The sequence below is a fragment of the Brienomyrus brachyistius genome, unplaced genomic scaffold (assembly GCF_023856365.1).
Source record: "Brienomyrus brachyistius isolate T26 unplaced genomic scaffold, BBRACH_0.4 scaffold72, whole genome shotgun sequence".
In the NCBI taxonomy this organism is placed as follows: Eukaryota; Metazoa; Chordata; class Actinopteri; order Osteoglossiformes; family Mormyridae; genus Brienomyrus; species Brienomyrus brachyistius.
The window spans coordinates 573,008-642,617 of NW_026042347.1; the positions used below are offsets into that span (position 1 = coordinate 573,008).

Genomic DNA, 69,610 nt, shown 5'->3' on the forward strand with positions numbered 1-69,610 from the left:
AGATGTTCGGACATAGCTTAGTAGTGATAAATCAATGGCTCGCCGGTAGAAAGACGATGGGTAACGACCCCGGTAATAATCCGGTCCTGAGTCGGAACTCTTCTGGGCACGTGGCTCTCAAATCGACCAATAAATAGCCGTGCGCGGGCCCTGTGGCCTCATGGTAGGCATCTAGAAAAAACTTTTTCTGCCAAGGAAACATTTGCTGAGCTAAAACTTTGATTTGCATTCTGTCTCGCACATTCTTAAACAGACAATAATAAGTCGTATTTAGGGCTATAGTCCTGCTGTACTTGCCCTGGTGAAATACGTTCTGCACCAGGTAGATGACCGAGATTTGACGGTGATGTCTGAACCTCGTGAAAGCTTCTGCCACGAGTTTGTTTTCGGACGTGCTGTCCATCAAATCATCGATGATTATCAAGGAGCCTGAGGGGAAGCGCTCCTCATCCTCCCAGCTTTCCATCCGATCGCGTAGTTCATCATAAAGCGGCTGATGGGAAGCGAAACACCACACAATTTTTTTAACGGGGCCCCCTATGAAACAGTGACTCTGATTTAAAAGCATTTCTTTAGTGAAATAGGTTTTCCCCGAAGAACTTGCCCCTGCGATTATAGCCGTAAACGGGAGTTCTAAACGGTGATCAAAGTCGACCTCTCTCACGCCGCTACCCATCATTTTGCAAAAAAAAAAAAAACACACTGACGAAACGGTAAATACTGCCCTAATCTTTTAAATCTTTCCGAGGACACACACACACACACACACACACACACACACACACGTGCAAACCACTGCTGGAGGGGTGTCAGCTTTCACAGACACAGAGTGCATGGGTAAGTTTTTAATAAAAACTCTTGTGATAAATGTACAAAACATTTCAGTACACAAGTTTGAAAATAAAAAACATCTTACTAGGAACATTTTAAAAACATCTTAAAACATCTTTCATTTTTAAAAACATCTTTGGAAAAAACTTTTCATTTTTAAAAACATCTTACTATGAACATTTTAAAAACATCATACTATGATCATTTTAAAAACATCTTTGTAAAAAACTTTTCATTTTTAAAAACATCTTACTAGGAACATTTCTCAGTTTAAAACATTTGTACATCTTACTTTGATTTTAAAAAACATCTTTGAAAAAAACTTTTCATTTTAAAACAAATGAACATCTTTGATTTTTAGAAAAAACTTTAAAAGCCCTTTTGCGATGCTGCTAGTTTTACATTTCAGTAACCAAAAGGCAGAGTTTCCCCGCTAGCCAGCAATCTGCGTTTGTCGTAGACGACCCTGACCTTTTTATCTAGAGGCCTATTAAACAGGCGAAAGCTTTTCATGTCGCGTTCGATTTTGTTGTACTGCGTCATTATAGCGGGGTTATTCCTACAACCTCCGATGTAGTTTTCAATCAATCCGATCATACTGTCAAAGTTTACCTTTTGACAGGTTTCGTAATTTAGAGTTATACCCTTACATTTCATTTGTGTTTTCCCGTTGTTGAGTCGGTAACAGTAACTTTTTGGTCCCAGCGCACCCCACGAAGCAATGTATTCGTCGGGGGCTAATTCGGACGTCAGCTCGCCCAGGTAATTGCCTAAGGTCGGGTCATATTCACCAGGCCTGCTTATGTACACGATGCTGTCGGTGTCGTGATACAGCACCCTCCGCCCCAATCTTTCCAGTTCTTTGTAAAGCGTCAACCGACCCCACGCGGTAGTTTGACACGCTATGAATATGTTAGTCTTTCCCGGCGGCACTTTGTAGGAAGACTTGAAACGCCAGCGGATGAGGGCGACCTCGTCGTTGACAAACGCGAAGCTGGAAATCTCGTACAGGTCCGAGCAGAAAAAATTAAAAAATTCCCCCGGGTCAGACACTATACATGTCTGGAGCATGTTCCTCCTCTGCGCCAGTTTACCCCACAGAGAGTTAAGCAGAAGTTTGGACACTTGCCGCTTCCCTTCATTAGACACTATCTGATCGGGCTCCAATTCGATCCCCTCACGCTCGAGATAGTTTTTTATGTACTCCCTGCGACCCACGTCATCGGTCGCGTCGTCGGGGTAGCCCGAAGCCTGCTGCTTCACTTTGAGAAAGGTTTTAATGTAATCTCTAAACAGGTCGCCGCTGGTCTGGGGAAAATGCCACACTTCGTGAATTTTAACGAGCGAGTACCCCCTGTCTAAAGCCAGATTTAGCTCCGCAGTTACCCACACGCCTATCAATGCCCGCTCTGCGTCGGAATGCCCGCACGCCCCCTCCTGTCTGTTCTCGATCGCGCACGTCCTGCACAGTGTAAACACCAGTTTCCCATTTGGCAGTCTGCTGGGTAGGACGGGGAAAAACAGCTCGCGCGGGGTGTTGACCGTGGCTTTGATCAGGCCAAAGTATTCATTCAGAGGCTTAAAATTCGAATGAATGATTTCCGGGTGCCCCACGGGGAATTCACATTTAGCCAGAGTGTACGGGTACAGCGACGTGAAATCCACGTAGCGGACGCGCTCTTGCCCCGTGACGTCGTAACGCAGGCGAATGGCCGACGTCCGACCCCCAAAAAGCGCTTCTCGCGGCCTTAGGGGCTCAGGGGGCTCAAAGTCTGACAGGAAACGCTGTACCTGTGGGTCGTGAGTTTTAGCGTGAGCCCATTCGTGTTCCCAGATGGATTCCACGTTCATATTAAACTCTTGGCGCAACGACTCGAGTTTTTCCCTTGTTTTAACGTACAGGGCACCGAAGCTCTCGCGGGTCAGGGGGCAGATATCGTGTTCGTTGTTGCAGGTAGGACAGCCGTGAAACTGACAGCCTAGAAACTCGAAAGCCCATTTCTCCCCCTCAATCTCGGCGTATCCGTCTAAGTGAAAGCGCCCCACACTCACTTCACCCCCGCGCAGCGCGTGTCGAATTTCGATGCCGCGCGCGCGCCCGATGAATTCCAGCCACTGGATGGACACGCTCGAATAACTTTTGTATTGCCTCCTGTAATCCCATACATCCGGGATCGCGATCGTATCTCTGGGCAGGAAATTTGTCCTGTAAACTAGCAACGCGGCCGAAGCGATGGTGGCCGCGGAGAAGGGATCGCAACCCGTGAGCGTTTTAAACTCCCGCAGGAAGCGCAAGCAGCCCTCTCTCAGAATCTCCACGTCGTTCTTACAGTAAGCGATCATCTCTTTGTGAAAATTAAAGGTCTGGTGCTTTACAGCGTCGTACCATTGATAAAACTTGTCGCGTTCTTTGGTGGACATTTGATCGGGCCCAAATTGATCGGGAGGGGGGTAGGGTCCCACGTAACTAAAGTTTTCCACGTCTGTGAAATGATGCGGAAAATAGCCTTTTCGCATCTGAGTCGAGCATCCCATCGCATCGGGGATTTTTCTCAACGGCATGCTTAGAAAGGAGTGACTGTCGATGTACCTCTGCTCAAACAGGCTGTCCAGGATGAGAATGATTTTATTCCCCTGCGATACCACACGCGGTTCCACGCCTTCCTTCACCATCGCGTTCAGTATGATGTAATTATCGAATGCCTTACCGTAGTGACTAATGAAACAGACGCCTCTATAACAGGGCGCCCTGAAATGTCTGAGAAACTGTAGCGCGCAGTTGGGCCCCTCGGCGGTCATTGTCTCGTTCTGATCGGAGATGGCGCAGACGTACACCGGGATATGGGTACCCGACCTCTGAGATGTTTCAAAGTCAAAAAACACATATTCGGTGGCCTTTTTACGCCCCTCACCCCTTTCGGCCCGTTCCCCTATGTTAGGCTTCTCGGGTGGATTTAGATAGCAGAGATGTGGGGTGGATATGTCTGACACGGCCGTGTGGAGTTTAGCGTCGCAGATATTACATTTTTCTGCTTTACACGAGTGCGGTTTTGGGTTCTCGGGAGTGAGGTAGTATCTGAGCCCGCAGGCTTTGCATTTTCTGAACTTGTCACAGGGGGTAGCGAGCTCCCCCCTAACTGGGCAGACCCTAGGCGTACGGTGGCGCTCAAAGCAGGTGTCATTTAAACATCTGAAATTACAACGCTCACATAGTATCGCCGGTGTGCTTTCACCTTCTCTGCAATTAGTCTGACAGACGCTACAAAATTTTTCGCATTGATGAGAGTGAGGCGAATCGTACCCTTTGAAACAGCTCGGGCAAACGTACCCCACGCCTAAGAAGCCCTTTACGCTTTTAATGCCGTAAAAATGCTGATTGTGTAAAAAGAAATACACCGCCCGTCTACCGTCGCTAGGCGTGGGTGTCTGGTAAATTTGGAGATTGTTTGAATAAGGTTGTTGATAATACACCACTGCTTTGCAATCAATGATTTTCTCGAAATTGATAATGTCATTCAAAGCGACTGCGTGATCGGGGGTGAATCCCGCTTTCTCCTGTAACTCCAGGCCGAGCTTTTCAGCCTCGGCGTCAGTAAAGTTTTCGTGCAGCAGATGCGCCAAGTTTATGGCGAAACACGCGTTGGTGTTGTTATTAATGATAAACATGTGTCTGGCTTTTTTAGAAATTATTTCTGAAGCTAACATGGTCTGTAGTTTACGTTTGTTCCCGCCGCCGCGTGGGATATTTATTACGTCTACGATTACTTCTAGGTTGGAATCGTTTAAAATCTCTTGATTAGACTGTACCAGGCGATCCAGCAGCTGCTGCAAGTCTGTCAGCTCCCCCACCCCATACCGTACAATTTGCGACAGCTCGTCGTTTAAAAAGTCAGCGCGCAGGGTGACCTGTATATAGGCTCCCCATACGGCGTAAGGAATCGCCTCATTCACAATATTTTGAAACCCCTCGATTACATTTTCATAGTACTCGCGGAAATTGCCTTCGTTTCTAGGTCGCGGGATATTTAGAATCCGCCTAATCTGTACGTTATTGAATCTGCGGCGATGAAGGACCCCGTCAGGCTGGGGATCCACGTCACCGACGGCACCACCACCTTCCTGTTGAACATTTTCAAATTGTCCCAGCCCAAATTCATTTTCAATCTCCTCAGCATCGAGAAGAAATTCCACGTCTGACAAGGCCTCCCACAATTCAGAATCCGCGGGGGACCATGCGACCTCGTCGGTGGGGGGTAGCCCCGCTTCTGCTTCAGAACCCCTTTCATTTAACATGCTTGTTAATGTCTCTAAGGATGGGAGAAAACAGGGGTCCTGGGCCAGTGTTTCAGCAGACGCCGCTGGTGGCGAGTCGTGTTGAGCAGAGTAATCCGCATCATTTTCATTATTAGCATTGTTGATAATGGCTATTTCATTTAATAAGGCTTCGGGTATAGCCGCTGGGGGTGTTGCTCCGTCCATACCTGTTGATTCTCTCGCAGATTTTCTCTTGACCGGTCGGCGTAGTCTCTCTCTCTCTCTCGTACATAGAAAAAAAAAAAAAAGAGAATACCTATTATTAGAATGTTATTTTTTAATTGAATAGCATTTTTATAACAGGAATAAAAGAAATAATATACTTACCGGGTAAGGTCTCGATGAAACTTGTGGTTCTTTGGCTGGTACAAACTTTGGTAAGGAGGAAAAGGCCCCCCGCTCGACGTAATACAATTTAATTGTCTCTGTCACCCCATATCTGCACGGTCATGTATGACAAACAAAACTATAAACAGAATTTACTGGCGGGCAAATTGTCAGACTTGATGTATGACCAGGTGGTACGGCCTTGATGATGCTACTCGTGCCTGTGTAAGAAAATTATCTGTAATTTGGGACGTATGTGAAAACAAAACTTTAAACAGAATTTACTGGAGGGCAAAAGTGTCAGACTCGATGTATGGCCCGCGTGGCCGGGTAGGGGGGCGCCTCGATGGCCAGGTGGCACGGCCCTGCAGAATTTACTGGCGGACAAATTGACAGACTCGATGTATGTCTCGACTTATGACCTTTACAAATTGGCGCCATACGCCGATGTGATACAAACGCTCGCGTGAGGAAAAAACACACGGTCAAAACTAGCGCCGAGCGTTTTTATTGGACGATAGACCCTGCACCTCCTCCTCTCATTCTTTGCTCCAACTTTACCATTTTATCCCACAGTCTCTCACAGTTTCTCTCAGACTCGCGCAGCAGCACGCCTCTCAGCTCTCCCGCATCGCTCTCTCCGAGGATTATCCAAAGCCGTGCGGACCTTTCCGCGCTACCGCACCAGTATGTGAATAAGTCCTTTGCTGATTCTCCGAAGCCCGGGGACCTTACCACGCTACCGCACACCGTACGCTCGCGCTCCATCAGGTAACCCAGCCACGCTCACTCCCGCCCGCGCCCCACAAAATAATAATAATAATAACTTATTCAAATAACACACGCTCATAAGCACTCTCATCAATATCATTTTTAAAATAATACACACTCATAAGCACTCTCCTCAATATCATTTTAAAATAATAAACATTTAAAATAAGCATTTAAAATAATAAATAATTAAATCCAAATACCATTGCATCACTAACACAACCAACCCATGCCCCCTAAGCCACAATCATTTAAAATAATAAATAAATAATTAAATACAAATACCATTGCAGCAGTTACACAACCAACCCCCGGGGAAGAAGACAAAAAAAAATATTTAAATAAATAATTAAATCCACATGCTATTGCGTCAGTTACACAACCAAGCTCAACCCACTACAACATAAGCTCCGCCCACTGAACTTTTGAACGTGACCTTTGACCCGACCTGTCATTTTGACGAAAGCGGTATTGCATCTCTCTCTCATGTAACCACTAGTCTTAAAATTAATTACATCCAACAGTACATTTTTTAGTGTAGGTAAGTAGATGGATCGATAAAATTAAATAATTATTACAAATCACAAATAACTATTACAGTCATGGCCAAAAATATTGGCACTTGTGTCAAAAAACACACCCCTTCTCCTAGAAAATTGTTGCAATTACAGATGCTTTGCTATTGTCATATTAATTTCTCTTGTTGGCACTTGAAGAAAACAAAAAGAGGAAGAAGGAATAACAGGAATCGGAGACATTCCACGCAAAAGGGCACCTGTCCTTCTCATATTGTCTCAAAAACCCAAAGCCAGTCAGAGTGGTCTGGTGGTGGTTGTACACGCAAATAGGCCATTTGATCCATGCTGATCTTAGTCTTTCTCATGATGGTGGGTAAATCTGGGGTGGCTCTTGTGGTCCTCATATGAGGTCTTTGGTGCACATTAAGTGAAGCACATACAGGCCACCCATTGTGTACCTCTGTGCCATTTAAATGGGCTTGCAATCTGAAGAGGTCTGAGGGCACAGTGATTTAACACTGGTCCACTTTTTCTTATGGCCTTGAGCCAGGTCATGACAATATCTTGTGTAGCACTAATGACGTAATGGCATCTGCTCATGTTATCTCATAACTTGAAGCTGTTTGTGCAGCACAACCCACACGGCACCAACAAGACATTGAGAACAATCCCAGCAGCCCTCGGCTCTCTTACCCAATGCTGTTATAAGGGGACCAAACTTCTTTAAATTTCGCTTTCACAGTGGCTTTTGAAAAAAATAAGCAAATCACGCAATGCTATTGAAATTATTAAAACATAGAGATTAACAGTCAGATATGTTTTGTGATTTTAAATGATGAAGTAATATATTGGATATAACATGAATGTATTTCTTATTTCTTTTTTTTTGGGTTTTCTGTGGTGAGAAATGAAAGCTACAGGCATGTAAATATTGCTTCCTGTAGTAACTTGTAAAATGTTCCTCATTGTTAACAATCACATTACATGTGAAGGTGTCAGTCAGTGGAAACGCATAGTGAGGCACGCTGGCCAACCATTGTATTCATTCAGGACCAGCCCATCAAGTAAAGGTTTCAGCACCACGGACAGTGACCTGTGTTAAACTGACCTCAGGTTCCTACATTGGCTCTATGGAATTTTCTGTAAATAATGAAATGCCACTGGCCCCCTACATGCGGAAATGTTTCCCCCTCCCCCAGACTTCTTCAGAGAGCTTTGGAGGACATTGTCTGCACGCTACCAGAGGCAACTAAGAATGTGCTTGAGTTGGGAGGAGGCAGTAGTCCCCATTTTTCCCTCCTGCTGTAGAGGGTCATCGGGAGGAGGTGGGTTTGCTGCTCTCTTTCGTGTCTCCTCAGCAGGTGGCTCTTAGAGATTTGTCTGAGAAAGGTCTGTTCCAGGTTTGTGTTAAAGTGCTGCATTTTCGGGCACTGAGTGGACTGGCGGATTCTAGGTGGTCAGGTTTGTTGAGGCCTGGATCTTCCCCGCAGGGATGTTGGAGGTCCCTGTACAAGCCCCCCATTGAGAAGCACACGGTGGATCTTCAGTGGCAGATTGTACACGGGGCAGTGGCCACAAACAGACAGGTGATGCACATTGATTCCACAGGGTGGGAATTGGTTTTCTTAGCTAATCTGTTTCTTTAAAACAAAGAAATGGATTGTTTACTTGTGTCTTTTATTCTACATCATAGATAATGCGAACCTTCATATAAGTAAGAGGTAATATTTTGCTCAGTATCAGTTCAAGTTCAAATACTTCAGGTTTTTTATTTGACAAAACACATAAAATTGTCATGCAAAGTCATTGATTTATTTTTAAAACTATTGCACTGTGATACATTTAACATCATATTTTCAGTTCTGCCAAATCTCTTATTGACAGCTTAGTGGTTTTCCAATGGCTTGTGGCGTCACATGGTGGTCGAAAATGATATTACAGGCTTTTGTTGAAATTACATTAAAATTCATCTGGAATGTATTGATTTATGCTGTAATTAATGATGCAAATTAACACAGATGGGACCATTTTGACCCAAAACAGCTAGTTGGAGGGTAGCAATCCTCCAGATTGCAAAGGTCAAGATACTAAAACCTGGAAAAGTACAAAGGACTGGAGCAAAAGAATAACAGTGAAAGCTGTCAGAAACAGGCAGGAAACTCTGCATGGATGTTTTGGAAGAGGTAGATGGTCCAGTTGGCTGTATTAGTCAGTCTGCTGAGAAACATAGCGCCAGATAATGAATAAAGATAGAAAGTGTGAATAAAGATAAAACATTTTGATTGTATTTGCGAAGCGATGCTGGATGCGCTGAGCTCGCCGGGAAGGTCATGTGGTCCGCATTCCCTCCCCATGCACACGTGATCAGCTCAATCACACCGAAATTGTCGGTTTGCTGCCCTTCAGGGAAACAATCTAAAGGGTGTTACGGGAAAAGTAATCGATGCAAGAGCCAATGATGTTCTCCTGGTGCCTACCCGTGTTTATGTTATCGTTACTGACACAAACAATGATGAACGATAATAAGCATATTTGTGGCCACTGCCCCGTGTACAATCTGCCACTGAAGATCCACCGTGTGCTTCTCAATGGGGGGCTTGTACAGGGACCTCCAACATCCCTGCGGGGAAGATCCAGGCCTCAACAAACCTGACCACCTAGAATCTGCCAGTCCACTCAGTGCCCGAAAATGCAGCACTTTAACACAAACCTGGAACAGACCTTTCTCAGACAAATCTCTAAGAGCCACCTGCTGAGGAGACACGAAAGAGAGCAGCAAACCCACCTCCTCCCGATGACCCTCTACAGCAGGAGGGAAAAATGGGGACTACTGCCTCCTCCCAACTCAAGCACATTCTTAGTTGCCTCTGGTAGCGTGCAGACAATGTCCTCCAAAGCTCTCTGAAGAAGTCTGGGGGAGGGGGAAACATTTCCGCATGTAGGGGGCCAGTGGCATTTCATTATTTACAGAAAATTCCATAGAGCCAATGTAGGAACCTGAGGTCAGTTTAACACAGGTCACTGTCCGTGGTGCTGAAACCTTTACTTGATGGGCTGGTCCTGAATGAATACAATGGTTGGCCAGCGTGCCTCACTATGCGTTTCCACTGACTGACACCTTCACATGTAATGTGATTGTTAACAATGAGGAACATTTTACAAGTTACTACAGGAAGCAATATTTACATGCCTGTAGCTTTCATTTCTCACCACAGAAAACCCAAAAAAAAAGAAATAAGAAATACATTCATGTTATATCCAATATATTACTTCATCATTTAAAATCACAAAACATATCCGACTGTTAATCTCTATGTTTTAATAATTTCAATAGCATTGCGTGATTTGCTTATTTTTTTCAAAAGCCACTGTGGAAGCGAAATTTAAAGAAGTTTGGTCCCCTTATAACAGCATTGGGTAAGAGAGCCGAGGGCTGCTGGGATTGTTCTCAATGTCTTGTTGGTGCCGTGTGGGTTGTGCTGCACAAACAGCTTCAAGTTATGAGATAACATGAGCAGATGCCATTACGTCATTAGTGCTGCACAAGATATTGTCATGACCTGGCTCAAGGCCATAAGAAAAAGTGGGTCAGTGTTAAATCACTGTGACCTCACACCTCTTCAGATTGCAAGCCCATTTAAATGGCACAGAGGTACACAATGGGTGGCCTGTATCTGCCTCACTTAATGTGCACCAAAGACCTCATATGAGAACCACAAGAGCCACCCCAGATTTACCCACCATCATGAGAAAGACTAAGACCAACATGGATCAAATGGCCTATTTGGGTGTACAATCACCCCCAGACCACTCTGACTGGCTTTGGGTTTTTGAGACAATATGAGAAGGGCAGGTGCCCTTTGGCGTGGAATGTCTCCGATTCCTGTTTTTCCTTCTTCCTCTTTTTGTTTTCTTCAAGTGCCAACAAGAGAAATTAATGACAATGCCAAAGCATCTGTAATTGCAACAATTTTCTAGGAGAAGGGGTGTGTTTTTTGACACAAGTGCCAATATTTTTGGCCATGACTGTAATAGTTATTTGTGATTTGTAATAATTATTTAATTTTATCGATCCATCTACTTACCTACACTAAAAAATGTACTGTTGGATGTAATTAATTTTAAGACTAGTGGTTACATGAAATTACTTTCTAAGAACATTTTATTTTGTAATTCAAATTTTTCTTATTTTTCAAACCAAAAAGTTACAGCACTCTCATATAATACACTTCAGCCATTCACATTTATAAAACAATATGATCCAAGCGTCGACCCGGGACTCGGTGGGCTGCTGTCTGCCAAAGTGTGCTGTCAAGAACAAAGCAAATTGTTGTTAGGAAGACTATGTAGATAGGATTGCTTATCAGTAAAGTGCTTTAAAAATTAGTGCTACAAACAATACTCAGGACATGCTGGACACGCATCCTCATCTGGGCCTTCAGCCAGCACTCAGAGCTGTCGCTGAAACTGGCCCGACCTGTGTCCCTACAGTCTTGTCTGGGATGTCGCCATCCAGGGTCACGGGGTGGATTCGAAGGAGCTGATGGAATGCTGCCTGGAGATCCATCTGCTGGTTGGACGCCAGGGCAGCATCCCGTGCGGCGCCATGGGCAGAACAGCTGGATCCTTCCTCTGCGGAGTCAGCGCTGGGATAAAAAAAAACACACAAAGTTTTACGGTTATTGTTCAGTGGTGAGGGCTTTGGTTTTGTGTCTTGATGTTGGTAAGTGTGTTGACAAACGGAAAACATGCCTACCTTGAGTCACCTGCCAGCTTCTTCAGCAGCTTATTGGCCAGCACCACATTCCATGACTTTTATCCGGTAGTGCTTGTCAGCCGTTGCAGTGGAATGCGTGAGGTAATCGGCCACCAAGGACGACTTCTGGTCACTCAAGTCCTTGGTGGCCGTCTCAAAGATGCGCCGGGCCGTTTGGCTGGTGACTGGATCCAGCTTGTATCTAAAATACAAAACGAATAAGATTTATTAATACGTCTCGCACAACACATGACAACATGTATCACTAAATGCTGCTTAATAGTACCTAACCGGGGTTGCTCCCCCCAGAGAGAGTTGCTAGTCCATATCATTTCTCACTTAAAACATGACAGGGCTTTTGGCGTTGGAAAATAACGCATTTACTTAAAATAACACATTGACAAACACAACAAATGTTTTTATCCCTTAAATTATTAAAATAACTAAGGTATTAGTCTAACAAAGTTTTTAAAATGTTTTTGAAGTACGTAGCTAAATACCGCTCACTAGTTCCTGCATCTATTAAATTAATAATGCGCTGGGTGTGTTTTATTGAAAATAAAACTAACAAAATACAACTAAATTATTTTATTAATTAAATCTTATTGGCTTAAAACTTTATACTAATTTGTCATACCCCCGTTTAAGTTACGGCACTTTACCCTGCTGATTAAGCAATTGAAGTTAGATCCTTCATCCAGCCCCACAGGCCCGCAGCGGGGCGCCCGGGGCTATGCTAGAGTCCCAGAGCTGTGGTGTTAGACATCGACTTTTATTTCCATTAGACATATATTATTTTATACTATTTACGAATAAAACTGATTAACAAATAGACGTAATGTGCATTCTGCCGGGGCGTGAATGCTGTCTGTCTGCTTGTCACACTCAGGACCAGCGGTTAAACGAGAAGTTACACGCACTCTGCAACAATTTGTCAATTTGTCAATTGACGCTTCCTTCTCATAGGCGTATCACTCACGGCTCCATAAGCTCTCGCGCTTACGACCCGTTTCCCACTGCCGCGGACATTAGCTGATCGACATGTCTAGACATGCAATACGCATAAATCCCCCCTAAAAACAGGATTGCTGTGTTTTTACGGTTATAAAATAGGACATTTTGTTAAAAATAAACCGTTAACAATACACAACTACTGCTTTTACCATTCAAAACTGCCCGACTCTCTTTCCTTTCTAGCTAGAAAAGCTCGACGCGTCCGATGACCCCTTAAAACGTATTTAAAATGTCGCATTGATAAATTCATATAATGTATTTTATTCTTTTAACGACTACTGATTCCAATTTGGTGCCATATACTTTTATCTTGTAGGCCGTAGGATAGCTCTCTTTCTGCCGGCTTATAGGCCGTGGTACGTCTGGGCTATTATGCTTAAATTCTTTATTAATTAATGTTGGCTATGTGCTTTATAACACGTTTTATACTTTAAAGTTTATACACTTTAAAGTTCCGAAAACGACTTGCCTCACCTGTTTTCAATAAAAGACAGTGGTGTGTGGATATCGTGGCTGCACGCACAAGCGCGACATGGAGTTATTTTAACAAGGATCTCCAGCGTTATTCCCTGATTCTTGTTTGATTTGATTTGATTTGATTCAAACCCTTTATTGCTGTTGCAATATACCATGTCACTAGTCACAAGTACCAGCGAAAAACAGGCCATCGCCCGACCTTACATATACAACATCACAGTAGGGGGTAGACCGGCCGGGAGACAGGGGAGGAGAGAAGAGAAGAAAAGAAACAGAGTAACATGAGGAGAGAGGAGGACATTGGGGAGTGGGGAGGACATTGTGGGAACCGAAAAAAACACCTCAGCAACATAAGCACATGGTCACACCTTACAACATAAAAATGACACGACTTGCAACGGGTGAGGGAAAAGGGGTGGTGGAGGTAGTCCAGCAGAGACAGACAGCCATCCGGTCCTGCAGCCATGTAGGCGCTGGTCAACAGACCCGCCTGTTCACGCTGGGGGTATGAAGCGGCGAAGGCGTTGGATGGGGGGGAGGGAGCGGTAAGTCCTTGGGATCGGGGGAGAGGAATGCAAGAGAGTCTCACTGCCTTGTCCTTCAGGGGGAGTTGTTAGTTCAGCAGCGGCCTTGGCCGAGGCCAGTGCTGATTGGGGGGAGCCAAAACCTGATAGAATAGGGTTGTTTGGGTTTTTGTACGAGAAGCTGTAATTTCCAGCTCCACTAATGTCCACGCGTTGTTGTGGAGATGCTTAAGATGTTTTATTTTAAATAACACATTAGCCGAAAAGAGTTTCATTGCTTAAAAACGATGAGGTTAAAGAGGCTTATTTTAAATAAAAGATCAGCATGTGTTGTCATACATCTTTTCAAGTTCTGGTTATACCTTTTGATTAACCATACGTAGATAAATTTAGCTAATTGTAGCTAAGCAATCCGGGGGGGGGGGGGGGGGGGGTTAGAGATCGACTTTTATTTAAATTAGAAATAGATTATTTTACACTATTTACAAATAAGCATATAAAATATAGAATTGGTGTGCATTCTGCCAGAATGGCGGCATGCTTCTCACAATCCAGGCCAACGGTTCGCCTCACGACAACAATTTCCCCTGGTAGCCATTTGACAGCAGCTTCACGCAACGAGCTGGCTCAATAAAGGAAATGCTGTGTGGATCTACGCGCGTGCGCCACACGAGAGTGAGAGCATGCATTCGTTTAAACAAGAATTAACCGCGTTATTTCCTGATTATTGCTATCGAAAATGCTCAGAGCGCTTTACTTTATTATTCACATTGACAGAAATGTGCTTCATTACTTAAAATCATTACGGTTATAGGGGTTTTATTTGCTAAAACAGGCGCTCCGCCGGCGTAGCCATTTTTAAAGGGGCGTCGGCGTGGGTGCGCATGCGCCAAACGCCGGACTAGCGATCGTCCATTCCGACCCGCGTTGTTCAAACAGGGCAGTCGCATGTGTCGGAGCTCCAGGATCGTTTCGTCCTATTTCTTCTAAAAGTTTGCCGCTTACATGCTTTCTCAAACCTGGTAAATATAACTAAAGTCTTTCGTGTTGGTTAAATGTAATGAGTGATCGCTTCTTTTAAAACGACGGGCTTGTTTGTTGTTTTCGCTTGTTTAAATTTGCTGTTCTGCTGCTTCTTTCGGGCATGTTTGTTTAAATTCACACTGCTTTTCTTTTAAAATAACACTAAGGGTTTTCTTCTTTAACACACTTGGTGCTTTCTTCTTTTAAAACATTTGGGCGCTTTCTTTTAAAATACGCCGCGGCGCTTACTAACAACACAGGGCCGGACGGACGCCCCCTCTGAACGTGTATGCGCTAGCTTGCCATTATCCTGTTCTATGTTTTATTATTATTATTTACCTTAAAAACGTAATTAAAAAAGCACATTAATAAAATACATGTAATGTATTTTTATTCTATTAAAGTTTAATCTCCCAAACCCCCCTATCTGCAACACGTGTAGCATGTATTGATACCATATATGGGCATAAACCCTCGACCAATCAGCATCAAGGATAAGCCACTTCCTCTTATGACGTCAGAAGCGGAGAATTAAGCTCCGCCCAAGGTACCACATAATATTTTTTCACATAAATATATAAAATGTACATATACAGGGGAGAGGGAAAGCCCCCCCCCCCAATCAGGATTACATTTAGTTATATTCTAGCCAGAGAGAAAATGTATAATACTATATTTTTCGTGTTTAATCAGCTCACTGAACACAGGCATTTATTTTTGTCAAACATACAGTACTGTGCAAAAGTCTTAGGCAGTCCAAAGAAATGTTTAAAGCTGTTTATCTGGGTAGCAAGTGTACTTTGGCTTAGAACAAAAAATACAATTTAACATTAGAACTTGTGCAAATTAAGAGTAACACAATAAAAACTAGTAATAATTTCTTCTGTGTTCTAAAAAGTTACTGATATCTAGTTGGATGGCTAGATGAACACCACATCAGTTCCCAAACTTCTCCTCAGGGGCACCTCAGCCGTTCCATGATTTTGCTAAATTTCACCAACAGCTCAATTAAATTATTAAATATATTGGTTAAAAAAGTCAGTGCGAGATTGACTAGCTGTATGAGGTCTGCTAGTGGCCAAGTCAAAAAATACATGGCTGCACTGGACGGTCGCTGCAAATACTAGGATGATTTTAGCAGAGGTTCTGAAATGGCGAAGATGACACACTTTCAGAGTGAAAAGGATTATAAAGGTTAAAAAGCAGAGATTTCACCTTTTTGCCAGGAGAACCAGCAACATGTCACAGTGACACTGAGGAGTCACTATAAACCCAAAACCCTGGATAGAGGGACTGAGTGAATGAGGAGGTGAATCTGTGCAGGGGGGTCAGTCCATCAGAGAAGACTCTGTAGAAGGACAGAGCACCAGCCCCCCAGTCCAGATACACTCCTACTCTGCGGGAGCCTGAGGGCCGTATGGGTATGAGAGTCTCTTTATTATTGTGCCAGACAGAGTAACTGTCAGTATAACAGCACTTGTCATTGTATCCAAGGAGACAGTCCCTCCCTCCTTTCCTCCTGATCCCTTTATAAGTCACTCCTATCCAGGCTTCATATCCATCCCACTCAGCCTCCCAGTAACAGCGGCCAGTCAGACTCTCTCTGCACAGAACTTGGGGGCGGCTGTCAAATCTCTCTGGATGATCAGGATATGGCTGCCGCTCTGCCCCCTCTGTCACCTTCCTGTTCCCCCCTGACAGAGACAGGCGTCTGTTTGCTGTGTTGGGGTCCAGCGTCAGCTGGCAGGAGTCTGTAGGCAGGAGGAAGAATTATTAATCCCATCAGGCCGCCTGTTTAAAAACAGCACAGCTTCCCCTAACGAAGCGGGAACTGAAGCTTATGAAACAGCTCAGGAAATGTCGGAGGGAAGCGAGCTAAACTAACAGCTTAATTAGTGAAATTACGGGGAAGTAAAATTACAAAGCAGCGATATTCATCAGACATATTCATCACAAGCATATTTACCACAAAACGGCACCAGAGATCAATACTAAAGTCAGTGTCTTTCCTTCTAACTGCTAATTCCGGCGAGTGCGGCATGAAAATGGCCATCAATAACAGAATATTTAAGTAATATTATTACATATTTAAAGTGACATTTAATAAAAGTTTGGACCTGGATTCTGATACAAAAGCTGTTTCCGGCGCCGGAGTTGCGCTCCATGAGGATTCAGTATTTACAGCGATTGCTAAAGATGGTCTTTAGTCACAGCAAAGCCGGTCTGAATGCATTTCAAATGCATCGGCTTATTTCCATGAAGCATATGTCATACTGTATCTACTGATCCGGGAGAAACGCTGCAGTGTGGAGCGGGGCGGAATAGGTGCCGCGCAAAGCCGGCAAACTAATGATAATACCGTCTACAAACCATCAAAAAAAGCGGATTAAACTACACAGTGAGACGTGCATCATGAAAAACAGAAAGGTTCTCATTACCTCATTAAACAGAAAAATATTGCTCAGAAAAACGGGATTATTATTTTATTAATTCGAAAAAACAGACTTGATTTTTTTCCCAGATGAATGCAATACGCTTCCATAGCGAACCGCTTACCACGCGCGTGACTCTAGATACGGCGCCGCTACCGCGAGGCGTGAGCCCCGCATCTCGCGCACGCGGCCGCTCTAATCTGTTAACATGGGCGCCGAAATGAAATTTGATATTTTCCGCCGCACATGATGCACATCCAGTGTGTCCTGGGCGCTAATTTCTTTTAGCACCGTGGATCAGGAGAACTTTTTAATATTCATGAGTGAAGCCCTACACGATTGGCTGGCTGATTAATATTTATGAGAGGGGCACTACCTCATTGGCCAGTTAACATCGACTTGTGCTGCCTGTTTCTTCTACCTAAAGCAGGGGTGTCCAAATCCAGTCCTGGGGGGCCGGTGCCCTGTGTAGCTCAGCTCTTTCCCTGTTCCACCATAAATAATTCAGCTCAAGAGCTGTGTGGTTATTAGCACAAGGAGATGAATCAGGTGTGTTAAATGAGGGGAAACCCAAAAATGTGCAGGACTCTGGCCCTCCAGGACTGGATTTGGGCTCCCCTGGTTTAAGGCATTCAGTGACCAATCAGTAATATTCTCTCATGAATATTAATGAGTGTTACAGAACCACCCTGTAAAAATGCAAATTCACATTTCGCACATTTGCACGGAAAAGATGGCGGCAGGTGCAGTATTTATCAGAACAGTTTTGGTCACGTTGGAAAAAGGAGTATCTGTCTAACATCGCAACAAGACAGAAATGGCACTCTCCAAGGAGAAACTTGAAGGTTGGAGATGTTGTGATGGAGAAAATGGATGACTTGCCACGCAATGAATGGAGATTAGCACGTGTAATGGACACAACAACTGACAAAGATGGACTTGTAAGAAAGGTAAAGCTTCGTTTTGGAGAAAGGAAGATGGACAAAGGACAATGTTACAGTAAACCTTCTGTAGTGGAACGCCCAGTGCAGAAACTGGTTTTGCTATTGGAGACTGTTTAATTACATTCTGAAGTTTAAGGTTTATTCTGTCATGTAAACTGTGTTTTCATACAATGTAATGTTTACAGGTCAACGGTTACAGGTCATTTCTTCATTAGGAAATCATTATCACTCCGTTTGGTTCCCATTTGAGCTCTAATGATTTGGTGGGAGTTTAAATGACCGTATTAATATTTCGTTTATTCCATTTATTAGTTACAAATGTTATTCCTTGTTTAACTGTATAAGACGAGTGATGCCTTTTATTGTGAAAGAACGGCTTTTATTTTGAAGGAACATAGAACAACAAGCTGCCGTAAACCAGTGTTGCAAACCGCACAGTAGCGGGAAAACTTCATGGAAGTCGAAGCAAGGTGTGTTCCGTGAAAAAGGAATAGTTATATTACGATTCTTTTTTGGTTAATTTCTTAAATACCAGTGATGGTTTTAGCTCCTGGTTGATGAGGAACAAGGTGGGTTTTGAAGGTTGATTTGTAAATGTATATATGTTTAATATTTCTGTTGTAAGGTGTTTTGCCGAGTAAAATGGACTACGTTTTTGCTCACTACAAGGTGCTAAAGAGCACGGATAAATTAAGCGTGTTAAAGGGTTATAATTTACAAGCTGCTTTGTTTTATTTGTCATGTAAGGTCACGGACAATTTGATAATGATTTACTTTAGTTTATTTCGTGATTCAAAGGTGTTTAAAAGCAAGTGTGACGGTGCGTCACGACGTAACGTGGCTGCGTATAGCAGGGCAGTGGAGTTGGCGGGAGAGAGAGGGGGAAAGGAGGTTTTTTTTTGGTTCGTTCGGGTGATGTAGAGTAAGTAGGGAGAATTCCTTAATGTAGTCACACAGGACCAGATTAGTCTGAAGGCAGGTTCGAGCCACGTTGGTGCTCCGGAGAAGGGAAATTGCTGTGTGTTACCAGAACGACAGAGGAGAGCTGCTCCCGGTGCCGCGCAGTGGGAACCGGAGCTTGGAGGAATCGCGGTAGCTTCCCTGCTATACAGAGACGACTCATCAGCTCCAGTACCAAGGACGACGCAGGTGATATTTAATAAAGTTTATTTCGGCGAATGTACATCAGGGTGATCAGCAACTTGGCCAAGAAGTAGAAGACTTCTGCTAACGTGACGGACACTAAGCGGAGTTTTAAAAGATCGCTGCTGCACACCCCATTTTCTGCGCACGCTACCACCTGGCAGGGCAGGCCCGCTATGTTCTAACTGCATGCCCGGATGCCTGATTTCTCTGGCGGTCATTTTTGGAAGTAAATGTACTGAACAGACTTTCGCATGGGAGTGTTGATGTTATCGGACGGATTATTACAATGTGCCGGTGGTATAAAGTGCTAAATGAATAAGGTTCATTTCTGTTATGAGGTTGTTGTGCATGTTTAATATGAATGTGTCCTGTTGTAAGGTTACTACGAACGTGTTATATGAAGGGTAAAAAATATCCCGTCGGAGGTAAACGGGAGTTCTTGCTTGAAGCCTCCACCGTTAGACACTGAGCGCTCAGTAGGGTGACTGGGGCTGGGGTTTCATTAATAGAGGGGAGTCAGGTGGTTGGTGAAACTCAATTTGGTAATTGCAGTCCTTTGTTTTATGTGAGCTTTGGTTCTTTCCATCTAATAATTTAGTAATCTTACAGAGAATAAACTGCCTATGTGTTCAATTTACCCTATCCTGGTGTACAGTGGTTACCCTGCTTCTATTATTTAGGCTCTCTCCGGAGTAGGGGCGTCTCACCTGCTACTGCTGGGTACTTCGGTCGGGGGGTGGGGGTACGGTGTGGGTACTTAAACATCACGCTATCCCCAACAGTACTACACTCCAGGTTGGCACCGTGACGCTGATAGGGAAGTGCTGGAGCCTTAGCCGATCTGCTCACGTAGTGCATGTAGCAGACTAGGGAGGCGATTGGTGAGGGTACAGGGACCTACATCCTGCTGTACCTTCTCCGTTTGGAGGATTGGGCAGCCTAGACCTCTACTACGCAGGCTGTGGCCCAGTCTGTTACATGTTGTTAAAATGGTTTAATTGAATATACGTGTAAAAGATAATCCATGTAGAAAACGTTAACAAAAGGATATTAGAACTTAAAGGAAAGAATTCATTTATGTTTTGGAATAAGGAAAGGTGTTAAAGGTAACTTGCTGTCTGAGCTACTAATGGTGATTATTTTCTGTACACTTTATAGCTCTTACGGTGAGTTCACAAGGCAAGGTTAAATAAAGGATTGTGAACCATCAGTTTGAGAGACCATCATTTCAACCGGGGACGCTACATTCTGTACTTTGCCTATTTTGACGCTAGTTTCATCACCTGATTCTACTCATCAACTCTGATCTGAGGAACTTTGTTTCTAGTGTCGACGACATTCCTAGGGTGAGTTACGCCCACTTCCGGTTTTGTTGCTAATATGCTAACATGATTGTAGTTTTTTTTTCGGTACATTGCCTATTTTGACGCTAATTTCTTCACTCGATTCTACTCATCAAGCCGGATCTGAGTAGAATGATGAGTAGAATCGAGTGAAGAAATTAGCGTCAAAATAGGCAATGTACCGAAAAAAAAACTACAATCATGTTAGCATATTAGCAACAAAACCGGAAGTGGGCGTAACTCACCCTAGGAATGTCGTCGACACTAGAAACAAAGTTCCTCAGATCAGAGTTGATGAGTAGAGTAAAGACCACTTCCGGTTATCTCACTGCTGATTTCCTGGAGCTGCTAGATTCCCTCAACCTACAACAACATGTTGATGTCCCCACACATTCCAGGGTTCACACACTTGACTTGGTCATTTCAAACTTCGCCCCCATCAGTAATCTACAGGTATATGATCTTGGTATCTCGGACCATAAAGTAGTGTCAATGGAGCTGGCCTTTCTCTCCGCCCCATATCAAACCAAAACGTCAGATCCATTTCAGAAATCTGAAGACCATCAATGCAGATGCCCTGGCCCTGGACCTTAAATTTCTCTCCTCTGAACCTGTCAGCAGTGCAACAGCAGAGGTGCAACATGCACATTAATTTCTTCAGACAAAATGTTGATAATATCCGTTCATACCTCTCCATCACGAATATCTTGCCTCCTCCAACTGTCGACCTACTACCTGAGAAGGTCCAGCCACTTTGCTCCTTCTCTGCTACCACACGGGAAGAGGTGGAGAACGTCATCAGGAAAATGAAACCATCTACCAGTTCCCTGGACCCTTTCCCTTCAGCCCTGCTAAAGGTTAACATCTCTGCCGTCTCTCCACTCATCACCAGGATCATAAACCAATCCCTCCTGACTGGCCATATTCCTTCTACTTTAAAAACTGCTGTCATCAGACCTCTATTGAAAAAACCCACCATGGACTCTGAAGTTCTCTCTAACTATGGGCCCATCTCCAATCTTCCATGCCTCTCTAAAGTTCTGGAAAAAAAACAGTTGCAGCACAACTTCATGATCACCTCAAACTGAATAACCTGTTTGAAAAATTTCAGTCCGGTTTCCGCCCTGGCCATAGCACAGAAACAGCCCTGGTCAAGGTCACCAATGATCTTCTGATGACTGCAGATACTGGTTCCCCTTCTATACTCATCCTCCTTGACCTGACAGCTGCTTTTGACACAATAGACCATAACATCCTCTTTCACCGCCTGCAATGCACCATGGGACTCTCAGGAACTGTTCATAACTGGTTCACGTCATACCTAACTGGCAGAACCGAACATGTCACCCTTAGCAGCGCAAAATCTCACATCCACAACGTCACCTGTGGTGTCCCACAGGGCTCTGTGCTTGGCCTCACTTGACACCAAGTCAAGTGTGTGACCCCTGGAATGTGTGGGGACATCAACATGTTGTTGTTGTAGGTTGAGGGAATCTAGCAGCTCCAGGAAATCAGCAGTGAGATAACCGGAAGTGGTCTTTACTCTACTCATCAACTCTGATCTGAGGAACTTTGTTTCTAGTGTCGACGACATTCCTAGGGTGAGTTACGCCCACTTCCGGTTTTGTTGCTAATATGCTAACATGATTGTAGTTTTTTTTTCGGTACATTGCCTATTTTGACGCTAATTTCTTCACTCGATTCTACTCATCAAGCCGGATCTGAGTAACTTTGTTTCTAATCTCTAGGGTATTCCTAGGCTGTGAGATGCCGACTTCTGGTTTTGATGCTAATATGCTAGCATGATTGTAGTTTTTTGTACATTGCCTGTTTTGATGCTAGTTTTATGTCTTTACTCTACTCATCAACTCTCATCTGAGGAACTTTGTTTCTAGTGTCGACGACATTCCTAGGGTGAGTTACGCCCACTTCCGGTTTTGTTGCTAATATGCTAGCATGATTGTAGTTTTTTTGTGCATTGCCTGTTTTGATGCTAGTTTAATGTCTTTACTCTACTCATCAACTCTCATCTGAGGAACTTTGTTTCTAGTCTCGACGACATTCCTAGGGTGAGTTACGCCCACTTCTGGTTTTGATGCTAATATGCTAGCATGATTGTAGTTTTTTGTACATTGCCTGTTTTGATGCTAGTTTTATGTCTTTACTCTACTCATCAACTCTCATCTGAGGAACTTTGTTTCTAGTGTCGACGACATTCCTAGGGTGAGTTACGCCCACTTCCGGTTTTGTTGCTAATATGCTAGCATGATTGTAGTTTTTTTGTGCATTGCCTGTTTTGATGCTAGTTTTATGTCTTTACTCTACTCATCAACTCTCATCTGAGGAACTTTGTTTCTAGTGTCGACGACATTCCTAGGGTGAGTTACGCCCACTTCTGGTTTTGATGCTAATATGCTAACATGATTGTAGTTTTTTCTGTACATAGCCTGTTTTGACGCTAGTTTTATTTCTTTACTCTACTTATTAAGATGGATCTGAGGATCTTTGTTTCTAATCTCTAGGGCATTCCTAGGCTGGTGAGATGCCGACTTCTGGTTGTGATGCTAATATGTTAACATGATTGTAGTTTTTTGTACATTTTGATGCTAGTTTTATGTCTTTTCTCATCATGTCTAATCTGAGGAACTTTGTTTCTAGTCTCTACGAGATTCCTAGGCGGAGATACGCCCACACATCTGGTTTTGATGCTAATATGCTAACATGCTAAGTTTTGAGATTACTCCATATTCTGAATCTGGGTGTTGCTATACGCCTAGATCAAACCTTTCAGCCTGATCTGAGCATGCCAAGGCATTTTACATGCTAACAGGCTAGCATGCTAACTTTTGAAATAATTAAAATGCTTGTAGCTTTTTTATACAGTGCCTATTTTGACGCTAGTTTCATCACCTGATTCTACTCAACTCTGATCTGAGGAACTTTGTTTCTAGTGTCGACGACATTAAACAGCCATAAACGCTTTTCCTTTAATGATCTGAATGTGGGTGTTGCAGTCATAACAGAGATGTGTAAGGAGTAGATTATTCAGATGCCACCTCTGCACTTGACAGGTTCCCCAGCGAACCCAGTTAGCACCTTTTAATGACAATTAAACACAGCATGTTATTTGTAATAAGCTTGTTCAGGGATTCGTCAGGCATGTTCGTAATAATAGGAAAGCAGTTCACATTAATTACAGACTTTTGCATCACTGGTAAAAGGCTCAGGGCTCCGGCTGTTGATTTAATTACTCCAGTAATTAAATGAGTCACAGCTCACAAGTGACATTGCAGGCTGTGTTCGACGGGAGCTAGATTATGAAACATTTTGTACGTTAATGGTGGTTTCTTGGTGGGAACCCCCCCTCCCCCCCCCCACAGTTTTCAGGTCGTTCAGCTTGAAGCTCATATTCCCCTCGCCATTTTTCTACCTTGCAGGTGTGCAGGTCAGGAACGTTCTGGCCTCATCCCAGCTCATTCAGACTCAGCTAGCCACTGTTTGGTGAGTGTCCACTGAATTCTTCACGGCCGCAGTGGTGCGCTTGGTTTATTTGCCCCTCTTAAATTACGTAGCTCAATCCTTTCAGCATCCACTCTATGCGGGCAGTGTGTGGCTCCACAGGTGAGGACCATATGTCTGTAACCTCAAGGTCGACAGTTCAAGTCCCCGGATTGGCAGTGATTTCTCTGCTGGTCCCCTGAACAACCTCTAATTGCTCCAATTGACCCTGCGCTGATTTCAGAAGCCATCATGATATTTCCAGGGCTGGTTGCTTTTCTTAAGTGGTCTGTTCCTGTTAGCACGCGTCAGGCAGCTGGTGCGACGGCTCGAGGCAGGAGGTCTGTACTTCTGAGTTGTGACTCATGGGATCCTACTGATAATCAACTAATAGGAAGCGTGTCGCAGGTTTTTAATGTGCTGCAATAATCACTGCTTTAAAAAAAAATAAAAAAATTTAAAGGCATTTTGTTTTTTATATGTCTGTCTCTCAAAATACTGCTAAAAAATATATTGTTAGGTGAGAATACATTTTATTATTACAGCTCACCTAACAAACTTCATAGCCTAGCCTAGCATACCTTAAACATGCTTGGAACACTTGCATTAGCCTACAGTTGGACAAAACTCAGGGTAAGTTGTCATTTTTTTGTAGGTTAGTTTGGTTTTTAAATTGGACCCCTCATGGTCTGGGTGAAGTTATGCTGGTCTTCGCCATCTGTGCACCCGGTTCGATTACTGACCTTCCCACATGTTCTCCCAAGGAACCTGGCAGATGTGGACAAGGACGGCCAGCTGACAGGGGAGGAGTTCATCCTGGCTATGCACCTGGTGGACATGGCGAAGGCCGGACAGCCGCTGCCCCTCACGCTTCCCGGGGACCTGGTGCCCCCCTCCGTCAGGTAGACAGCCGCCGCCGGTGGCCAATCGGTGAACCCGGCAGAGCAGTAAATAGAGCTCTGGAAAAAAATTGAGACCACTCTATACTGGAAAAAAAATCTGCTTGTTTAAAGCTGGTTTTGCTGGCAGAAAGGTACGCTGAGCGTCAGGTTGCTTCCAGGTTCTAAGTACGCAAGTGTACAAGAATATGGTGAAATGGGAGACACTGAGAAAGGCCAGAAAGCAGCCAGGTAAAGGGTGGAAACGACTTCCCAATGCTTGAGATGCCCGTTCACTTATCCGACAGTGCCTCATGAATCATGACCTCAAGTGACCTGTACTTGGTGGAAACGTTAAGTGCAGGTGTGAGGTGCACTGCTAGGACAGTTCATAACAGGCTCATAGAAGCAGGGCTGAAGTCCCATAAAGCAAGGAAGAAGCCCTTCATTAATGAGAAGCAGGAAAGAACCAGGCTGCAGTTTGCAAAAGAAAAAAAAACATTATTCACAGATCCATACCCATAAAGGAGAACTGAGTGAAACAAAAATTGGTGCTATGGTCTCTAACTTTTTTCCATAGTTATATGTAATGAATGGGGAAAGGCGGGGGGGTTGAATATGCTGTGTCAGGCTGGACATTGACCCATCTGGAATCACAGGCTAGGAGGCTTTGTTACAGAAAGGGAGAGTGTCCCCATACACTGAGATACTTCGACTGAGCCCAGCTAAGGGACTCCTGATGAGTGAGCACGGGAAGCTGTATGGTGGTTGTTCCTGTGTAGCCTGACTCAGAGTCTCAGGTTCTAGCACCTTCTACCTACACGGAGGCATGTTGTATTTTGCAGAACGGGGAAGCAGGGGGAATTGCTTCCTTTGAATCGCACCATCGTCCCTGAAGAAATTCAAGTTGAACCACCCCAGAAGACAAAGAGTAATGGTAGCATTAGTAGAACGGACAGACGGATTTACACACACACACACACACACACACACACACACACAAAGACAGGCACCTTCAGCTAGTGAATGTTTTTGGTGACACAAGTGTGTATTAGTGATGTGCCGTTCTTAGTATCTTTACAAAGAATCACCTGATTCACATTGAATTGCAGGAGGTCAAAGGTCACTGCCCCTATTGCCATGGTTACCACGTGTGCGTGTGCATGGCCCTCCTTGCAGTTTCGTTCGAGGACAAGCTAAAGGAGAACTTCCAGCGGGGAAACGCTGAGCTGGAGAGGCGGCGGCAGGTCTTACAGGAGCAGGAGCGGCGCGAGCAAGAGAGGCGGGCCCAGAAGGCCCGGGAGGAGCAGGAGCGGCGTGAGCAGGAGGCGCGGGAGCAGGAGAGGAGGCGGCAACAGGAGCAGGAGCGGCGGCTGGAGAGGCAACGCGAGCTGGAATGGCAGAAGGAGGAAGAGCGCTTAAAGGAGCTGGAACGCAAGGAGGTCAGTCTTTCTAGTATGGAATGCTAGCATTGTACTTGGGGTTAGGCAGTCGCTCTTTGGTCATTGGTCCAGTCCCAGCCAATCACATTTGGGTTTAGCAAATTAATGTTGTTGGCGATTCACCAGCACTGTTGCCTCATACCTTTCAGAGCTGGGGGTTGGAATCCCACCTCCACTCTTTGAGAGTTTCCATGTTCTCCCAGTGTTGTGTGGCCTTCCTCCAAAAACATGCCCTTAGGTGGTCTGGTGCCTTTAAATTCTCTGCAGTGCGAGGTTCTAGTGTAAGTGCATGTTTTGTGCCCTGCGATGGGCTGACATCCCGTCCAGGGTGTACCCCCCCAGCCTGGTGCCCTGTGCTGTCCTGGATAGACTCCAGGCCCCCCTGTGATAATTGGCTGGAAGTTAATAAAACTTCATTATTGTAACTAGTTTACTGGTGAAACTCCGTTTATGTACATCTCTGAATGGCTGGGAAGGTTTGACAGCATGTATTTGGTTATTGGTTTAGCTTGTGTGTGAACGTGTGCGACCTGTGATTAGCGCGTGTGTGCGTGTGTGTGTGTGTGTGTGTGTGTGTGTGTGTGTTTGGTCGTGATCATGTGTGTGTCCCTGCAGGCTGCTAAGCAGGAGCTGGAGCGTCAGAGGAAGATGGAGTGGGAGTGGAGGAGGCGACAGGAGCTGCTGAATCAGAGGAACCAAGAACAAGAGGACATCATCAAGCTTAAGGCCAAGAAGAGGAGCTTGGAGCTGGAGCTGGAGGCTGTGGTGAGGACCAGGCCGTCCTGCACCTGTTTGCCCCGACCGACTGCATTCCCCTTCAGGAACGAGGAACAGCCAGCTGTTGAAATCGCACTATCAGAGACGCACGTTTTCCTTTCAGATGTCAATGGTACACATGCTTGTGTCCACAGCGACAATATTCCCGCCCTCAGGACTCATAAGACCACTGTTTAATTTCAGAGAGACAAGCACAAGCAGATCTCTGACCGACTCAGGGACGTCCAGAGCAAGAGGAGCATCCAGAAGGGAGAGCTGGAACTGATCAGTCAGAAGCAGGACAGCTGCCTGCTGGAGGTCAACGCCCTGCAGCGGCAGCTTGAGGTCTGCGGCCTTCCTCCGCTGCCGTCCAAGATCCCAGCAGCTATGGGACGAGCACCAGCTGCAACACTGATAAATAGATTCAACACGGTTCTTTTTCCATGTGATCTGGCGTTATGTCTGCTGTGCGTTATACAACAGCTGTGCCACTCCTGTCTGATTAGCAGTCTTCAGATTTTGGCAACCAAGGGAGAGACTGTTCTTCACACCTTTCCTGGAGAATGTGCAGTTTTTTTGGGGGGGAATTTACTATAAAAGCAATAGATAGATAGGGTGAAGTTTCCAGGGAGGGTTTATTTCAGGATTCTCCAGCTTTCTGAGGGAGTTTGGCCTGTTTTTGTGCAGGAGGGGCAGAGGAAACATTCTCAGCTGATTGTGGAGCAGCAGAGATGCAAGGAGATCCTATGCAACATGGGGCTGAACAGTAGGTCTGGTGAGTCTGATCTCCCTGCTTCTCCCTGCGTTACCTGGCGCCCCCCCCCCCCCCCTGCAGTCATTCTTGAAGTACTTAAATGTCATGGTGGCACATGGGTGGTACATGCTTCTTGTGCTTCTAAAATGTAGGTGTACACTACCAGACAAAAGTTTGGATGCACCCACTTGTAATACATCTTTATATTTTAGCTACATTATTCACCTTAGAGTAAAAGGCTTGGAGGCAGTCGACAGTTTTGCTTCGATGACAGCAATGCAGAATCTTGGCGTTCTTTCAGCCAGCTTTCAGATGTAACCCCCCCTGGAAGGCTTTTCCAGCAGTACAGGAGTTTCCAGAAGTTCTGGGCACAAGTCGGCTACCAACTCATCTCGGCTCTGTAGGGTTTGGGTGGAGTGGGGGATTGTGGGGGCCAGGTTATCTGTCACAGCCCTCCCTCTCACATGTCAACAAGAAAATACTTACCATATAACCTCGAGGTGCACTTAGGGTTGTTAATGTAAGGGCCCCCTGCTGATACAGCGCGTTGCTGCACCCTCCACACGAACCACCTCAGGGATGAGAACCTGAGTGTAGTCGTGCAGCGGGTGACACCTCAGCATCACACTAGTCCGAATGGAATGGAACAGTGTACATTTTTTTCCGGTGGCTGGAGTGCCAACCCTGCCACCAACCCCCTTGCAGTTTTCCCTGCAAGTTGGAGGACTTCCTTGCAGGGCTTAGATGTAGATTGTCAGTCCCAGGATGAAGCAATTGCAGGTGAAGGGTCTTGCTTAGAGGTAGTGTTTCTGTATACAGGTCCGACACTTTCCTCCGTAAAGAGGGGCGTGACTGAGAAGGACATCGTCTGTCGGAAACTCAAGGAGCAGCTGGATGTGCTGGAGAAGGATACCGTGGCAAAACTGTCGGAGATGGACCAGTACAACGTGGACATCAAGGTGAGGAGGCATTACTGGTGGTAGAAAGGCATCAATGTTGTGGCTTGCCTCTAGTTAGCCCAGTGTGCTGTACAGGGGCCAGTAGCATTTGTAAATAGAATAAAGTGGAGAAGTGAAGCCTCAAAACATCCATAATCTATGGCCCAGAATCCCGTGTGTTCTGAATTGGATCTGGTGTCTGTACCTTGTATAGCGAGTGGTGGTTGGCGGTGTGGCTTGGTGCTCTGCGCTAATGGTGGTGCGGGCCCGGTCCCTTCCCACAGGAGCTCCGGGAAAGCCAGACCAAGCAGCAGCAGGTCCTGGACAGACTGCGGCAGGTCAAGGCCGACAAGCTATGTGACCTGCAGCGGAGGCGAGAACTGGAGTTGGAGAGGAGGAAGAGAGAGGAGGAGGAGGCGGTCAGGTGAGCTAGGCCTCCTGCAAGGCCTGCATGCTCTGTTGTCGTTTTTGCATTTCTGTTGGCTGTCATGGTGCCAGGTTTGGTTTCCCTGCAATGGTGACTGACCTGTCCTAAATCGCTTTTTAATATCACTTTAACACTGTGCTTCCCAAGCTGGTCCTTGGGGATCCAGAGCTCCCTTTTACTTATTTTTTGTTTGTTTTTCTATTTTTAAGTGGGTCAACACATCACCTACATAATGTCAGAACATGTCAGATGGCTAAGAGCAATTTTAATGTCAATTACAGACCCAGTGTGACAAAGTTCAGTTAAAGCATTAAATTTGAATGGATGACGTGACCTTGATGGTTTGTTTAAAGAAAATATAGCTGCATCACGTGATTGAAGGGCCATGATGTGGTGCTGGGCCAAATTCAGCTTCAATGTGATGCATCATGTCATTCACAGGCAAGCCAAGCTGGAGAAAGAGCGGCAGTGGCGTGTGAAGTTGGAGCGGGAGGAGGAGGAGCGGGAGGCCAAGCTGAAGGAGGAGGAAGAACGTGAGCGTGAACTCCGGGCCAAACTGCGCGCCGCTCAGGAGCAGGCTGAGCGGAACCGCCGGGCCGCTGGAGAGGAGGAGGCAGGAGGAAGCCCAGAAGAGGGAGGAGGAGAAGAGGATAGAGGAGGAGAGGCGGCGAGAGGAACATAAAAGGGCGGAGGAGGAGAGGAGGCAGAAGGAAGAGGAGAGGAGGCGGCAAGAGGAGGAGCGGAGAAAGGTGGAGGCAGAGAGAAGGAAGCTAGAGCTGGAGAGGAAAAGACTGGAAGAAGAGAAAAAGAGATTTGAGGAAGAGAGGAGGAGGCAGGAGGAAGAGAGAAGGAGGCAAGAGGAAGAGAACAGAAGGAAGAAGGAGGAGGAGCAGGAGCTGGAGAGGGAGGAGGAGGAGAGAAGACGTCAGCGGGCTCAGATAGCTGCTGTCAGGGATGCAGAGGAGCGGAGGAGACAGGAAGAGGAGCGGAGGAGACAGGAAGAGGAGCGGAGGAGACAGGAGGAGGAGCGGAGGAGGCTGGAAGAGGAGAAGAAGAGACAGGAAGAGGAGAGACGGCGAGAGGAGGACAGGAGGAGAAAGCAACAGGAGGAGGAGGCCGTGGCCAGACAGCGGGAGGAAGAGGCCCGGCAGCAAAAGCAGCAGCAGCAGCACAATTTAGGCAAGACAGACATTCATGAGAAGCTGTCGGACCTGATCAGGGGCCTAGAGGAGCGAAAAGGTAAGGATTATGGCCTCGATGCAGCCCCCTTCGGGAGGTGTGGAAACGCAGTGACAAATCACAATCTCAGACACGTAAAGCTACCATTAGCGGTGGGGTTTGTACAGTTTCTTCATCAGCCTCCAAATGCAAGTGTCCCATCAGCAGACCCGAGGTGTCGTGTGCTGGTTCAATAGCTGCAGTGCGTCATTAGTGACACAGCGTTCTGAAGAACAGTCACACAAGGAGGTGACTGACTCACTGTCGTTGCAGGGAATTTGAGACCCGTCAAGTCAACACACAGGAAATCGGCCTCCCTGACAACCTACAGAGCCCTGTACCCCTTCACAGCACGGAACGCGGACGAGCTCACCTTTGACACGGACAGCTTGATTGAGGTATACAGAGTGCACCCCCATATGTTAATCTGTTTGTACCATAAATTAAATGTGCTGAATCATTGCCCTGGTGCCTGATTAGCTCTTTTTTTCTGAATCCTTTTCGGGTGTTTTACAGTTAGATCTAGAATCCTTTTGTTCACCATAAAGTGCAACAAGGAGCAGTTTTTTGGGGGGGGGAGGACAGAGGGGTACAAGTGCCCCTGTGACAAAATAAATAAACATGTAGACATATTTAATTTATTAATGGCACATTTCTCCTTTCATATGTTTTAGGGTGTTTTCTGGCCAGTCGTGACCTGGTTTTGGATAGTACGCCCATGTGTGTCATGTGGTAGCCCTTAACCAATCGCCTTGAGTCCGCAGGTGGACGAGAAGACGGAAGGCGAGCAGGGCTGGCTGTATGGCAGCTACCAGGGCAAGATGGGCTGGTTCCCTGAGAGCTACGTCGAGAAGCACAGCCAACCGGAATCTGCGGCCAGCACCAAGCAGGCTCTGATGCCCACAACTGCATCTACCTCAGTCTCTGCAAGGTAATGTTGCCCCTTGGTGTCCAGCATCTAAACTGGTCCTGTGTCATATCTGAATGCTTATGTGGGTCTCACTGACCCAAGCAAGGCGGAGGCTAATTCCAGTACCTTCCCAGCAGGACAGAGCACTCCTGGGGGGGCAGGGCAGAACTCTGCCTTCACTCCCACCCACCCTCCAGGCTCTGCCTCTATGGAGTATGGACAGGTAGTTATCCTGGGAGCGCCCCCTACCTGAAGAATACCGTAACTGTCTCGAGTGAGAATTCAGAACTGGCCCCACCCGATCGGTCGTGTTCTTTTTCTGTATTTCCACTGCATGCCTATGCGTATTTATGTGCCAGTGAGTCTGTGGCCTGTTTGCATGGCTGCATCTGAACCATGTCTGTTCAGAAGCCTTCAACTGCTTCTGCGACTGTCTTGCACGTTACTGCAGTATTTTGTTCTGTACTATGCTTTTTCTTTATTTATATATAACAATCAGAAGCAGGTTTGCTGTTTCTGGGGACCCATTTAAAAAGCCACTTTGGGGCCCCTCCACAAGGTGGTGACTTTGTGGCCAGCAAGGGGCCCCCAACACAAATGCATGATTTTATCGCCATAAACAAGTCAACTATGTTTGCTAATAGTGTAGTTTGTATATATGTTGTTTTTTTGGTCATATTTGTGCATGTGTTTGCACATATATAACAATACACTGAGATGTACCATGTATGCACGAGAGTGTTAACTTTCTAGGTATATTCATAAGTTGGTAAACTTTCATGTTAACATTTATCAAAATGTCCATTTTTGGGGGGATTTTTAAGGTAGTTTCAAGTACGTCTAGATCAGATCTTGTTTCCTGAGTGGTGTCCCGGCTGACAGACATGTTTTCTGCGTTGTCAGGTGGCAAGTGGCCTCCAGGTGCAAGCGCTGTGCTCCTGGACGGCCAAGACGGACAACCACCTGAACTTCTCCAAGGATGACATCATCACGGTGCTGGAGCAGCAGGAAAACTGGTGGCTGGGGGAGCTGAATGGGGTGCAGGGCTGAGCCGGAATGAGTAAGTGACACTCTTGGCGGTTCCTCGGGAGGTTCCAGAAGGGTTCTGGTTCTGCTCAGACCAAAGCCTGTCAGCTACCTGGAGACTGGTGGTCATTTACTGAGCCATTTCCTTATTCTAATTCCATATTTCTACGTATTTATTACTGAAGTGGTATTTGATTTGCATTTTTCGGGGCAGGCATCTAGGAGTGATTTTAAATAATCCCTGCCTTTTCTTTGTGACATGTTTGAGAAAATGTGCTAGATTTAGTATGGTAAATTTGGTTTGACTGATTGACTCAACACTTATGAATGCTATTGTGATGTTTTTGTGCTTATATTATTGGTTGAGATAAGCGAGATCAATTTGTAAGGGATTTTTTTCTTTTTCTATTGAAAAATGCGTATGAGCAGAATCGCCGATCCATTTTTTTTCACTTTATTTTGCCAGACCCCTATATTCTTCTGTGGATGAGTTCAATAACCCTGACAATACTCTACAAGAAGGTAAGTTTCTTTTCCAGGGAAGAATTTGAATGAAAAGAAGTTAAATTAAGCTAAGCAGAAGCGCATTTTGCATACATTGTGTCTTTCTTTGATACCCAACATTCCATTTTAGCCAGTCACTACTCTTCACTTTGTTTGGCCATCTGTAATTTGAAATCTTGACTTCTCTTGCGTACCTTTTAATCATCTTGATATTAATGGTATTGCTGCTAGCATGTCAGAAGTAACCTTGAAACAGGGTCTGGTGTGAGAGGCCATTGTCGAAAAGGAGAAAGCCGGATTTTGTCACTGGCTGTTGACCGTTGATTTTCTGTCTAATCAGAAGGCAGGTTTTGTGGCAGTTAAAAATCATTTGGCCATTCTGTCTCTCATCCAATCAGAGTATGTAGCCTTATATACCTATGAAAGCCCAGAGTCAGGAGACCTCACTTTCAACGAAGGAGACACCGTCGTTGTGACGGAAAGAGAAGGGGACTGGTGGAAAGGGTACATCGGAGACAGGAGTGGAGTCTTCCCCTCCAACTACGTAACGCCAAAGGAATCTGAAGTAAATTGTCATGAACGACTTTTCTCAGAGATACTTAAACTGCAGAGTTTATTGTCTATAAATAATAAATCATGACAGGCTAACTTTTGCTACTCTGACCTCTACCAATATGTGTGTCTGTCTACAGACATATAGCACCACTGGAAAGTCAGGTGGAGTCGGCAAAAAGCCAGGTAAGGATGCGGGATCCCACAGTCACCACTCAGTAAAGAGCCAAGAAATTCACTGGCAGCCACCACACACCTTTATCTTTGCCTTTCCGTTGATGCTGGTGCATCTGCAGCTAGGCTGTGTCCTGTATACAGATGAAACACAGCTGTGTTCAATAGTCTTTGCGAGTGCCGACTGTTGCGAAGCTCTATCTACCTTGAACACGTGTGCTTGTTTGCGTTCGCATTCATTTGTGAATGTGTATGACAGAGGTTGCCCAAGTGACGACTGCGTACACGGCCACCGGAGCGGAGCAGCTGAGCCTGGCCCCGGGACAGCTTATCCTCATCCAGGGCAAGAACCCATCTGGGTGGTGGCAAGGGGTTCTGCAGGTCTGTGGACCCGTGTTGTCATGATAGTGACGTTAATCAAATGTGGAGGCCGCCCATAATGAGGTCTAATCCTGGGCTGTTTTTGGGAGGAGGCATTGAAGTTGAGTTGCGGGTCTCTCTCAGGTCAGATGCATTTGTCCTAAATTAGGTTGGCATGTATGTCCTGATGAGGAACCTCTTGTCTTGTATCTGTCCAGGCTAGGGGTAAAAAACGCCAGAACGGATGGTTCCCCGCCTCCCACGTCAAGCTCTTGGGCCCCACCAGTGGGAAGTCCACACCAGCTCCAGTTCCAAGTAAGATCAACAGCATCACATGCCAAGATCTGCGATGATCTCCGTCTGCATCTTCCGTAACAGCCTTTCCTACATGTTGGCTGTTCCTTCAGTTTGCCAGGTCATCACCATGTACGACTACAAGGCGGGCAACGAGGATGAGATGAGCTTCTCCAAAAGTCAACTGATCAATGTGCTGAACAAGGACGATGCTGATTGGTGGAAAGGGGAGCTGAATGGCGTCGTCGGCTTGTTCCCCACCAATTACGTCAAGATGACCACGGAGTCCGATCCCAGTCAACAATGTAAGTTTAATTTTTTTCCCCCCCCAAGTAATATTTGTTTGTCTTGTTGATAGTTGCAAATGTCTTAAGATACAAAGTTTGCAGCCTAGTGTTTCATGCTGTTGGCAATAAATGAGAGAGCGGTAGTTCCAAAATCTAAGGTGGAAAGTGACCTTCGGGTAAAAGTTGACCCACGTTACAGTGCCCACCTGCATTGTATGGGTCTCTCAAAGGGCTGTTCTCCTGCTGACTGCAGCTCTACCAAGGCTACGGTTTGGCTTCCTGCTTGGGTCTGACTTTCTGAACAGAAATGGTTTGTGTCCAAAGATGAATCGAGAGAGTTTGCAGTAGCTGTGTGCTGCAGGGGAAACCTAAACACAGATAAGAAATGATTCATTGGTGACCTCATGGGAGGCCTGGTGATGTGAAGTAGGGCAGTTTGAAAGATACTACCTGGTATTGGCAAATGTCTTCATAAAAAACCATGATGAGAGGGTCGATGAGTTTCCACATCATGGCGTGCATACTCTCTCTTCTGCCATCCGCCTATTAGGACTGGGTTTCTTCTCAGAGTTGTGCTTCAGAGAAGCACTCCTCTCCTTCCATCCATCCGTCCACCCTCCTTACACTCTTCTCCTGCCATCTTTCCCTTCTTTCCCCCCCACCTTTCCCTCCATCTTTCCCTCTATCTGTGTTGTTCTTGTAGGACGGCATCGTTGCCTCTTCCTCCACAGCTTCTCAGAGCTGTTCAGATACCCTTTAGGTGCTCCATATCAGTCAATGCTTCCTCGCTGGATAGGGCCTGCCTTCTCATCAAATTCACTTTCTTTTACTTCTGCTTTAATATTATTATTATTATTATTATTATTTAAATTTTTTTCCTCATGTGTTGAAGCAGGTCCCACACACCTACCAGTCCAACAGCAAGTGCCCCCCTCTGTAATTTTTATATTCATGTTTTTAGTCTTTAAAATTGTTCTTGCTTATGATGCAAAGCAATTACAATGCCAGTGATAGATGCTGATGCCATATTTAAAGTATAAAGCATATCATTTAAACAGCTTTTTGGGAGAGCGTGAAGGTATGTAGAGTCATAGTCATTAACTATTTAAAACATATTTTTCTTTCAAAAATGGCTTTTTACCCTAAGTGCAATTGAGTATCCTAACTTTTTTTTGTTTGTTTGTTAAAACGTCTCTCACTGACAGTTATATCTGAATGTTACTGCGCAGATGGAAAATCTGGGATAATCTGTGCAGGCAACGGTGCGTTTACGCTTAGCTTGTAGTTCAGTTATGGGCTACGTACCGTTGGGTAATTGCATAAGTGTGTGTGCGTGTGTTCACAGTATGAATTCACATGTACACAGACACATGCTTTCCATTGGTAGGTTTTTTTTGCCAACCCCATGAGTGCAAACCTAACCCTAACCCTAACCCTAACCCTGCTAACCCTAACCCTAACCCTAACCCTAATCCTCTCCCTCTACGAAATCCCATGGCTTTAGCTATAGTACTGTGCTCAGTGCTGGTCAACCCATTAGGTGACATAGGCAGCCACCTGGGGTGCCATCTTTTGGTGAGGCGCTGCCTTAGCCAGCCAATATCACTTTGTCGCAGACAGGGGGCCCTGGTGGTGTAGCTTGCCTACGGCGACACATGAGCTTCAACGATTACTGGCTGTTTACGTACTTCTTTAAGTACTGTGTTTTGCCTATGGGTATAGTGTGTAGAATATTCGTCATACATACCTAGACTAAGGGGAAACCTTTGTTGCCTTACATGTAGTTGTGTATTTTGAGGGTGTTATTTGTTATAATGTATGGAGTGGAAGGGTATTCAAGCAGGCAGTCATACACTGGTTGCAGCCTTCATCTTTTCCCTATGTGGGGGTCGGTGAGCCATTCGAGGGTCAAAGTTCTGGGTCCTTGCTTCACTGTTTGCTGTTTTTTCCGAACACTCGCGGCGGGCTTTGGTGGACTTTGGTTTGCCCTGTTAGTGCCCCGGTGCAGTGTCTGCCGCTTTCCCGCCTGAGGGGGTTTGGACCAGGATGCTGTGAGTTTTCAGCTGATCTGCCATAATACTGGAAATGTTTTAGAATATATTTTTTTTTGCTTTAAGTGACCTTAGGGAGGTAACGTCAATGTAAATGCCCCCCCCCCCACCAAGATGGAGTGGTTAATTCAGGTAATTATATGCATAACCTTTAACGAAACAAGGCCTGCTGGTGTTTAACAGTACATGTTTTGCGGTTTCTGGGTTCTAACAAGTTTAAAAACTAGTTATAACTAAGATACATGTCTTTATTTAATAATAATTGATACTTTATTGAGCCCTATGGGGAAATTCTCTTTACGCCACCCCCAGTTTGCTTTCTGTAAGTGACAGCAAGCTGGCCGCAAAGGGTAGCCACCCATAGCAGCATCCAGGGAGCTGGGGGTTAAGGGCCTTGCTGAAGGACCCGCAGATGTACTGAGGCTGGGCGAAAAACGAGGCTTTAGCCCACTGAGCCTCACACTTTGCTTTTTCATGCAACTTAAAATGAAAATCTGCCTTGCCATTGATTATTTGGTTATTGATAAAATTCAGATGTTAGATGGGCTAATTCTTTTTTTGGTCACTAAGGTTTAGACTCTGAAGATTATCCTTCTGCATGGTGCCTGCTGACTATTTGGTCCATGCCAGTGTAACTATTAGCCAGAGGTAAATGTTGACAATGTCCTTGGAACAAATGCTAAAGAATCGTATTACTCGGTTAAGGATAAAAATGGCAGATTTGGTGGTTTATAAAGTGTGGTCTTTTGCTCTCACATCAGGGTGAAACTCTCTGTGCCTCAGTGTTCAAGAAATCATCACTGCTGCGGCACTTTGTAGTAAAACTACAAGCATTTTGAATGTAACCTGGTTTGCCCAGATTTTACTCTTAGTTGTATTGACTTATTTTATTTTATATGAAAGTGCAGTTTAATGAAAAAAAAATGGATGACTGTGATATTGTGTGCTCAGTCTACAATATGTGTGATTACTTGCAGTAAGGCATAGAAATGTCTGAATAAGGTATTTAACAGCTGAAAAATATCCTCTACTTGGAAAACATTTTGCAAGCAATTAAAGGTTTGCTCTGTTTATGCAAATTTGCAATCTGTTTATGCTGCTGGCAAGAGAGATGCATTTTGAATGAATCCCTTGCATTAATTGTTAAACTATGCAGTTTGAGGTTTCATTTGGCCCCACTGGGAATTTACCCACAGTGCATTGGCAGTAGTCAAGTCAGTTTGTCTGTGTTAAAGTTCCCAAGCTGTGTTACTTTGAAAATGTGCCTCAAATTATACATATGTACATTTATCGTGAAAATAAAGGATTTGCTTAAAAAGCACCTGCTTTTTTTTGGCAAGTCATTGTCTTACACAAGGATGGTGTGAGGTTTGGTTATTAGCGTCTAATATATATATATATCCAGGACCAGGTTATTCAAGAAGCTAAGCACTAGGATGGTTACAGTCCCAGGCAAAATGGGTTCGAGAGAGGAAACCTGGCTGCGGTTTTTAAGGCTTGGGGATGAGGCTCATGCAAAAAGGCGTATTGAAAGTTACCCAATGGAGTTTCAGCGTCTGCGCGCATCTGAATTTTCAGCAAAAGGTAAGACGGACGGGAGGGTTGTTCTCGCGCAGTGACTTAGCGACAGCTCCGGGTAGCGGCTTCTCAAGCCAGTGGTTTAGCCACATGTTTGGGGCCACGCAAGACAGCTGCTGACCGCGGCTGCCCCCCCCCCCACTCCCACCCCCACCCCCGTCATCCCCGACCCTGCAGGGTGTGCTGACCTGACCAGCCTGGACACCATGAGTCCGCAGGAGAGGAAGCGACAGGGTTACATCCACGAGCTCATTGAGACGGAGGAGCGATACATGGCTGACCTTCAGCTGGTCCTGGAGGTATGATCTGCAGTGGGGCCCCCGTGAGGTCTTTGCACTTCAGTCTGCTTTAAGCATTTGCAGTTTTGAGTTTTTATATTCTTGTCATGGATCTCATGTATAGGGCTTTGAGTGTAGGTTTTTGTGCCAGAACATGTTTAACTTATTTTCCCTAACATTTTGTTATCCCTCTTAACCTTTACTAACCCTTTCCAACTTTGCCCGTCTCTCATTTTTTTTTCTCCAGGTGTTTTACAAGCCCATGTCTGAGTCGGGACGCCTGACAGATGTTGAAATGGCCATGATCTTCGTCAACTGGAAGGACCTGATTATGTCCAACACCAAACTTCACAAGTGTGTCTTTCCACAAGCTTGTTTCTTCTTGGTAGCTGAAATTCTTGGGAATGAAACGTGATCCGATGCTGCCACCTTGCTCTAGGAATACGAACTGCGAGTATCGTGTCCCACAACAGCAAATGTCATAGGCAGAGTGAAGTCCCAGAAATAGAGAAGTGCCAGGAAAAGGAATTATCTATGCAGTCGATGGATAATAACAAAACAGGCTGCACAGTTTTTGCACTTAAAGAACTGACTGGAATGTTTGTTGAGAATGGCACTGGCCAGCATTCTGTTTTTGAAACTCACCTGAACTTTTACGAAGAAATTGCTTGGTACTGGACTTGGCGGCCTTTGCGGTTTTGGTGATTGTGTTTGTGAATGGCAGGGCACTGAGGGTGAGGAAGAAAACGGGTGGCGAGAAGATGCCGGTGCAGATGATTGGGGACATCCTGGCCTCGGAGCTCTCGCACATGCAGGCCTACATCCGCTTCTGCAGCTGCCAGCTTAACGGTGCAGCCCTGCTGCAACAAAAGACTGACAAGGAACCCGAGTTCAAGGACTTCCTCAAGGTGAGGAATGGTGGGCAGCAGCCCTGGAACAAATGGGAGGGGTAGATAGTTCATTGTTAAAGGCTGTTCCAGAGCGATCGGTAAGCGGGAGAATTGCAGCCGTCCAAATGTCCTCAGTGAAAAAGCGGTAGCGGGTTAAATGGATGTTGAACTGTTCTTTATTTTCTTCTGAAATGAATTACAAAGATATCTTGCGGGCCAATACTATGTTCTATGAGACCTCTGGACTCAACTCTTCTAAAGCACCTAGACTGAAATTTAGAGTGGTGCTTTAGATAAGGACGTAGGCTAGGGTTTCTGACTCCTAAGTGTGTGTGTGTCTCTCTCTCAGAAAATCGCTACAGATCACCGGTGTAAAGGTATGCCACTGTCCAGCTTCCTGCTGAAGCCTATGCAGAGAATCACCCGCTATCCACTCATCATAAAGAACGTAAGTCCTGCACATTGTCACCCGTGGTCCCTCCTTCAGTGTGCGATGTGGGAGGCATGACGAATTAGCCTCATCCAATTTGCCTTGGATTTAGCTCAATTTGGGTTGCTGCTACGTATGACTTTGCCCTGCCAAAGATGCAGTTCGTGTCAATTCCTTTGGGGACCAAATGATAATGGTTGTGACCATCATCATGGTCAGCAAATACAAGAAAGAATGTGCTGTTTTGCTGGAGTTAAATACCAATGAAATGCAAAAACTTCAGGCAGAAGAGTGAGTGTTGGGGAAAGCGCCCGGCGTTTCCACCCCAACTCCACATTTACGAGACACACACAGGTTACAGTTTTACTTGCAAGGGTACCCACACTCTCTGCAATGCAAACTACAGCAGAATGTGTTACAAAGGGTGGTTCCCCTTGGCTTCTTTATTTATAGTCAATGGGGGGCGCAAGAGAGGGAAGTGAGATTCTTATCTAAGTAGGCAGCTGTTAACCACCTACTTAGAGTACAATAGCTAAGAGTATGTGGCTAGAAGATAAGAAATAACGTATACATATATATTTACACTCATTGCTGATCATACAGAAATGATTAACAACTGTTTCTTCAACCTAACAGTTGCAAGCAGCAGCCTGACAAAGCAGCAGCCTGACCCTGACAAAGCAGCAGCCTGACAAAGCAGCAGCCTGACAAAGCAGCAGCCTGACAAAGCAGCAGCCTGACAAAGCAGCAGCCTGACAAAGCAGCAGCCTGACAAAGCAGCAGCCTGACAAAGCAGCAGCCTGACAAAGCAGCCTGTTTATCATGACAGTATGATCAGAAGCATCAACATTGTAGAAGTTGCAAAAGCACTTTAGGTACAACCTTCATTTAGACCACATTGTCATTATCCTGGAAAACATTTAATTCCGTTTCTTCAGGTCCGAGCCCTGCACGGGTGCTTTCGGCTCGGCCGTCATTATGAATTATATGTCTTCTTCATCGCCATCGCTGGAAACAGGCTCTGTCTCTATAGTTTGGGTAAGGGAGAGAAACATTGTACTGCGTGTCCGAAAAGCAGCATTAAGAGCTTGATTAATAAACATTTTCAAACATGGTATAACAGTAATAAAACAACAGAAAAATAAAATGAAAAACAAAAGAAGAGGTAGGCATGTTTTCATCAGTATTGACCACCATGTTCCTGTAATAAACCAGTCTAACCAGGATGAGGAGGACTGCGGTCGACTGTCCATGGTCATCACTTTTTGTAAGTTTCGGAGGCGGTCTAAGGCAGATGTTATATTGGGTGAGTGCACATTGTCAGGAATGTAAGTGCAGCACGTTTGGTTCAGGAGGACACATACTCCTCCTTGTGCGGCTGTCAGTAGGTCTAATGCCATACGATTCTGGATTACCATCTGTCTGGTTATGTCTAATTGTTCATTTTGTTTTTGGTTAATCAGTATCGAATCATTCATAAATAGACCTAGTCTATAATTTAGAGTTTCTACGCGTAGCATGAGTTTTCCAATTCCTAGCCCAGGGAACAGGGCCAGCATAACTTTACTGCCTGTTCCCCACAATTTATGTTCAGCGGGCACGTCGGTTCCCCACACACTATCATGGGGTTGTATTGATATCGAACGCCTTCTCCTGCTTCTGAAGAAAGTTTTACTTTCCTGTGCTATCAGGAAGGTGTGATCTGAAACAAAAATAAGAGCGCACACTCCAAACCAGTTCGGTGGTAAGACAAAGTATGCACGAGGTCCACACAACCATGCTACTCCGTCCACCCAATATGTTCCATTACTGGGGCGAAGCATCGAAATTGGAGATCCATACATGCTGTCTACATATGTTAGGTTACAGTTCGTGGTGTTTCCTCCTATCCATCGCGTACCATTATCTTGCTTAAAACAAATGGCATGCTGATATGTCAGTGGGTCTCGGTCCATCAAGACAGAAAAAGGAAGTGAGACATTAGTTTTAGCAACAGCGAAGTCTACCCAGAAATCCTGTATACAGGTACCATTTTGAAACCCAACGTCATCTGGGTAGTTTCCTGTAGCCTCCTGATACTTAATTCGGACCACTGTCATTCTATTAGTCCCAGGTATAGTTATGTTCACATCTTCCCCTGCTAGCGAAAATATAAGGGAAAGACGGCTCTGGTATCCTATTCCTGCGAAAGAAGCAGCGCACTTGGCTTGGGATATGTTCATAGCTTTACCATACACCGTAGGTCCTTCACTATGAGTGGGCATTACTGAACAAACATAGCAATTTGTCACATTTTTCGCTGTTACAGTATCATGTACATATCGGTACCAGTAGTTTTGCATAAATGGATGTGAGTGGTCAGCGGGCAACGGGCGTAGATGGAAGTCATCATGGGTCCATCGCCGTAGGTGCTGTAATGGAGCTGGTGAGAGCCAGGACAACCATACAAGTCCTACAACAAGAATGACCCCTAGAGTCACTTTACCACATCCCCACCCTATCAGGGCCATCCTAAATAGAGTGCAGCTCAGTTGTTTTCTTCACCGGGTTGAGACAACAGCACCCTATTGGTTACTGTGCCTTTGTAGCGGACTTCCACTGCTACTCTGTTGCTGAGGCCTCTGATAAGGGCTTGATGGGTTTACAGTGACTTTTGTGTATCCAGGAAGGTCGTTCTGCGATCTTTACTGCTGTTGGTGTTGTGAGGAGGACTTGATAAGGACCGTCCCACCGAGGTGTGCTCCAATCTTTCCGCAACAGGACCTTGACCAGGACCCAATCTCCCGGCTGCAAGTTATCCTGTTGAGTAGAAACAGAATTTACCGGCAGACTACTGGGGCTATGTTTTTGTTGTGATGTTAGTAGTTTACGCATCCAATCAGCCAGCGTATTTTCTCGGTCTGCTTTTTCTATGTCATTCATTTCAGTTGCTAGGGGAAATGGTCTACCATACACTATTTCAAAAGGTGTTAATCCTGCAGGAGTGGGAGTTATTCTCATCCATAATTTTACTAGAGACAAACATTCTGGCCACGGCCTTTTTGTCTCTTCCATTGTCTTTTTTAGCCTTGTTTTAATAGTGCCGTTGGTCCTTTCCACTAAGCCTGCGCTCTGGGGGTGATACGCACAATGATTCTTAAGCGTAAAACCTAATGCTTGTGAGCAAAGGGACATAGTCTGATTTACAAAATGAGTCCCATTGTCTGATCTTATAATATGAGGTATGCCATAGGTAGGGAAATAATGGCTTACCAAACATTTTGCAACGGTCATTGCATCACAATGCTTTACAGGGTATATTTCTACCCACTTAGAAAAGGTGTCTATAATAACTAGACAGTATTTCTTTCCTTGTGACCAAGATAATTCAATAAAATCCATATGTACAACTTGAAACGGATACTCAGCTGTGGGGAACTGGCCATGTTTTGGTCTGATGTTTCCTTGTGCATTGTGTTTACAACAAATTAAGCATGTCCTACAAAATTGTTTTGCATAATCAGAAAAATTTATAGCATAGAAATATTGTTGTATGATATGTACCATCCCTCCTGTTGAGACATGAGTATTTCCATGGCTCACCAAAGCAGCTGTTTTGTATAAATTTTTTGGTAGGATGGGCTTGTCATTCATATAGTAAACTTTCTCTCGTTGTATTGCTCCTCTTTTGATCCAACTTTGTACTTCTATTTTAGGAGCATGAATCTGTGCATCACATAGCACATCGCTATCTATAAAAAGAATGTCTGCCACTGATAAGGTAGGTTGTTTCAGTGCCGCTTCTTTGGCGGTTTTATCTGCAAAACTATTTCCTGCGGTTTCTGCAGAGTCATCAGTCTGGTGTGCTTTGCATTTGCACAGTGCAAAGTGAGTCGGTAAATGCACAACGTCTAATAATCTAAGTAGCAAATTCGTTCTAAAACCTCTATTTTTCCAGACTCTTGCATGGTGATGGACAGCTGCAAACACATATTGACTATCAGTGTAGATAGTAAGTGACTTGTTCTTGAACAGTTCACATGCCCTGATCACAGCATAAAGTTCAGCCGCTTGTGCTGAACAAGTAGAAGGGAGTGCATTGGCTTCTAACACTTCAGTAGATGTAACTACAGCATACCCAACTTTATTTTTTTCCATATCATTTTTTGATGCTGAGCCATCTACATAAACAACTTCTGATCCTGGTATAAAAGTTTGCAGAATATCTGCTCTTGGTTTTGTTTGTTCTTCTATTGTTGCTTTGCAAGAATGTGGCTCCCCATCCTCTGCGGTAGGGAGAAGCGTACTAGGGTTCAATAGGCCACACCGCTGAAGTTCAATGTTACGTTGTGAGAGCAAAAGTGACACTAAGGTAAGATGTCTTGTATGTGTTAAGAATGGAAGCGGTGTCTGCAACAAGATTAGAGACACAGAATGAGGAACTTTAAGTATGAGGGGGTGACAAAGTACCAATTCTGCTGATACCTTTACTGCTTCTGCAGCAGCTGCACAGGCCTGTAAACACTGTGGAAAGCCAGCTGCTACTGCATCTAATCGTTTTGAATAGAATGCTAACGGTCTCTCTTTTGCTCCGAATGGCTGTGTTAATACTGCTTTCATATAACCTTGATTAGCATCTACACATAGGGTGAATGGTTGTTGATAATCTGGTAGAGCAAGGGTCACATTGGTTTGCAACATTCTTTTTAAATTTGTAAAAGCATTTTCTCCGTCCTCAGTCCATTGTATTTTGTCCTTTAGAGTCATCTCCTTCCCGTATATTAAATTTTGCAAAGGTTGAACTAGAAAAGCATAATCTGGTAACCATTCTCTACAATAATTGCATCTGTTGTTTAGTCTGTGGTTTAGGTGCTTCCTGTATAGCTTGTTTCCTTATCTCTAGCAGCGAGCGACCTTTTTGTGAAAGGTTATGCCCTAAATAGACAACTGTCTTTTTGCAGTACTGCAACTTCTGTTTAGAAGCTTTATGTCCAGTATTGTATAAATGCTGAAGCACAGTTAGGGTAGTTTCTTTGCAATGTTGTTCTGAATCTGCTGCTATTAAGATATCATCCACGTATAGTAATACCTGACTATGTGATGGTATTTCACAGGTACTCATAGAGTATCTAAGGGCCATGGTATATACATGTGGGCTTTCAGAAAATCCCTGAGGGAGTCTAGTATATGTATATTTTTTCCCTTTATAGGTAAATCCAAATAAATGTTGAGAATCAGGGTGCAATGGTACTGAGAAAAATGCATTACTAAGATCCACTACTGAGAAGTAGCTTTTATCAGGAGTCAATGAGTTGAGCAATAAGTGTGGGTTAGGCACGTCTGGTGCTGCATGTTGCACTATGTTATTAACAGGTCTTAAATCCTGCACCATGCGCCATTTCCCTGTATGTCCCTTCTGGACTGGAAAGATAGGAGTGTTGCAAGTGGCTTCAGGAGCCTCTCGCAATATTCCTGATGCTAACATGTCTTGCACTACAGGGGCTATACCTTTCTCTGCTTCAGGTTTTAATGGGTATTGCCGGACGGTGTTCTGATTTCACAGTTACTTTGTAAGGTGGGAATCCCTTTACCAGCCCTACATCAGTGGGGGAGGACGACCACAACCCTTCTGGAAGGCGATCTAGATCTGGACATGATCCCTCCTCCAGGGTTGAAAAAATTTGTCAGGTTGGGTCCTTTAAGTGTGTGGTGGGAGTGGTTTGAACTCTCCATCCCAAAGGAAACCGCCACACATTGTGTTTCTCATCATAGCTCCAACAGGAGCCAGATACGGGTTGGTAGTCATTGTAACTGTGCATAGAATCTCGTAAGAACATCTCTACATCTCTCCACTGCATCTGGGGTGGTTTTGAAAGAGATACGTGTGGTGTTCTCTCTCTAAATACAGCTTGTTGCTTGTTAGATAAAATGACTGAGGCTGCTGAAAACCCAGTGGTGGGGTTAACATACATATATTATACAAGTGTCTTGGAGGGCATGAAACGTTTTGTCATAGACATAATCTGGTCCAAGGGTGTCTTTGTACCACATAGTGACGTGTAAGGCATCGTCAGGCATGAACTGGGCCTGTCTAGGGGACTGCTTTTCTCTAGTTTTCCGCAATAATTCTCGTGTCTGTGCAGTTCCCCCTAGGTCCAGAGACCAGTAATATTGTGGTGTTGTGGTTCCTTGCACAACATAAGCTTCCTCATTTACGATTGCTTTCATGCCAGTGGCTGTGGCAACCACGCTAATGCCCATTTGTACCATAAGGTCTCGACCTAACAAGTTAACAGGACAAGAAGGGCTTATTAACACCTGTGCTTGACATTCAAGTCCAGTTTCCTTATCTTTTACTGCAACTGGGTTTGTTAACTGATGTCTGTCTGTCTGACCTCCTGCCGTTTTTATATTTATGACTGATGAAGAATATGTGACTCCGGGAGGACTGGAGGTTAGGACAGTCCTACATGCTCCAGTGTCACACAGACATTCATATACTTTGCCGTTTATGACTAACTTCCGACTTGGCAAGGTTTCCCACTGCCTTTCTGCTAATAACTGACACACTGCTTGTAAATCTATTTCCTTATCTAAAAGGTCTTGTAAAGTGACCTCCGTTTCCTTTCTTAAAATCACCTCTGTTTTGCCTCGGATGGTGTCGGTAACAGGGGCCTCCGAGGGGGGTCATTGATCATTGTTTTCAATGGAGTTTGGGTTATATGGTTGTTTCCCTACTCTACAATTCCTAGCTAAGTGTCCAGGTTTCCTGCATGTCCAGCAAATGTTATCTTGCTGAGACGAATTCCTGTAATTGTTTCTGAAAACACCTCTCCCCCTTCCTCGGCCTCTTGACCTTCCTCTGAATCCTCCCCTCCCCGGAGGATTCATTTGCACTAACGCTACTACATCTGAGGCGCTGAATATTGTGTCTGTCTTTTCCTGTTTCTGCGCTCTCTGCGCGTGTTGGGCATATTCTAGTGCTTGTTGGACTGAACCAGTATTCTGATGTACCCAATGTTTGTCAAGATATTTTCGCAATTCGGGCTTTAGGCCTGCGACAAAAGCTCGTTTTAGCTGTTGTTGGTACACTCCTACTGCCTCTTCATCAAATGGGATCCCTGAGTTTCCTCTAAATACAACTCTCATTCTATCCATAAAATCCTCAGGTTCCTCTCCATCTTTTTGTTTACATTGCGCTATTCTGCCATAATCTGCTCGTCTCATAAACACTATCTCTATCCTTCCATGTAATTGTTGCATACTCTGTTTTCTACGTACATCTCTTAACTTACTTTGTTCCAACCATGCATCAGAAAAAACATATTCTTTTTTTCTGTCTTTACCTTCTTTCTTATTGGTAGTCTGTAACATCTCCAGTTTTAAGTTTAGCTTTTATACAAAAGTCTGTGAGCTTTTATATATATCTGGAGTGTGGAGTTTTCCTTCAAACCCATGTTTTTTCCTCCATCTACTTATTTGTCCTGATCCTGGCTTATATCCTTCCATAAACTTCTCATCTCCCTCTAGTTCCATTTGTTTACTTTGATTCTTCCCCATTGTTACCTTTTAATGGATACACTACAAAAAATAAAAAATCCTAAAAGCAAGTATCTGGCATGAGACCTCAGGAGGACACTAACACGGCCTTCTACTGCTCCCTATTAGAGCAGCGGTGTTAGTTTTCAGGGATGAAACCCGTCCTTGATCCTTCAGTCACCAGTATGTTGTTGCTTTTAGGGTGGATCGTGTAGGTTAATCTAAAACCTATAAAAACACATCCACATACATCAATATATATATTTCCAACAACGCCTACTTTCTCTCCCGGTTAATTTCGGCTAACCTCAACCACATGCATGTCTTGGCCACCTACTTATTTAGGTGCCGTATCTCTCACTTGGCCACCTACTCACTTAGGTGCCGTATCTCTCACCTGTATAGTGTGCTCTCTGATCCGTCACCGAGGTCCTTCAGACATCACCAGACGTCGAGCGCAGTTCTAACCACCGGCCTGATGACGAATTCACATCACAGGTCTTTCTTGCACCCGACTTCGAGTGGCTGTCGACAGACTTCGGTGTCGCTTCTCTCGGCGTACTGGAGACGTCTTCGGGGTTCCTCGGATCCGGCTCGAAGGACCAAATTCTATGTTGGGGAAAGCGCCCGGCGTTTCCACCCCAACTCCACATTTACGAGACACACACAGGTTACAGTTTTACTTGCAAGGGTACCCACACTCTCTGCAATGCAAACTACAGCAGAATGTGTTACAAAGGGTGGTTCCCCTTGGCTTCTTTATTTATAGTCAATGGGGGGCGCAAGAGAGGGAAGTGAGATTCTTATCTAAGTAGGCAGCTGTTAACCACCTACTTAGAGTACAATAGCTAAGAGTATGTGGCTAGAAGATAAGAAATAACGTATACATATATATTTACACTCATTGCTGATCATACAGAAATGATTAACAACTGTTTCTTCAACCTAACAGTGAGTATGGGTATTGTGAAATGTTGGATGTCAACTGTTACAAAACGTGCTGCACCAGTTTATTTATGGATGGATGGATGGATGGATGGATCTGATTAACATCAAACCGCCAGTAACTTCACTCTACCCTGAACTCCACAGTCCTTGTCCAAAGACAGAGTTCATTCTTAGGCAGGTCCCAGACCTATTTCCAAATCTCCTGCTCCCCAGATTCTCGAGAACACTCCAGAGAATCACTTGGACCATGGACACTTGCGGGAGGCTCTGGACAGGGCCGAGGAGCTCTGTCTGCAGGTCAACGAGGGGGTCCGGGAGAAGGAGAACTCCGACAGGTTAGAGTGGATTCAGAGCCATGTCCAGTGTGAAGGCATCACTGAGGTGAGCACATCTAATGCAACTATATCACGAAGCTCTTGTCTATAGCCTGGGTTTTATATAATCTACAATATTCCCTCCTGAAGTTCTTAACAAATGTTTGTTTACATGCACAGCCTCTAACAAAGTCGTCTACAGAGTTAATCCTACTACAAGTTAGGGTCTGGATTTTTGCAGCTTTCCTACAGTTTACTGGACACTTCCAATTGTTCCATTTCCCTACAGAACTTGATATTCAACTCCTTGACCAACTGCCTGGGTCCCCGAAAGCTGCTACACAGCGGCAAGGTCTATAAAACTAAGAGCAACAAGGAGTTATACACCTTCCTCTTCAATGACTTCCTGCTGCTCACCCAAGCAGTGAAGCAGTTCACCTCATCAGGGACGGATAAGCTCTTCAGTCCCAAGTGCAACATGCAGTTCAAGATGTACAAGAACGTGAGACTCTTTTTCATGCTGGGGAGTAATGGAGGGGGCTAGCAATACCAGACAGTTACATTTACGGCACAAAATCATACATTGCGTTTTAAATGAACTTTTCATATCCATACAATTCGGAGTAGAACTTTCTAGAAAGAGGTGCCATTTCCTTAGTTGTATGTTTAGCCCATTTTTACGGGCTTTCTCTACTGTGTGTACTTCCAATTTAATGCGAGTCTATGACCCGATTTTGGTCTTCTATCCAACCAGCCCGTGTTTCTAAATGAAGTTCTGGTGAAGATGCCCTCCGATCCGTCTAGCGATGAGCCAATCTTCCACATCTCCCACATCGACCGTGTTTATACTCTCAGGACAGAGAACATCAATGAGTGGGGAAGGAAGGGAGTTAGAGAAGAGACTAAGGAGAATTGAACAAGGAAGCTGTGGCTTCAGTCCACAAGGAGGCTCCCTCGGTGTCCTGTTCTGGTAACAAATCAGGTGTTTCTTCTTATTTAATCAATCAGGACTGCCTGGGCGCAGAAAATCAAAGCTGCTTCAGAACATTTCATAGAGACTGAGAAGAAGAAGCGAGAGAAAGCTTACCAAGGTGAACTATTTTATTTGCATTTAATCCTTTTCAGTGTCTTAGCATAACCCTTCAGTCCAGTTTGATTATGTAATGGTTTTATTCATCTGTCTACAAAATTGCTTGTCCTTTTCCTATTTAATTTAGTTATATGTATGTGTGTGTGTGTATATTTATGTATCTGTAATATAAAATCCTCTAAGTCACCAGTATATATTCATTACCCTATTCAGTGTTTCAGAACCCTGACCCCATGTTTTAGTCCATGTTGGACGTTTCACAGCCAGAACCTACAAACCCCATGAGCAAGAATTTGTTTCTTCCAACCAGTTGAGCATAGAGAGTCAGTCAAAGGCTACTCAACTGGTTTGTAAAAACAAAATCTTGGTCTGAGTTTGTAGCTGAGCACTGGTTTTTCCTGAATTTGAGTTTCCCTCTTTTACACAGCCTGTCCTTCCAGTGAACACATCCGTTGCAGTTTAAGAACCTACTACTTTCCCTTTTGGTTGCTGTACAGTCTATTTATGCAGACCTTCATTACTGAACCCTTGATAACCCTATCATAGACTGCAGTGCCCCATTAACTACAGTTTTTTTTTCCAGTTGCTGTATCTTATTTCTGCCAATTCCTTGGGAGTTCCTTGCATCTTAACTTCTTTATTATGAATCTTATTTATTGTTCCTTGGTCTTTCGACTCATGCATCACTTGCTGTATGCATTTCCAGCTCGTTCCCTGAAAACCAGTGGCATTGGCCGCCTGCTGGTCACTATTTTGGAGGCCACAGAGCTCAAGCCCTGCAAGCCCAATGGTGAGGGTCAAAGGTCAAGTCCTATCTCCCGAAACTCCAGCCGCTAACCCCCTAATGCCTTGTACCTCATGTATGGCTTGATGGTTGGGTTTAATGGTTTTTTTTGATGGCCTACACCCTCCAGGAAAGAGTAATCCATATTGCGAGGTGACCATGGGGGCACAGTGTTTCACCTCCCGGACAATAAATGACACAATCAACCCCAAGTGGAACTTCAACTGTCAGTTCTTCATTAAGGACCTGTACCAGGATGTTCTATGTGTCACCATCTTCAAGAGGGACCAGTTCTCTCCCGATGGTTAGTCCTTTCTTCAGATGTTTATTTCTCCTCTTTTTACACGTTGACACTTCCTGAAATTCGTCTTGGGAACAGTTCTGATGTTAAATGTGCTGATGTTAAATTTCCCTTAGAAAAATTTGGGTGTCATATTTGAAGTTTCGTCTTGTTTTTTTTTTTTTTAATTTAACTTTTAATTTATTTTTAATTTATTTATTTATTACACGTCATTTTAAGTTTCTCCATGGGGTATCACTGTGGTTTCATGCTTCAGGGTTCTGGTTCCATATCCTCCCCCTGGTTCTGTGTGTGTGAGTTTGAACATTCTCTTTGTATTTGTACGGGTTACTCCTACAGCCCAAGAACACATACAGATGAACTACGTTCTCTACTTTATGCCCTGGTATATTCTGCAGTCTCACTGCAACCCTTCTACTAGATAATTTCTTTTGTGTTTGACCGTTTATTTCTTTCCCCCCCCTATTGCTTAATTTCTTTCATTGTGCCACAATGGCCTGTGTTCTATTACTAGCGTTTGATGGTGGCCGCTTTCATCATGGCTGCTTGTATCATTGTTAGACTTCCTGGGCCGCACTGAAGTTCCTGTGGCCACCATCAAGAAGGAGCTGGAAAACAAGGGAGCAGCGACAAGGCGCCTGCTGCTGCACGAGGTGCCGACAGGCGAGGTGTGGGTGCGCCTGGACCTGCAGCTGTTCGACCAAAAATCTCTCAAATGAGGCGACGCGGATTGGTGCCATGCCATACGCCCCCCGCCCCGCCCCCGCCTCCACCCCGCTTCCCAAGACAAACGGACAGAGCTGAGGCTTCCTGACGAGATGCTCATTCCGATCCCCGGAACCAGCGGCAAGCATCAGCAGAGCAGGTTCTAGGCTGATGCCACGGGCAGTCCGGCTCCAGCACAGACAGGGTTCTGCCACGTTCACTCGCCAGGTGGCGTCTGTGAGCTGAGAGCTGTATGCCAGTGCTGCTGGAGACCGTCTGGACTCCTGAGTACTTCTGATAATGTGGACGTTTGACACAAATGCAAAATATAGGAAAGCCCTTTTGGGACTGATTATTGTTTACCACTGGATATGGTAATATCTCAGGTTTTTGTTTTTCCTGTCAGTTGTTTATAAAACCAAAAATATATTATGTCAATATCTTATCTTATTTTAATTATACAAATTCGGTACCTGTGAGACAAACCAACTTTACCAAGGAACAAATTTTTTTTTTTTTTTTAAAGAAAAATCTTCCCTCACTGAAAGCAAGATGGATGTATGCAGTGTATGTTGTACTGAATACTAACACAGGACTTTGGTAAAACTAAGTTTATTACAAGAATCACACTACCCTGTAACTGTCAATAGGTCGTTTTTTTGTTTCCCCTAACATTATTTAGTGTCAGCAAACCACAGCACATACAAATGTTTGGAAACATATTGTCACTCCTAGATACATCACATTTTACTACTAAAGACGTTATGTTGCTTCATGTGGATTTAACTAACAGTTCCTTAATTGCTTATGCATTCATTCCACTGTTAAAATATTGTTATATGATTTTAACATTTCCACTCAGAAAATCTTAATTCATAAAGGTATGAATGGAAACTAAAACAGGTAATTCTGAACCTTATATGTAAGACACACATCAGGTCAGGTTCAGGGTGCTGCTTTGTCAGGGTGCTGGTTTGTCAGGGTGCTGGTTTGTCAGGCTGGTGGTTTGTCAGGCTGCTGGTTTGTCAGGCTGCTGGTTTGTCAGGGTCAGGCTGCTGGTTTGTCAGGGTCAGGCTGCTGGTTTGTCAGGGTCAGGCTGCTGGTTTGTCAGGGTCAGGCTGCTGGTTTGTCAGGGTCAGGCTGCTGGTTTGTCAGGGTCAGGCTGCTGGTTTGTCAGGGTCAGGCTGCTGGTTTGTCAGGGTCAGGCTGCTGGTTTGTCAGGGTCAGGCTGCTGGTTTGTCAGGGTCAGGCTGCTGGTTTGTCAGGGTCAGGCTGCTGGTTTGTCAGGGTCAGGCTGCTGGTTTGTCAGGGTCAGGCTGCTGGTTTGTCAGGGTCAGGCTGCTGGTTTGTCAGGCTGCTGCTGGTTTGTCAGGCTGCTGCTGGTTTGTCAGGCTGCTGCTGGTTTGTCAGGCTGCTGCTGGTTTGTCAGGCTGCTGCTGGTTTGTCAGGCTGCTGCTGGTTTGTCAGTGTCAGGCTGCTGCTGGTTTGTCAGTGTCAGGCTGCTGCTGGTTTGTCAGTGTCAGGCTGCTGCTGGTTTGTCAGTGTCAGGCTGCTGCTGGTTTGTCAGTGTCAGGCTGCTGGTTTGTCAGTGTCAGGCTGCTGGTTTGTCAGTGTCAGGCTGCTGGTTTGTCAGTGTCAGGCTGCTGGTTTGTCAGTGTCAGGCTGCTGGTTTGTCAGTGTCAGGCTGCTGGTTTGTCAGTGTCAGGCTGCTGGTTTGTCAGTGTCAGGCTGCTGGTTTGTCAGGCTGCTGCTTTGTCAGGCTGCTGCTTTGTCAGGCTGCTGCTTTGTCAGGCTGCTGCTTTGTCAGGCTGCTGCTTTGTCAGGCTGCTGCTTTGTCAGGCTGCTGCTTTGTCAGGGTCAGGCTGCTGCTTTGTCAGGGTCAGGCTGCTGCTTTGTCAGGGTCAGGCTGCTGCTTTGTCAGGGTCAGGCTGCTGCTTTGTCAGGGTCAGGCTGCTGCTTTGTCAGGCTGCTGCTGCTTTGTCAGGCTGCTGCTGCTTTGTCAGGCTGCTGCTGCTTTGTCAGGCTGCTGCTGCTTTGTCAGGGTGCTGCTGCTTTGTCAGGGTGCTGCTGCTTTGTCAGGGTGCTGCTGCTTTGTCAGGCTGCTGCTGCTTTGTCAGGCTGCTGCTGCTTTGTCAGGCTGCTGCTGCTTTGTCAGGCTGCTGCTGCTTTGTCAGGGTCAGGCTGCTGCTGCTTTGTCAGTGTCAGGCTGCTGCTGCTTTGTCAGTGTCAGGCTGCTGCTGGTTTGTCAGTGTCAGGCTGCTGCTTGTTTGTCAGTGTCAGGCTGCTGCTTGTTTGTCAGTGTCAGGCTGCTGCTTGTTTGTCAGTGTCAGGCTGCTGCTTTGTCAGGCTGCTGCTTTGTCAGGCTGCTGCTTTGTCAGGCTGCTGCTTTGTCAGGCTGCTGCTTTGTCAGGCTGCTGCTTTGTCAGGCTGCTGCTGCTTTGTCAGGCTGCTGCTGCTTTGTCAGGCTGCTGCTGCTTTGTCAGGCTGCTGCTGCTTTGTCAGTGTCAGGCTGCTGCTGCTTTGTCAGTGTCAGGCTGCTGCTGCTTTGTCAGTGTCAGGCTGCTGCTGCTTTGTCAGTGTCAGGCTGCTGCTGCTTTGTCAGTGTCAGGCTGCTGCTGCTTTGTCAGTGTCAGGCTGCTGCTGCTTTGTCAGTGTCAGGCTGCTGCTGCTTTGTCAGTGTCAGGCTGCTGCTGCTTTGTCAGTGTCAGGCTGCTGCTGGTTTGTCAGTGTCAGGCTGCTGCTGGTTTGTCAGTGTCAGGCTGCTGCTGGTTTGTCAGTGTCAGGCTGCTGCTGGTTTGTCAGTGTCAGGCTGCTGCTGGTTTGTCAGTGTCAGGCTGCTGCTGGTTTGTCAGGCTGCTGCTGGTTTGTCAGGCTGCTGCTGGTTTGTCAGGCTGCTGCTGGTTTGTCAGGCTGCTGCTGGTTTGTCAGGCTGCTGCTGGTTTGTCAGGCTGCTGCTGGTTTGTCAGGCTGCTGCTGGTTTGTCAGTGTCAGGCTGCTGCTGGTTTGTCAGGCTGCTGCTGGTTTGTCAGTGTCAGGCTGCTGGTTTGTCAGTGTCAGGCTGCTGCTGGTTTGTCAGGCTGCTGCTGGTTTGTCAGGCTGCTGCTGGTGTGTCAGGCTGCTGCTGGTGTGTCAGGCTGCTGCTTGTTTGTCAGGCTGCTGCTTGTTTGTCAGGGTGCTGCTTGTTTGTCAGGGTGCTGCTTGTTTGTCAGGGTGCTGCTTGTTTGTCAGGGTGCTGCTTGTTTGTCAGGGTGCTGCTTGTTTGTCAGGGTGCTGCTTGTTTGTCAGGGTGCTGCTTGTTTGTCAGGGTGCTGCTTGTTTGTCAGGGTGCTGCTGGTTTGTCAGGGTGCTGCTGGTGGTTTGTCAGGGTGCTGCTGGTGGTTTGTCAGGCTGCTGCTGGTGGTTTGTCAGGCTGCTGCTGGTGGTTTGTCAGGCTGCTGGTGGTTTGTCAGGCTGCTGGTGGTTTGTCAGGCTGCTGGTGGTTTGTCAGGCTGCTGGTGGTTTGTCAGGCTGCTGGTGGTTTGTCAGGCTGCTGGTGGTTTGTCAGGCTGCTGGTGGTTTGTCAGGCTGCTGGTGGTTTGTCAGGCTGCTGCTGGTTTGTCAGGCTGCTGCTGGTTTGTCAGGGTCAGGCTGCTGCTGGTTTGTCAGGGTCAGGCTGCTGCTGGTTTGTCAGTGTCAGGCTGCTGCTGGTTTGTCAGTGTCAGGCTGCTGCTGGTTTGTCAGTGTCAGGCTGCTGCTGCTTTGTCAGTGTCAGGCTGCTGCTGCTTTGTCAGTGTCAGGCTGCTGCTGCTTTGTCAGTGTCAGGCTGCTGCTGCTTTGTCAGTGTCAGGCTGCTGCTGCTTTGTCAGTGTCAGGCTGCTGCTTTGTCAGTGTCAGGCTGCTGCTGGTTTGTCAGGCTGCTGCTGCTTTGTCAGTGTCAGGCTGCTGCTGCTTTGTCAGGCTGCTGCTGGTTTGTCAGGCTGCTGCTGGTTTGTCAGGCTGCTGCTGGTTTGTCAGTGTCAGGGTGCTGCTGGTTTGTCAGTGTCAGGGTGCTGCTGCTTTGTCAGTGTCAGGGTGCTGCTGCTTTGTCAGTGTCAGGGTGCTGCTGCTTTGTCAGTGTCAGGGTGCTGCTGCTTTGTCAGTGTCAGGGTGCTGCTGCTTTGTCAGGCTGCTTTGTCAGGCTGGTGCTGCTTTGTCAGTGTCAGGCTGCTGCTGGTTTGTCAGGGTCAGGCTGCTGCTGGTTTGTCAGGGTCAGGCTGCTGCTGGTTTGTCAGGGTCAGGCTGCTGCTGGTTTGTCAGGGTCAGGCTGCTGCTGGTTTGTCAGGGTCAGGCTGCTGCTGGTTTGTCAGGGTCAGGCTGCTGCTGGTTTGTCAGGGTCAGGCTGCTGCTGGTTTGTCAGGGTCAGGCTGCTGCTGGTTTGTCAGGGTCAGGCTGCTGCTGGTTTGTCAGGGTCAGGCTGCTGCTGGTTTGTCAGGGTCAGGCTGCTGCTGGTTTGTCAGGGTCAGGCTGCTGCTGGTTTGTCAGGCGGGTGCTGGTTTGTCAGGCTGGTGCTGGTTTGTCAGGCTGGTGCTGGTTTGTCAGTGTCAGGCTGCTGCTGCTTTGTCAGTGTCAGGCTGCTGCTGCTTTGTCAGTGTCAGGCTGCTGCTGCTTTGTCAGGGTGCTGCTTGTTTGTCAGTGTCAGGGTGCTGCTTGTTTGTCAGTGTCAGGCTGCTGGTTTGTCAGTGTCAGGCTGCTGGTTTGTCAGTGTCAGGCTGCTGGTTTGTCAGTGTCAGGCTGCTGCTGCTTTGTCAGGGTGCTGCTTGTTTGTCAGTGTCAGGGTGCTGCTTGTTTGTCAGTGTCAGGGTGCTGCTTGTTTGTCAGTGTCAGGCTGCTGGTTTGTCAGTGTCAGGCTGCTGCTTTGTCAGTGTCAGGCTGCTGCTTTGTCAGTGTCAGGCTGCTGCTTTGTCAGTGTCAGGCTGCTGCTTTGTCAGGCTGCTGCTTTGTCAGGCTGCTGCTTTGTCAGGCTGCTGCTTTGTCAGGCTGCTGCTTTGTCAGGCTGCTGGTTTGTCAGGCTGCTGCTGGTTTGTCAGGCTGCTGCTGGTTTGTCAGGCTGCTGCTGGTTTGTCAGGGTGCTGCTGCTTTGTCAGGGTGCTGCTGCTTTGTCAGGGTGCTGCTGCTTTGTCAGGGTGCTGCTGCTTTGTCAGGGTGCTGCTGCTTTGTCAGGGTGCTGCTGGTTTGTCAGGGTGCTGCTGGTTTGTCAGGCTGCTGCTGGTTTGTCAGGCTGCTGCTGGTTTGTCAGGCTGCTGCTGGTTTGTCAGGCTGCTGCTGGTTTGTCAGTGTCAGGCTGCTGCTGCTTTGTCAGTGTCAGGCTGCTGCTGCTTTGTCAGTGTCAGGCTGCTGCTGCTTTGTCAGTGTCAGGGTGCTGCTGCTTTGTCAGTGTCAGGGTGCTGCTGCTTTGTCAGTGTCAGGGTGCTGCTGCTTTGTCAGTGTCAGGGTGCTGCTGCTTTGTCAGTGTCAGGGTGCTGCTGCTTTGTCAGTGTCAGGGTGCTGCTGCTTTGTCAGTGTCAGGGTGCTGCTGCTTTGTCAGTGTCAGGGTGCTGCTGCTTTGTCAGTGTCAGGGTGCTGCTGCTTTGTCAGTGTCAGGCTGCTGCTGCTTTGTCAGTGTCAGGCTGCTGCTTTGTCAGGCTGCTGCTTTGTCAGGCTGCTGCTTTGTCAGGCTGCTGCTTTGTCAGGCTGCTGCTTTGTCAGGCTGCTGCTTTGTCAGGCTGCTGCTTTGTCAGTGTCAGGCTGCTGCTTTGTCAGTGTCAGGCTGCTGCTTTGTCAGGCTGCTGCTTTGTCAGGCTGCTGCTTTGTCAGGCTGCTGCTTTGTCAGGCTGCTGCTTTGTCAGGCTGCTGCTTTGTCAGGCTGCTGCTTTGTCAGGCTGCTGCTTTGTCAGTGTCAGGCTGCTGCTGCTTTGTCAGTGTCAGGCTGCTTTGTCAGTGTCAGGCTGCTTTGTCAGTGTCAGGCTGCTTTGTCAGTGTCAGGCTGCTTTGTCAGTGTCAGGCTGCTGTGTCAGGCTGCTTTGTCAGGGTGCTGCTTTGTCAGGCTGCTGCTTTGTCAGGCTGCTGCTTTGTCAGGCTGCTGCTTTGTCAGGCTGCTGCTTTGTCAGTGTCAGGGTGCTGCTGGTTTGTCAGGCTGCTGCTGGTGTGTCAGGCTGCTGCTTGTTTGTCAGGGTGCTGCTGGTTTGTCAGGCTGCTGGTTTGTCAGGCTGCTGGTTTGTCAGGCTGCTGGTTTGTCAGGCTGCTGGTTTGTCAGGCTGCTGGTTTGTCAGGCTGCTGGTTTGTCAGGCTGCTGCTTTGTTAGTGTCAGGGTGCTGCTTTGTCAGTGTCAGGGTGCTGGTTTGTCAGGGTCAGGCTGCTGCTTTGTCAGGCTGCTGCTTTGTCAGGGTCAGGCTGCTGCTTTGTCAGTGTCAGGCTGCTGCTTTGTCAGTGTCAGGCTGCTGCTGGTTTGTCAGTGTCAGGCTGCTGCTGCTTTGTCAGGGTGCTGCTTTGTCAGGCTGCTGCTTTGTCAGGCTGCTGCTTTGTCAGGGTCAGGCTGCTGCTTTGTCAGGGTCAGGCTGCTGCTTTGTCAGGGTCAGGCTGCTGCTTTGTCAGTGTCAGGCTGCTGCTTTGTCAGTGTCAGGCTGCTGCTTTGTCAGGGTGCTGGTTTGTCAGGGTCAGGCTGCTGCTTTGTCAGGGTGCTGGTTTGTCAGGGTGCTGCTGGTTTGTCAGTGTCAGGCTGCTGCTGGTTTGTCAGTGTCAGGCTGCTGCTGGTTTGTCAGTGTCAGGCTGCTGCTGGTTTGTCAGTGTCAGGCTGCTGCTGCTTTGTCAGGGTGCTGCTTTGTCAGGGTGCTGCTTTGTCAGGGTACTTTGTCAGTGTCAGGCTGCTGCTGGTTTGTCAGGCTGCTGCTGGTTTGTCAGGCTGCTGCTGGTTTGTCAGGCTGCTGCTGGTTTGTCAGGCTGCTGCTGGTTTGTCAGGCTGCTGCTGGTTTGTCAGGCTGCTGCTGGTGTGTCAGGCTGCTGCTGCTTTGTCAGGGTGCTGCTTGTTTGTCAGGGTGCTGCTTGTTTGTCAGGGTGCTGCTTGTTTGTCAGGGTGCTGCTGGTTTGTCAGGGTGCTGCTGGTTTGTCAGGGTGCTGCTGGTTTGTCAGGGTGCTGCTGGTTTGTCAGGGTGCTGCTGGTTTGTCAGGCTGCTGCTGGTTTGTCAGGCTGCTGCTGGTTTGTCAGGCTGCTGCTGGTTTGTCAGGCTGCTGCTGGTTTGTCAGGGTGCTGCTTGTTTGTCAGGGTGCTGCTTGTTTGTCAGGGTGCTGCTTGTTTGTCAGGGTGCTGCTTGTTTGTCAGGGTGCTGCTGGTTTGTCAGGGTGCTGCTGGTTTGTCAGGGTGCTGCTGGTTTGTCAGGGTGCTGCTGGTTTGTCAGGGTGCTGCTGGTTTGTCAGGGTGCTGCTGGTTTGTCAGGGTGCTGCTGGTTTGTCAGGGTGCTGCTGGTTTGTCAGTGTCAGGCTGCTGCTGGTTTGTCAGTGTCAGGCTGCTGCTGGTTTGTCAGTGTCAGGCTGCTGCTGGTTTGTCAGTGTCAGGCGGCTGCTGGTTTGTCAGGCTGCTGCTGGTTTGTCAGTGTCAGGCTGCTGCTGGTTTGTCAGTGTCAGGCGGCTGCTGGTTTGTCAGGCTGCTGCTGGTTTGTCAGGCTGCTGCTGGTTTGTCAGGCTGCTGCTGGTTTGTCAGGCTGCTGCTGGTTTGTCAGGCTGCTGCTGGTTTGTCAGGGTGCTGCTTGTTTGTCAGGGTGCTGCTTGTTTGTCAGGGTGCTGCTGGTTTGTCAGGGTGCTGCTGGTTTGTCAGGGTGCTGCTGGTTTGTCAGGGTGCTGCTGGTTTGTCAGGGTGCTGCTGGTTTGTCAGGCTGCTGCTGGTTTGTCAGGCTGCTGCTGGTTTGTCAGGCTGCTGCTGGTTTGTCAGGCTGCTGCTGGTTTGTCAGGCTGCTGCTGGTTTGTCAGGGTCAGGCTGGTGCTGCTTTGTCAGTGTCAGGCTGGTGCTGCTTTGTCAGTGTCAGGCTGCTGCTGGTTTGTCAGTGTCAGGCTGCTGCTTGTTTGTCAGTGTCAGGGTGCTGCTTGTTTGTCAGTGTCAGGGTGCTGCTTGTTTGTCAGTGTCAGGGTGCTGCTTGTTTGTCAGTGTCAGGGTGCTGCTTGTTTGTCAGGGTGCTGCTTGTTTGTCAGGGTGCTGCTTTGTCAGGGTGCTGCTTTGTCAGGGTGCTGCTTTGTCAGGGTGCTGCTTTGTCAGGGTGCTGCTTTGTCAGTGTCAGGGTGCTGCTTTGTCAGTGTCAGGCTGCTGCTTTGTCAGTGTCAGGCTGCTGCTTTGTCAGTGTCAGGCTGCTGCTTTGTCAGTGTCAGGCTGCTGCTTTGTCAGTGTCAGGCTGCTGCTTTGTCAGTGTCAGGCTGCTGCTTTGTCAGGCTGCTGCTTTGTCAGGCTGCTGCTTTGTCAGGCTGCTGGTTTGTCAGGCTGCTGCTTTGTCAGGGTGCTGCTGCTTTGTCAGGCTGCTGCTTTGTCAGGGTGCTGCTGCTTTGTCAGGGTGCTGCTGGTTTGTCAGGCTGCTGGTTTGTCAGGGTGCTGCTGCTTTGTCTGTCAGTGTCAGGCTGCTGCTGGTTTGTCTGTCAGTGTCAGGCTGCTGCTGGTTTGTCTGTCAGTGTCAGGCTGCTGCTGGTTTGTCTGTCAGTGTCAGGCTGCTGCTGGTTTGTCTGTCAGTGTCAGGCTGCTGCTGGTTTGTCAGGCTGCTGCTGGTTTGTCAGGGTGCTGCTGGTTTGTCAGGGTGCTGCTGGTTTGTCAGGGTCAGGCTGCTGCTGGTTTGTCAGGGTCAGGCTGCTGCTGGTTTGTCAGGGTCAGGCTGCTGCTGGTTTGTCAGGGTCAGGCTGCTGCTGGTTTGTCAGGGTCAGGCTGCTGCTGGTTTGTCAGGGTCAGGCTGGTTTGTCAGAGTCAGGCTGCTGCTGGTTTGTCAGGCTGCTGCTGGTTTGTCAGGGTCAGGGTGCTGCTGGTTTGTCAGTGTCAGGCTGCTGCTGGTTTGTCAGTGTCAGGCTGCTGCTGCTTTGTCAGTGTCAGGCTGCTGCTGCTTTGTCAGTGTCAGGCTGCTGCTGCTTTGTCAGTGTCAGGCTGCTGCTGCTTTGTCAGGCTGCTGCTGGTTTGTCAGGCTGCTGCTGGTTTGTCAGGCTGCTGCTGGTTTGTCAGTGTCAGGCTGCTGCTTTGTCAGTGTCAGGCTGCTGCTTTGTCAGTGTCAGGCTGCTGCTGGTTTGTCAGTGTCAGGCTTCTGCTGGTTTGTCAGGGTCAGGCTTCTGCTGGTTTGTCAGGGTCAGGCTGCTGCTGGTTTGTCAGGGTCAGGCTGCTGCTGGTTTGTCAGGCTGCTGCTGGTTTGTCAGGCTGCTGCTGGTTTGTCAGGCTGCTGCTGGTTTGTCAGGCTGCTGCTGGTTTGTCAGGCTGCTGCTGGTTTGTCAGGCTGCTGGTTTGTCAGGCTGCTGGTTTGTCAGGCTGGTGCTGCTTTGTCAGGCTGGTGCTGCTTTGTCAGGCTGGTGCTGGTTTGTCAGGCTGGTGCTGGTTTGTCAGGGTCAGGCTGGTTTGTCAGGGTCAGGCTGGTTTGTCAGGCTGGTTTGTCAGGCTGCTGGTTTGTCAGGCTGCTGCTTTGTCAGGCTGCTGCTTTGTCAGGCTGCTGCTTTGTCAGGCTGCTGCTTTGTCAGGCTGCTGCTTTGTCAGGCTGCTGCTTTGTCAGGCTGCTGCTGGTTTGTCAGGCTGCTGCTGGTTTGTCAGGCTGCTGCTTGTTTGTCAGGCTGCTGCTGGTTTGTCAGGCTGCTGCTGGTTTGTCAGGCTGCTGCTTGTTTGTCAGGCTGCTGCTTGTTTGTCAGGGTGCTGCTGGTTTGTCAGGGTGCTGCTGGTTTGTCAGGGTGCTGCTGGTTTGTCAGGGTGCTGCTGGTTTGTCAGGGTGCTGCTGGTTTGTCAGGGTGCTGCTGCTTTGTCAGGCTGCTGCTTGTTTGTCAGGCTGCTGCTTGTTTGTCAGGCTGCTGCTTGTTTGTCAGGCTGCTGCTGGTTTGTCAGGGTCAGGCTGCTTGTTTGTCAGGGTCAGGGTGCTGCTGGTTTGTCAGGGTGCTGCTGGTTTGTCAGGCTGCTGCTGGTTTGTCAGGCTGCTGCTGGTTTGTCAGGGTGCTGCTGGTTTGTCAGGGTGCTGCTTGTTTGTCAGGGTGCTGCTTGTTTGTCAGGGTGCTGCTTGTTTGTCAGGCTGCTGCTGGTTTGTCAGGCTGCTGCTGGTTTGTCAGGCTGCTGCTGGTTTGTCAGGCTGCTGCTGGTTTGTCAGGCTGCTGCTGGTTTGTCAGTGTCAGGCTGCTGCTGGTTTGTCAGTGTCAGGCTGCTGCTGGTTTGTCAGGCTGCTGCTTGTTTGTCAGGCTGCTGCTTGTTTGTCAGGCTGCTGCTTGTTTGTCAGGCTGCTGCTTGTTTGTCAGGCTGCTGCTTGTTTGTCAGGCTGCTGCTGCTTTGTCAGGGTGCTGCTGCTTTGTCAGGGTGCTGCTGCTTTGTCAGGGTGCTGCTGCTTTGTCAGGGTGCTGCTGGTTTGTCAGGCTGCTGGTTTGTCAGGCTGCTGGTTTGTCAGGCTGCTGGTTTGTCAGGCTGCTGGTTTGTCAGGCTGCTGGTTTGTCAGGCTGCTGGTTTGTCAGGGTCAGGCTGCTGCTTTGTCAGTGTCAGGCTGCTGCTTTGTCAGTGTCAGGCTGCTGCTGGTTTGTCAGTGTCAGGCTGCTGCTGCTTTGTCAGGCTGCTGCTGCTTTGTCAGGGTGCAGCTTTGTCAGGGTGCTGCTTTGTCAGGGTGCTGCTTTGTCAGGCTGCTGCTTTGTCAGGGTCAGGCTGCTGCTTTGTCAGTGTCAGGCTGCTGCTTTGTCAGTGTCAGGGTGCTGCTGGTTTGTCAGTGTCAGGCTGCTGCTGGTTTGTCAGGGTGCTGCTTGTTTGTCAGGGTGCTGCTTGTTTGTCAGGGTGCTGCTTGTTTGTCAGGGTGCTGCTGGTTTGTCAGGCTGCTGCTGGTTTGTCAGGGTGCTGCTGGTTTGTCAGGCTGCTGCTGGTTTGTCAGGCTGCTGCTGGTTTGTCAGGCTGCTGCTGGTTTGTCAGGGTGCTGCTTGTTTGTCAGGGTGCTGCTTGTTTGTCAGGGTGCTGCTTGTTTGTCAGGGTGCTGCTTGTTTGTCAGGGTGCTGCTTGTTTGTCAGGGTGCTGCTGGTTTGTCAGGGTGCTGCTGGTTTGTCAGGGTGCTGCTGGTTTGTCAGGGTGCTGCTGGTTTGTCAGGGTGCTGCTGGTTTGTCAGGGTGCTGCTGGTTTGTCAGTGTCAGGGTGCTGCTGGTTTGTCAGTGTCAGGCTGCTGCTTTGTCAGTGTCAGGCTGCTGCTTTGTCAGGCTGCTGCTTTGTCAGGCTGCTGCTTTGTCAGGCTGCTGCTTTGTCAGGCTGCTGCTTTGTCAGGCTGCTGCTGCTTTGTCAGGCTGCTGCTGCTTTGTCAGTGTCAGGCTGCTGCTGCTTTGTCAGTGTCAGGCTGCTGCTGCTTTGTCAGTGTCAGGCTGCTGCTGCTTTGTCAGTGTCAGGCTGCTGCTGCTTTGTCTGTCAGTGTCAGGCTGCTGCTGCTTTGTCTGTCAGTGTCAGGCTGCTGCTGCTTTGTCTGTCAGTGTCAGGCTGCTGCTGCTTTGTCTGTCAGTGTCAGGCTGCTGCTGCTTTGTCTGTCAGTGTCAGGCTGCTGCTGCTTTGTCTGTCAGTGTCAGCCTGCTGCTGCTTTGTCTGTCAGTGTCAGGCTGCTGCTGCTTTGTCTGTCAGTGTCAGGCTGCTGCTGCTTTGTCTGTCAGTGTCAGGCTGCTGCTGCTTTGTCTGTCAGTGTCAGGCTGCTGCTGCTTTGTCTGTCAGTGTCAGGCTGCTGCTGCTTTGTCTGTCAGTGTCAGGCTGCTGCTGCTTTGTCTGTCAGTGTCAGGCTGCTGCTGCTTTGTCTGTCAGTGTCAGGCTGCTGCTGCTTTGTCTGTCAGTGTCAGGCTGCTGCTGCTTTGTCTGTCAGTGTCAGGCTGCTGCTGCTTTGTCTGTCAGTGTCAGGCTGCTGCTGCTTTGTCTGTCAGTGTCAGGCTGCTGCTGCTTTGTCTGTCAGTGTCAGGCTGCTGCTGCTTTGTCTGTCAGTGTCAGGCTGCTGCTGCTTTGTCAGTGTCAGGCTGCTGCTTTGTCAGGGTCAGGCTGCTGCTTTGTCTGGGTCAGGCTGCTGCTGGTTTGTCAGTGTCAGGCTGCTGCTGGTTTGTCAGTGTCAGGCTGCTGCTGGTTTGTCAGTGTCAGGCTGCTGCTGCTTTGTCAGGGTGCTGCTTTGTCAGGGTGCTGCTTTGTCAGGGTGCTGCTTTGTCAGGCTGCTGCTTTGTCAGGCTGCTGCTTTGTCAGGCTGCTGCTTTGTCAGTGTCAGGCTGCTGCTTTGTCAGGCTGCTGCTGGTTTGTCAGTGTCAGGCTGCTGCTGGTTTGTCAGTGTCAGGCTGCTGCTGCTTTGTCAGGGTGCTGCTTTGTCAGGGTGCTGCTTTGTCAGGGTGCTGCTTTGTCAGGGTGCTGCTTTGTCAGGGTGCTGCTTGTTTGTCAGGGTGCTGCTTGTTTGTCAGGGTGCTGCTGGTTTGTCAGGGTGCTGCTGGTTTGTCAGGGTGCTGCTTGTTTGTCAGGGTGCTGCTGGTTTGTCAGGGTGCTGCTGGTTTGTCAGGGGGCTGCTGCTTTGTCAGTGTCAGGCTGGTGCTTTGTCAGTGTCAGGCTGCTGCTTTGTCAGTGTCAGGCTGGTGCTTTGTCAGTGTCAGGCTGGTGCTGCTTTGTCAGGCTGGTGCTGCTTTGTCAGGCTGGTGCTGCTTTGTCAGGGTCAGGCTGCTTTGTCAGGGTCAGGCTGCTTTGTCAGGGTCAGGCTGCTTTGTCAGTGTCAGGCTGCTGCTGCTTTGTCAGTGTCAGGCTGCTGCTGCTTTGTCAGTGTCAGGCTGCTGCTGCTTTGTCAGTGTCAGGCTGCTGCTGCTTTGTCAGTGTCAGGCTGCTGCTGCTTTGTCAGTGTCAGGCTGCTGCTGCTTTGTCAGTGTCAGGCTGCTGCTGCTTTGTCAGTGTCAGGCTGCTGCTGCTTTGTCAGTGTCAGGCTGCTGCTGCTTTGTCAGTGTCAGGCTGCTGCTGCTTTGTCAGTGTCAGGCTGCTGCTGCTTTGTCAGTGTCAGGCTGCTGCTGCTTTGTCTGTCAGTGTCAGGCTGCTGCTGCTTTGTCTGTCAGTGTCAGGCTGCTGCTGCTTTGTCTGTCAGTGTCAGGCTGCTGCTGCTTTGTCTGTCAGTGTCAGGCTGCTGCTGCTTTGTCTGTCAGTGTCAGGCTGCTGCTGCTTTGTCTGTCAGTGTCAGGCTGCTGCTGCTTTGTCTGTCAGTGTCAGGCTGCTGCTGCTTTGTCTGTCAGTGTCAGGCTGCTGCTGCTTTGTCTGTCAGTGTCAGGCTGCTGCTGCTTTGTCTGTCAGTGTCAGGCTGCTGCTGCTTTGTCTGTCAGTGTCAGGCTGCTGCTGCTTTGTCTGTCAGTGTCAGGCTGCTGCTGCTTTGTCAGGCTGCTGCTTGTTTGTCAGGGTGCTGCTTGTTTGTCAGGTTGCTGCTTGTTTGTCAGGGTGCTGCTGGTTTGTCAGGGTGCTGCTGGTTTGTCAGGGTCAGGCTGCTGCTGGTTTGTCAGTGTCAGGCTGCTGCTTTGTCAGGCTGCTGCTTTGTCAGGCTGCTGCTTTGTCAGGCTGCTGCTTTGTCAGTGTCAGGCTGCTGGTTTGTCAGTGTCAGGCTGCTGCTTTGTCAGTGTCAGGCTGCTGCTTTGTCAGTGTCAGGCTGCTGCTTTGTCAGTGTCAGGCTGCTGCTTTGTCAGTGTCAGGCTGCTGCTTTGTCAGGCTGCTGCTTTGTCAGGCTGCTGCTTTGTCAGGCTGCTGGTTTGTCAGGCTGCTGCTGGTTTGTCAGGCTGCTGCTGGTTTGTCAGGCTGCTGCTGGTTTGTCAGGCTGCTGCTGGTTTGTCAGGCTGCTGCTGGTTTGTCAGGCTGCTGCTGGTTTGTCAGGCTGCTGCTGGTTTGTCAGGCTGCTGCTGGTTTGTCAGGGTCAGGCTGCTGCTGGTTTGTCAGGCTGCTGCTGGTTTGTCAGGCTGCTGCTGGTTTGTCAGGCTGCTGCTGGTTTGTCAGGCTGCTGCTGGTTTGTCAGTGTCAGGCTGCTGCTGGTTTGTCAGTGTCAGGCTGCTGCTGGTTTGTCAGTGTCAGGCTGCTGCGTGTTTGTCAGGCTGCTGCTTTGTCAGGGTGCTGGTTTGTCAGGGTGCTGGTTTGTCAGGGTGCTGGTTTGTCAGGGTGCTGCTGGTTTGTCAGGGTGCTGCTGGTTTGTCAGGCTGCTGCTGGTTTGTCAGGCTGCTGCTGGTTTGTCAGGCTGCTGCTGGTTTGTCAGGCTGCTGCTGGTTTGTCAGTGTCAGGCTGCTGCTGGTTTGTCAGGCTGCTGCTGGTTTGTCAGTGTCAGGCTGCTGCTGGTGTGTCAGGCTGCTGCTGGTTTGTCAGGCTGCTGCTGGTTTGTCAGGGTGCTGCTGCTTTGTCAGGGTGCTGCTGCTTTGTCAGGGTGCTGCTTGTTTGTCAGGGTGCTGCTGCTTTGTCAGGGTGCTGCTGGTTTGTCAGGCTGCTGCTGGTTTGTCAGGCTGCTGCTGGTTTGTCAGGCTGCTGCTGGTTTGTCAGGCTGCTGCTGGTTTGTCAGGCTGCTGCTGGTTTGTCAGGCTGCTGCTGGTTTGTCAGGGTGCTGCTTGTTTGTCAGGGTGCTGCTTGTTTGTCAGGGTGCTGCTTGTTTGTCAGGCTGCTGCTTGTTTGTCAGGCTGCTGCTTGTTTGTCAGGCTGCTGCTGGTTTGTCAGGGTGCTGCTTGTTTGTCAGGGTGCTGCTGGTTTGTCAGTGTCAGGCTGCTGCTGCTTTGTCAGTGTCAGGCTGGTGCTGCTTTGTCAGTGTCAGGCTGGTGCTGCTTTGTCAGTGTCAGGCTGGTGCTGCTTTGTCAGTGTCAGGCTGGTGCTGCTTTGTCAGTGTCAGGCTGGTGCTGCTTTGTCAGTGTCAGGCTGGTGCTGGTTTGTCAGTGTCAGGCTGCTGCTGGTTTGTCAGGGTCAGGCTGCTGCTGGTTTGTCAGGGTCAGGCTGCTGCTGGTTTGTCAGGGTCAGGCTGCTGCTGGTTTGTCAGGGTCAGGCTGCTGCTGGTTTGTCAGGGTCAGGCTGCTGCTGGTTTGTCAGGGTCAGGCTGCTGCTGGTTTGTCAGGGTCAGGCTGCTGCTGGTTTGTCATGGTCAGGCGGGTGCTGGTTTGTCAGGGTCAGGCGGGTGCTGGTTTGTCAGGGTCAGGCGGGTGCTGGTTTGTCAGGGTCAGGCGGGTGCTGGTTTGTCAGGGTCAGGCGGGTGCTGGTTTGTCAGGGTCAGGCGGGTGCTGGTTTGTCAGGGTCAGGCGGGTGCTGGTTTGTCAGGGTCAGGCGGGTGCTGGTTTGTCAGGCGGGTGCTGGTTTGTCAGGCTGGTGCTGGTTTGTCAGGCTGGTGCTGGTTTGTCAGGCTGCTGCTGGTTTGTCAGGCTGCTGCTGGTTTGTCAGGCTGCTGCTGGTTTGTCAGGGTGCTGCTGGTTTGTCAGGGTGCTGCTGGTTTGTCAGGGTGCTGCTGGTTTGTTAGGGTGCTGCTGGTTTGTCAGGGTGCTGCTGGTTTGTCAGGGTGCTGCTGGTTTGTCAGTGTCAGGGTGCTGCTGGTTTGTCAGTGTCAGGGTGCTGCTGGTTTGTCAGTGTCAGGGTGCTGCTGGTTTGTCAGTGTCAGGCTGCTGCTGGTTTGTCAGTGTCAGGCTGCTGCTGGTTTGTCAGTGTCAGGCTGGTGCTGCTTTGTCAGTGTCAGGCTGCTGGTTTGTCAGTGTCAGGCTGCTGCTTTGTCAGTGTCAGGCTGCTGCTTTGTCAGGCTGCTGCTTTGTCAGGCTGCTGCTTTGTCAGGCTGCTGCTTTGTCAGTGTCAGGCTGCTGCTTTGTCAGTGTCAGGCTGCTGCTTTGTCAGTGTCAGGCTGCTGCTTTGTCAGTGTCAGGCTGCTGCTTTGTCAGTGTCAGGCTGCTGCTTTGTCAGTGTCAGGCTGCTGCTTTGTCAGGCTGCTGCTTTGTCAGGGTGCTGCTTTGTCAGGGTGCTGCTTTGTCAGGGTGCTGCTGGTTTGTCAGGGTGCTGCTGGTTTGTCAGGCTGCTGCTGGTTTGTCAGGCTGCTGCTGGTTTGTCAGGCTGCTGCTGGTTTGTCAGTGTCAGGCTGCTGGTTTGTCAGTGTCAGGCTGCTGCTGGTTTGTCAGTGTCAGGCTGCTGCTGGTTTGTCAGGGTCAGGCTGCTGCTGGTTTGTCAGGGTCAGGCTGCTGCTGGTTTGTCAGTGTCAGGCTGCTGCTGGTTTGTCAGTGTCAGGCTGCTGCTGGTTTGTCAGTGTCAGGCTGCTGCTGGTTTGTCAGTGTCAGGCTGCTGCTTTGTCAGTGTCAGGCTGCTGCTTTGTCAGTGTCAGGCTGCTGCTTTGTCAGTGTCAGGCTGCTGCTTTGTCAGTGTCAGGCTGCTGCTTTGTCAGGCTGGTGCTGCTTTGTCAGGCTGGTGCTGCTTTGTCAGGCTGGTGCTGCTTGGTCAGGCTGGTGCTGCTTTGTCAGGGTCAGGCTGGTGCTGCTTTGTCAGGGTCAGGCTGGTGCTGCTTTGTCAGGGTCAGGCTGCTGCTTTGTCAGGCTGCTGCTTTGTCAGGGTCAGGCTGCTGCTGCTTTGTCAGGGTGCTGCTGCTTTGTCAGTGTCAGGCTGCTGCTGCTTTGTCAGTGTCAGGCTGCTGCTGCTTTGTCAGTGTCAGGCTGCTGCTGCTTTGTCAGTGTCAGGCTGCTGCTGCTTTGTCAGTGTCAGGCTGCTGCTGCTTTGTCAGTGTCAGGCTGCTGCTGCTTTGTCAGTGTCAGGCTGCTGCTGCTTTGTCAGTGTCAGGCTGCTGCTGCTTTGTCAGTGTCAGGCTGCTGCTGCTTTGTCTGTCAGTGTCAGGCTGCTGCTGCTTTGTCTGTCAGTGTCAGGCTGCTGCTGCTTTGTCTGTCAGTGTCAGGCTGCTGCTGCTTTGTCTGTCAGTGTCAGGCTGCTGCTGCTTTGTCTGTCAGTGTCAGGCTGCTGCTGCTTTGTCTGTCAGTGTCAGGCTGCTGCTGCTTTGTCTGTCAGTGTCAGGCTGCTGCTGCTTTGTCTGTCAGTGTCAGGCTGCTGCTGCTTTGTCTGTCAGTGTCAGGCTGCTGCTTGTTTGTCAGGGTGCTGCTTGTTTGTCAGGGTGCTGCTTGTTTGTCAGGGTGCTGCTTGTTTGTCAGGCTGCTGCTTGTTTGTCAGGGTGCTGCTTGTTTGTCAGGGTGCTGCTTGTTTGTCAGGGTGCTGCTTGTTTGTCAGGGTGCTGCTTGTTTGTCAGGGTGCTGCTTGTTTGTCAGGGTGCTGCTTGTTTGTCAGGGTGCTGCTTGTTTGTCAGGGTGCTGCTTGTTTGTCAGGGTGCTGCTTGTTTGTCAGTGTCAGGCTGCTGGTTTGTCAGTGTCAGGCTGCTGGTTTGTCAGTGTCAGGCTGCTGGTTTGTCAGTGTCAGGCTGCTGCTGTGTCAGGCTGCTGCTGTGTCAGGCTGCTGGTTTGTCAGGCTGCTGGTTTGTCAGGCTGCTGGTTTGTCAGGCTGCTGGTTTGTCAGGCTGCTGGTTTGTCAGGCTGCTGGTTTGTCAGGCTGCTGGTTTGTCAGGCTGCTGGTTTGTCAGGCTGCTGGTTTGTCAGGCTGCTGGTTTGTCAGGCTGCTGGTTTGTCAGGCTGCTGGTTTGTCAGGGTCAGGCTGCTGCTTTGTCAGGGTCAGGCTGCTGCTTTGTCAGGGTCAGGCTGCTGCTTTGTCAGGGTCAGGCTGCTGCTGCTTTGTCAGGCTGCTGCTGCTTTGTCAGGCTGCTGCTGCTTTGTCAGGCTGCTGCTGCTTTGTCAGGCTGCTGCTGCTTTGTCAGGGTCAGGCTGCTGCTGCTTTGTCAGGGTCAGGCTGCTGCTGCTTTGTCAGGGTCAGGCTGCTGCTGGTTTGTCAGGGTCAGGCTGCTGCTGGTTTGTCAGGGTCAGGCTGCTGCTGGTTTGTCAGGCTGCTGCTGGTTTGTCAGGCTGCTGCTGGTTTGTCAGGCTGCTGCTGGTTTGTCAGTGTCAGGCTGCTGCTGGTTTGTCAGTGTCAGGCTGCTGCTGGTTTGTCAGTGTCAGGCTGCTGCTGGTTTGTCAGTGTCAGGCTGCTGCTGGTTTGTCAGTGTCAGGCTGCTGCTTGTTTGTCAGTGTCAGGCTGCTGCTTGTTTGTCAGGGTGCTGCTGGTTTGTCAGTGTCAGG

General features: G+C 47.7%; 1 protein-coding gene across 1 annotated transcript; it reads left to right on the forward strand.

The window, feature by feature from the left end:
- Nucleotides 1-23,445: 23,445 nt before the first annotated feature.
- On the forward strand, nucleotides 23,446-51,373 carry LOC125726465 (intersectin-2-like). Its single transcript, XM_049002832.1, has 33 exons — nucleotides 23,446-23,449; nucleotides 23,858-23,921; nucleotides 24,683-24,820; nucleotides 25,642-25,733; nucleotides 25,976-26,238; nucleotides 26,854-27,003; nucleotides 27,199-27,339; nucleotides 27,682-27,769; nucleotides 28,568-28,707; nucleotides 28,971-29,110; nucleotides 29,555-29,646; nucleotides 29,738-30,352; nucleotides 30,605-30,729; nucleotides 31,096-31,262; nucleotides 31,344-31,464; nucleotides 32,145-32,286; nucleotides 32,697-32,789; nucleotides 33,170-33,336; nucleotides 33,464-33,509; nucleotides 33,757-33,878; nucleotides 34,076-34,172; nucleotides 34,265-34,456; nucleotides 38,245-38,366; nucleotides 38,593-38,699; nucleotides 39,070-39,253; nucleotides 39,585-39,683; nucleotides 48,345-48,512; nucleotides 48,735-48,947; nucleotides 49,200-49,318; nucleotides 49,454-49,536; nucleotides 50,242-50,325; nucleotides 50,450-50,623; nucleotides 51,182-51,373. Exons 1-33 carry the CDS (start codon nucleotides 23,446-23,448, stop codon nucleotides 51,337-51,339), a joined length of 4,710 nt encoding a protein of 1,569 aa, XP_048858789.1. The 3' UTR covers nucleotides 51,340-51,373.
- The last annotated feature ends 18,237 nt before the right edge of the window (nucleotides 51,374-69,610 follow it).

Excerpts from the sequence above, each read along its gene's own strand:
- LOC125726465 (XM_049002832.1), top strand. Across the intron at positions 39,684-48,344 it reads ATCCACTCATCATAAAGAAC|ATTCTCGAGAACACTCCAGA; the intron begins GTAAGTCCTGCA and ends CCTGCTCCCCAG. Across the intron at positions 48,513-48,734 it reads AGTGTGAAGGCATCACTGAG|AACTTGATATTCAACTCCTT; the intron begins GTGAGCACATCT and ends ATTTCCCTACAG.